The 72,089-nt window shown below is 38.1% G+C and overlaps 1 pseudogene; it reads right to left on the bottom strand.

Moving 5' to 3' along the window:
- Positions 1-17,701: 17,701 nt before the first annotated feature.
- LOC148568120 (uncharacterized) lies at positions 17,702-66,841 on the bottom strand (annotated as a pseudogene).
- Between the last annotated feature and the right edge of the window lie 5,248 nt (positions 66,842-72,089).

The following is a 72,089-nucleotide window of genomic DNA, read 5'->3' as shown; positions in this document are numbered from 1 at the left end:
CTCATCAATAGGATCCACAACCATCACTCTTCTAATATGATTATGCAAAAGGCAACAAGCAGTTATAATTCTTCCTTGAGTCTTAATAGGATAAAATGATCTTCCCCTTAAAATTTTCCATCTTGCTTTCAATACTCCAAATGCCCTTTCAATGACATTCCTAGCTTGTGAGTATTTCATATTAAAAAACTCTTGAGCTGTACTGGATTGATTATGTGGATTAAACTCACTCAAATGATATTTTTGTCCTCTATAAGGTGCCAAAAATCCTTCACAATTCATGTATCCAGCATCACATAAGTAGTAATGACCTAGTGTAACATATAAAATTGAACAAAATTAATGAAAGATCAAATAGTTACTTTGATAACATACTAAAGTCTCAATAAAAATACCTTGGGGAACACTAAACCCATTACGAAATAGTGCATCTCGCAATACCCTAGAATCCGCAGCTGAACCCTCCCAACCTGCCAATACGTAGATAAATTGCATATCAGGAGCAACCACTCCAAGCACATTGGTTGTTATGTCACCTTTTCTGTTTCGATATCTAGGCTTATCAGCCTCAAGGACATTGACTTTGATGTGAGTACCATCTAAGGCTCCTAGACAATTCTAAAATTTAAAAAAAAAAGATCAATTAACTCAATTCTAAAGCACACCAAGCATATTAGATTTAATAACATTAGCAAGATAAATTACCTTGAACCATTTCCATCGTTCATCCATTCTATCTTGGCTAAATGGTTGAGGTTTCTTCAATAAGAGATTATGACATCTCAAAATAGCAAGTAATACATCATTAAATCGCCTACTAATTGTTTCTTCAGATCTCACAAATTGTCTCTTTATTACTCTAATTTTGACGTCATGTGCTATAATATGTAAAAACATGGCAACCATTTCTTCCACACCCATATTCCTACTTAGTTTTAACCTTCCAACCTTTTTAAGCATGTTACACAATGCATGAAAGGCACATCTATCCATTCTTGTGTTTTCTATACATGCTAGATCACTAAAATAAATAATCCTATCGACACTAACATCCCTTATTACTTGCCTACTGTAACTATCATTCCATTTTCTTTTCTTTTTTTTCAATTGCAATATAATCAAAACATAGCAAATCATCAACAACTTAACCATAAGGTCATTCATTAATTCGAAATGTAAAATCAAGCAGGCAATAACTCTCATCTTCTGTTTGGGATCCATTCTGTCAAAAAAAATATTAAAATATTTAGTTAGAAGACTTTACTATTTATTTATTCTATGTAAAATTTTTTCTATCATTTAAAAAATAAAATTAATAGCCAAAAAAACATCTCACAACACATGATATATATATTAGCCAAGAGGGATTACTACTGGAATTCAAGAAAATCAATTAAACACAAGAGGATTACTTCAAGGAACACATCTTGAAAATGTTATTATGAATAATCATCCAACGATTTACAATATCATCTTTATTAGTGTTAATAAAAATAGTCACCTAAGCACAAACATAACAAAATGAGTCATTGACACATTAACTATTGTTGATGCTTCCAGGAAGCTGACAAGATTGGACTGGCTAAGTCAACAGGGCTAGATCAGAAGCAAATTAACAATTGGTTTATTAATCAAAGAAAGCGTCACAGGAAGCCATTTGAGAATATGCAATTTTCTATGATGGAAAATCTTGGTGGCCGATTCCTTCCTGATGAATGATTATTGTATACATTATTCCCGGCCCCTCTAATATTTGTATATCCTGATTAATTAATTACTGCTTATAATTTTCTCTTGTAAATTCCAAAATTAAATTAAAGCAGGTTACCAACTGTAAAAATGCTTAATTACTCCCAGAAAGAGAATGGAAAGTGATCATATATAATATATATTATGAGGAATGTTAGGAATCAATATAGAAAGTTAGATAGTATTGAAAATATGAATGTATGCTTATTTGCTTTTTTTGGTTCATTATCATACGTACTTCACTTGCTGTTGCTGCATCGTTGCATAGTCATTTTACTTTCTCAATTCAAATCAAACTTTTTTACTCCCAAAGTTACTCAATCACTTCTAGTAGCTTATTCGTTCTGGCTCTATGGGTGTGTGTTGGTGATATATAAATGAGTTTAATTGGAGGTGGACTAGAGCTAGTTGTATAAAGATAAAGTTTCTATCCCTTCCCTTCTTTTATTTATTCCTGCTTTCTCTTTTTCTCTTCTAAATAGATGAAGGATGAATCACAATATTAGTCAAACAGCATAGAAATTTAACACAAGGGTTTAAAGCAAAGAAAGCTCCTCCACATCCTGCTCTGTTCTATGAACAAGTTATGAGAATACAAAGTAAAGGGACTGGCGTGTTTACTCCACAGTCCTTATGAATCCTTATGCCACAAGAATCAAACCCAAAATTTTATAATACAGACCCAAAAACCTTGATAGTAGATTTGATTTCCCAACCCCTGAGTCCCCAATCAGAACAGCTTTGAATAGATAATCACACTCCTCATCAAATGCATCAGCCATATATCTATCTTGTTAATTAACCTCTCTACCTGCTTTCACTTTCACCCTTCTATCTATCTATCTATCTATGTATATGCCTTTATTGAAAATTCTAAAGGAACAAACCTAGTGACTAGTGAGGAGTTGAAAATAAAACCAAACCGAAAATAAGAATTGTTGGATATGAAAGGAGAAAGCTACAGGGTGCAAGGTCATGATCACACTTATGTAATGTTATAATTAATTAAGATTACGAAACTAGGAAGGGTCAAGACACAATCCTTTCTTTGGATGGTATTATTATTATTATTATTATTATTATTATTATTATTATTTACTCTCACAGTTACACTTGAATGATTACTAGTCCTTGATAAGAGGTTATATAATTATTATTTGTTTCTAACATGTTAGCTTGAGAATACAAAGCAAAGGGACTAGCGTGTTTACTCCACAGTCTTTATGAATCCTTATGCCACAAGAATCAAACCCAAAATTTCATAATGCAGACCAAAAAATAATAACAATTCTAAGTTACAGCATATGACTGAAAACATAATCAACAGAGAAAAAAATAAACGTAACTCTATTTTATAACCTCAGTATTCAACCTTTGATTCAATCTACCATAGTCTTTGTCTTATATATACATTGATCAAAAGGTAAAAAAAAGTCTTTTCCAATTTCAAAAAAGAATTGCTTTCATTTTTCAAAGGGCTTTGAGTGTTGTAGTAATCATCAAAGAACCTCTTGTTATGCTTCCTTAATGACATTGCATTTCAAAGAACCATATATTCTATTCAGTATCACAAACCAATCAACAATAAGATTAACAGCAATGAATCAACTATTTGACAAAATATTTTAAACCTAGCACAAACCTTCATGCCAATAAATTATAGCACAAACATAGTTCAGGAAAAATAAATAAATAACAAATAAAAGATCCTTACCTGAAGAAGAAGATTTTGTGCTTGAAAAAGATGAACAAGGTTGCAGAAGACAAATTAAACTCTCTTTGATGGCTATTGCTGAGACGCGAGGAGGGAGAGAAGCGAAGGAGACGACACGAACAGGAAGCACCACTCGAGACGATGAACACGAACAGGAAGCACGAATAGGAACTGTGAGCTGTGATGATGACACGAACGCGAACGATTTTCTTCTAAAATAATGAGCGCAGTGGTCGTGCAAATCGAAATCGGCAGCGAGGCGGCGCCGGCGCCGGTGGAACCTCCGTGAATTTGAAGAAAAGCCTCGCTAGGGATTGGTTTTCATGGAGGAGGGGTCTCTGCTAGGGTTTCGTTTTGTTTGAAATGAATTGAAAAAAATCTGAAGAGAAGGGTTGGAGTGAAATTAACAAGGGTGTTTTTGGTCTTTTTACTTTATTATTAACATTCCATTCCCATTGGAATTAGAGATACCTAGGGAGGATATGGGAATGAAATGAGTGGGATTTTGATTCCAGGGAATAAAATATACTCAGGAATAAATTTTTAACTCTTGAACCAAACATGGGAATAAGATATTTCTATCTCAACATTCCTGGAAATACACTTGTATTACCTCCAACCACACACACCCTAAAAGAATTTAGTAAAAGAAGGGAACAATAAAACAGTTAAAATACACAATATTTGATCATACTTATTCACTAAAATTATATGAATTCACCAATTAAGTGATTTAGTGCATACTAATTTGTATGTCTTCATTTGCGATGACTTATTCGCATTCTCGAACACAATGGATCATGAACTACTTTACATTTAGATCACCACTAGCTAGATATAATAATACTACTAGTTTCCGATTAAGACTACTTACAAGAAATTAGAGAAGAAAAATGAAAAATCTGTGATGCACTCACGGCCGAGTTTTCGAATATTTTACACGAGAGAAAATTCAGAGATCAGCACTTTTATTAAAATTTGACCAGCACTTAATTATTAAAAAATACTAGTGATAACTAATTGATAGTTACAAATTACAAAACCGCTCGCTCCATAACACTCCTCTCTTACACGGCCATATCATGAATATTATAGTAAAATTGCGCGTTCATTTTTATACCGGAATATTGCGATTTCGGATTACTTTGCTTTGGGTTTTATCAGTATTAAAATTCCTCTCAATTGGTGAGGACTCGTTCCATCAGTTAGTTAAGACTTACAACAAAATCATAGCTTGTTTGCACCAAAAGTTCATGTTGTTCTCCTACCAAATAAATAAGTTCATATTTGTTTTATTTCATGCAGCAGTTTATCAAAGTCCTTGTCTCATTATGGCCTTTTAAGTTTTGTTGTTCCTATGGAGACATCTTACCTCGCTAGGTCACCCAAATTTCTGTCGACAAGCCAGAAACCATTATATTTGCTTTAATAATTGTTCTACCAATCAAAAGCGATGATAGATTATTAGGATTTTGTTTTTATTTTCTAGTATACTATTTTTTTCATCAGAAGTTTAAACTTTTAGGTAACATAAAATTATGTAAATAACTTTAGTTTATATTTAGTATGTTCTCCCACAGAAGATTTTTGTTTGAAATTGAAGTGTAAACATGCACTAAACAGGTATAATAACTTTATTTTTTTGTCAAAACTTGTTTTTGTTTAAAATAAAAAGAGCCGCAAAAATATAATCGTAGTGCTTAAGATGATAATTTTTAAAAATTTCATACTATATTTCAAATATTTTATAATTTTAATTATTTTAATATTTTTAGTTATTAATTTTAACTATGTATATATTTTATAATTGAAATCAATAACTAAAAATAATAAAACATTTGAAGTCGTAGTATGTAACTACACTTGAAATGCATCTAGGTTATGAACTCATTTATCAAAAGTCATATAAAGAAAATCATACCATAAATTGGCAGCATATAATAATTAACCACTTTATTGTTCTTTCTATTTATTCTTTAGAAACACCTTGAACTAGAGAATATAAATTACCCGAAAAGTAAAAGCACGAAACAACCTCATATTTATTGTTGATGATGCTTATTATATTTTCACGGTCTTAGGTTAAAGCATGATGTGACGAAGCATGAATGACTAAACTAGAGAGACATGTGTCTGAAGGCGACAACCTGGAAGAGGTGGTTATGGGTGAGTCAGTGTGTGACTGTGAACTGTATGTAGTGAACAAATGCCAAAGACAAAACCAATTATTGGATCTTTGGCTTCATTTACCAAACCAATTTTCATTAATTTCCGCCCCTAACTTTGCGGCAGCTGCTACTTGTAGATTATACTAGTTTATGAGATTGAAACATAAATCTCTTAGAGGTACCAACGTGCCATTTGTAGATTGGAGCAACTCCCAACAGATATGTTGTGTTGTTGACAAATTCGTGTACAGCAGAAATTATTGTATGCTTTCTAAATGTGTGTATTTTAGAACCATGCATTATTCTTTGATGGAAATAATTATTCCATTTGAGCATTGAAAATTTTATATAGCCCACACGACTTTAATTGTAGAGGTATGCTACACATACAAGTTTTTTTGCCTTACAAGTCTTATAAGTTGGCACAAGCTCAACAAAACACACGCGCATTACACTCCCCCATTCAAGAGTAAATACACGAACGTTACTCAACTACTTCCTGTTTCCAAAGCGCGCTACTCACGATTATGAACGACTCTTCGTCTTCTTCCTGGATGTTCTTCGCGTTCTCCTCCCCCTCCTCTTCTTCTCTTCCTTCTTTGTGTTTCTCCTCCTTTTTCTTCGTGTGTTTCATCTTCATCGTCTTGTTTCTCCTTCTTCTTCTTTTGATTTTGCAACATTATATATTTTTTTTTCTTTGTTTGATTTTTTCCTCTCAAAAAGAATTATGAGAATATGAAATAAGAAGATGAAGAAGAAGAAGCACCAAAAGATGAGGAGGAAGAAGAGGAAGAGTTCTGAATTATGCAGAACTCATCAGAATAAAAATACACCAAAATATCTTCGTTTTACACCAAAATATCTTTGTATTACACCCAAATATCTTTGTTTTTACACCCAAATTTGCTGCAGATACAGAAATGAGTTATGTTACATGTACACTAAAATCAGCCACCAAAGTCAGCAAGGGCTACAAAATACACCCAAAATACACCATATTAAAACAAGCATAAACTATAGAATGCAAATACAAATATAAGACCATCATAAAATAACAAAAACCAGATTCATGAATCATAACTAAATAGAAACTAAAACAATTTAACTAAAAGAATAAGACAATTCACCCTCCGTCAGATGAAAAGTCATAAACTGTAAATACACCCAAACTTTTATAAAAATACACCCAAATATTCCTGATCTACACCCAAACATCTGATATAAAATGGACAAGATTATATTAATTTTAATAAGAACTAGTACATTAGATTCAATTCAAATAAGGAAGAATTAACAGCAAATTTCACAGGCAAGGTTCACGCACTGGTTCATCGGACAATCTGAAGTTGAATTATCCATTATCTTCAAAAACAATTTCAGAGCTTGATGTCAAAAAACAATGGAAATTGAGAATAACGAAAAAAAAGAACAGAGAGAGAAAAGCACGTAAATGAAGAAGGAGAAAGAGAAGGCAAGAAATTCAAAAAGGAATCGGAATCCTTTCAAAAATTAAAAATCTGTTAGAGGCGCATGAAATATATATATGTGCATAACAAGCGTGTTTGAGCGTAATATCAATTAGAGAACTTGTAAGACTTGTATAGCAAAATCACTTGTATGTAGAGATTAATCCTTGATTGTATTAGTTAATTAGTCTATATTCAAAATTTGAATTTAAAATCATTAATTAAGAGAAACAATTATCCATTATAACTCTAACTAATCATATAGCAATAGTTTGTAGCTATTTTTTTAAAAACAAATATTATTCCTACACTAAATATTCTTAATATTTGTATAAAAATACGATCATTATTAATTAATTTTTATTTAACAAAAAAAGATTGCGTTTGATTGTTAAGATAATACTGATATCAAAATGATGCTTATTATAAAAAAATATAGATATAACAAGATTATTGTTTTTAAAATAGTATACTATACTCACTCAAACAAAATTATAATATTCTCAGAGTATTATTTAACCATTTATTAGAGTATTACTATATCTATATGTTTTATAATTATATTACATGTATATAAAAAATTGACCACTAATCAATACTTTGTATAAAATTACGTATTTAGCATGCATCTTATAATTTTTTTTATACTATTATAAACAAATCTGATTATCTGGCAATTGATTTGATTATTTTCTCTCTCTCTATATATATATATTGACTGATTTAGCGTGTATGCATATTTTAGAGCATTTTTGTTTATTCATTACAAGAAACACCGTTAAAATCAACGTCCAAACTGATGGCTAGTGTTTCGAGGATTACCTGAAACTGAAGGTTGATTTTGGAGGAGATCTGCTGTGGTGGCCGGAACTGTCGTGTCTGACTTGTTGGATCTAGTGGTGCTGCTGATCCTTGATCACCGGAGGGTGGGGGTACCTGCAAGAGACTCCGATACTTAAGTTAGCACATGCTTTAGGCAGGTTTTTTGTGTAGAATCAGAGTATGAGTTATACCTGGGTGCTCCAGTGTATTTATAGTAGTGTGGAGTGACCTCCCTTTGAGATAAGTTAGTTATCTTATCTTATCTTTTGTGGGTAGGTCCCCTTATCTTTGGCCAGTCGCCTTTAAGTGGGTTGCGATCTTCTGCTTTGGGCCTACTTGGGCCCTTATAGCATTTTGGCCGAACTCTTTGGGAAGAGGTCGGTGTCGACCAACTTTTGTAAGAGGTCGGTCGTTTTTGTCTTCATCCAACCCGGCTCGCCTAGCTCGACTCATGGTATGAACAGTGCCCCTGCTCGAGTTCGATCTTTCCCTTGAGGTCGTATCTTTAGACTTCGACCCTTTTGAGGAAGTCGTGCTCGGGCATTTAGCCTTTGGTTGATCTCTTGTGTAACTTTTGGCAGGCTTACTTTTTCTTGAATGCGGAGCGTTTCTCTCTTTCTTTTTTTATTGTAGCATGCGATGCTCTTCCTTGGGAACGTGCGAGGGTTTAAAAACTCATTAAATTTTCCTTTGCCGTTTCTTCTTTTCCCTCTTTTGTATTTCATTTTGAATTTAAAGAATCACTTTCAGTTTCTTCCTCCCTTTCTCTTCGTCGCTTATTGCTTGTTGTTTGCTAGGCGCTTCGTTCCTCTGACTTCTTCTTGTTTTCACGCCCCCAAGCTTTCTATCTTCTTTGCTCGAGAGCGTTTCGTTGGCGCATGTTCGATCGTTGCTTCTGTCTGAGCCTTCCCTCGCGCTTGTTTCCTCTTCCTCTACAGGTTGGTATTCTCCTTCCTTTTTATGTTTCGATAGTCGTCCTTATGTATGCCTTCACTATTGCATGTTTGCAAAGTTTTGATTTTTACTAAGTTTGTCTTGAGAAGTTTGATCCTTTTGCAGAAAGATTATGTCTTTGTTTTCGATTAACATTGTGGTTTTCCTGCTGCTCCTATTTTTACTAAAATGTGCACCTTTGAGGTTTCTGTTGCCTATCGATAGTTTTGCTTATATTGGGGAATGTATGAGGGAATGCTGGTATTTTAGGTTGAGCTTCTTGCGTGTTTGAAAGGTTTATGGTTGGTTAGTGTTCCAATTCCAATTTTTTGTGTTTTCTCCTTTTCTGGATTCTCTTTCTGTTATTGCCTCCAAAGGATGCTCCTGGGCTTTGCTGAATACTCCTTGTTTCTGTAGACCCTGGGGTGCCCTTTTTGTTGCCCCGCCTTTATGTTGATTGGCTGTTCCTTCTTTGTTGATTTCGTCCGAGTTGTTTAGTAGTGACCATTGTTATCTTCCTTTGCTGTAGGTGTAGTTGTCGTATGTCTTCCCAAAAAAATATTGTTGAGATGTCTACCAAGATCCCCGCAGGCATAGCTGACTGGCTGGACTCTATAGTCCTTATGTGCGTTACTGTGGCCGATCCGGAATACTATGAGAGACTTAGGAGATTCCATAGGATTTGTAGCAATAGGGACGGTGAGAAGAACAATGAACTGTTATCGCCCGATCCTGAGGAGAGGGTTAGTTTCCCTCCCTTGACTCAGGGAGAACGACCTTTCTTTTATGCTTATGATTACTTTTTTTTGTCAGCTGAATATCACTATCCCTTTTACTGATTTTGAGACTGACCTCTTATGGACCTGCAACGTGGCCCCTTCTCAACTCCATCCAAACTCTTGGGGTTTCCTAAAGATCTTTCAGTTGTTGTGTCAGGTATTAGGTGTTCAACCTACTGTACCTCTCTTTCTCTATCTGTTTATTTTGACCAAATATGGAGTAGCCAAGAAAAAGGCTTCTTGGGTCTCTTTCTGAGCTACCGAGGGGAAAAAGGTGTTTGCAATGTTTGATGAGTCCTTCCGTGATTTCAAGAACTACTACCTCAAGGTCCGAGCTGTTGGGGATGCTCGACCCTTCTTTCTGGATGAGAATAATGAACTCACCTTTCCTTTGTGGTGGCAAAAGAATATGGTAACTACTAAATATTCTTGGGAGAGCTTGGACGAAGTTGAACAGGCTTTTATGAATATTTTAGAGGAGCACTGGGGAAAACCTCCTCATTTAGATACCAAGAGGTTTCTGGGAGATCCTTCCTTTCTTCGTGCTGAGCTGGGTAGCGTCCGATTTATTTTCTTGATAGCTTGTCCTCTGTTTTTTGCCTACTTATCTCTTCCTTTATTTTTAACCTGCTTTCCTGGTGTCTTTTTAAGAGATGGTAAAGTCTAGTGATTCTATGAAGGCCTTCCGCAGGGCCGAGAAGGCGACGGCTGTACAAAACTTGTCGGCCAAGATTGCAGAGGGGGGTCCTCTCAAGTGCCTCCGAAACAGCTGACTTCTGATGCTTCTGGGCAGAAGAAGATCATTCCGACTCCTCAGGTCCGGATGATTCCTTCTGACCCTATTTAGCCAACTTCCGGTGCTGCCTCTTCTCCTACTGCTGCTGGTCCTCCCCCAAAGCGTCAAAAAACTATTGGTACTTATGATCTGAATAGCCAGGAGTTTGACAGCGTGGGTTTTACTGCCGAGATAATATCCCCTCATGGTAAAGTTTTCTTGGATGATGTGTCTATTCTTTGCCATCTGGATTTTATTACTAGTAATAGTATTCGGATAGCTAACCTTGGGGCGGCCTTGTTTCGTGTTGTCCAGGATTATCCAGTTCATGTGACTAAGGCTTTTATGGAGGACGCCAAGTCGAAGTTCCATAGGATTAAGGGCTTGAAGGATGAACTCGATGCCAGGGTGGCTAAGCTGGAGCTGGATGTGGAGAGGGAGAAGTCCCGAGCTACTGCTGCTGAGTGGTGCACGAAATTGTGATCTCCAGGCTCGAACAAATCCTGGTAATGGCTCCAAAGCTTGGTGCTCTGATCTTAATTCATAGTTGTCACAACTACGATACAACTAACCAGCAAGTGCACTGGGTCGTCCAAGTAATACCTTACGTGAGTAAGGGTCGAATCCCACGGAGATTGTTGGTATGAAGCAAGCTATGGTCACCTTGTAAATCTCAGTCAGGCAGATATAAAGTGATAATGGTGTTTTCAAATATTATATAGTAAAATAGGGATAGAGATACTTATGTAATTCATTGGTAGGAATTTCAGACAAGCGAATGGAGATGCTTTTCGTTCATCTGAACCTCTGCTTTCCTGCTATCTTCATCCAATCAGTCTTACTCCTTTCCATGGCTGGCTGTATGCAAGAGCATCACCGTTGTCAGTGGCTACATCCCCTCCTCTCAGTGAATAATATGCTCACGCACCCTGTCACGGCACGGCTATTCATCTGTCGGTTCTCGATTATGCTGGAATAGGATTCACCCTCCTTTTGCGTCTGTCACTAACGCCCAGCACTCGCGAGTTTGAAGCTCGTCACAGTCATTCAATCATTGAATCCTACTCGGAATACCACAGACAAGGTTTAGACTTTCCGGATTCTCTTGAATAACTCCATCATTCTAGCTTACGCCACGAAGATTCTGATTAAGAGATCTAAGAGATATTCATTCTAGCTTGTTACATGTAGAACGGAAGTGTTTGTCAGGCACGTGTTCATAGGGGAGAATGGTGATGAGCGTCACACATAATCATCACCTTCATCACGTTCTTGGGTGCGAATGGATATCTTAGAAGCGAAATAAGATGAATTGAATAGAAAACAGTAGTACTTGCATTAATCTTTGAGGAACAGCAGAGCTCCACACCTTAATCTATGGAGTGTAGAAACTCTACCGTTGAAAATACATAAGTGAAAGGTCCAGGCATGGCCGAATGGCCAGCCCCTCTGATCTAAGAACCAGGCGTCCAAAGATGTCTAATACAATAGTAAAAGGTCCTATTTATAATAAACTAGCTACTAGGGTTTACATGAGTAAGTATTTGATGTATAAATCCACTTCCGGGGCCCACTTGGTGTGTGTTTGGGCTGAGCTTAAGTGTTGCACGTGCAGAGGCCATTTGTGGAGTTGAACGCCAGTTTTTGTGCCAGTTTGGGCATTCAACTCTGGTTTTGGATCCTTTTCTGGCGCTGGATGCCAGATTTGGGCAGAGAGCTGGCGTTGAACGCCAGTTTACGTCGTCTATTCTTGGCCAAAGTATGGAGTATTATATATTGTTGGAAAGCCCTGGATGTCTACTTTCCAACGCAATTGGAAGCGCGCCATTTCGAGTTCTGTAGCTCCAGAAAATCTACTTTGAGTGCAGGGAGGTCAGAATCCAACAGCATCAGCAGTCCTTCTTCAACCTCTGAATCTGATTTTTGCTCAAGTCCCTCAATTTCAGCCAGAAAATACCTGAAATCACAGAAAAACACACAAACTCATAGTAAAGTCCAGAAATGTGAATTTAACACAAAATCTATTAAAAACATCCCTAAAAGTAACTAGATCCTACTAAAAACATACTAAAAACAATGTCAAAAAGCGTATAAATTATCCGCTCATCACAACACCAAACTTAAATTGTTGCTTGTCCCCAAGCAACTGAAAATCAAAATAGGATAAAAAGAATAGAATATACTATAAATTCTAAACTATCAATGAAACATAGCTCCAATCAAATGAGCGGGACTTATAGCTTTTTGCCTCTTGAATAGTTTTGGCATCTCACTTTATCCATTGAGGTTCAGAATGATTGGCATCTATAGGAACTCAGAGTTCAGATAGTGTTATTGATTCTCCTAGTTCAGTATGATGATTTTTGAACACAGCTATTTTATGAGTCTTGGCCGTGGCCCTAAGCACTTTGTTTTCCAGTATTACCACCGGATACATAAATGCCACAGACACATAACTGGGTGAACCTTTTCAGATTGTGACTCAGCTTTGCTAAAGTCCCCAATTAGAGGTGTCCAGGGTTCTTAAGCACACTCTTTTTTTTTTGCTTTGGACCTTGACTTTAACCGCTCAGTCTCAAGCTTTCACTTGACACCTACACGCCACAAGCACATGGTTAGGGACAGCTTGGTTTAACCGCTTAGACCATGATTTTATTCCTTTAGGCCCTCCTATCCACTGATGCTCAAAGCCTTGGGATCCTTTTTATTGCCCTTGCCTTTTGGTTTTAAGGGTTATTGGCTTTTTCTGCTTGCTTTTTCTTTCTATATTTTTTTTTTCGCCTATTTTTTTTTTCTCTTTTTTTTTCTGCAAGCTTTGTTCTTTGCTGCTTTTTCTTGCTTCAAGAATCATTTTTATGATTTTTCAGATTATCAAATAACATGTCTCCTAGTCATCATTCTTTCAAGAGCCAACATATTTAACATTCTCAAACAACAACTTCAAAAAACATATGCACTGTTCAAGCATACATTTAGAAAACAAGAAGCATTGTCACCACATCAATATAATTAAACTAAGTTCAAGGATAAATTCAAAACTCATGTACTTCTTGTTCTTTTGAATTAAAACATTTTTCATTTAAGAGAGGTGATGGATTCATAGGACATTCATAACTTTAAGACATAGTTACTAACTACTAATGATCATGTAATGAAGACACAAACATAGATAAGCACATAACATAGAAAACGAAAAACAGAGAAAGTAAGGGCAAGGAATGAATCCACCTTAGTGATGATGGCGTTTCAATGATGTTCTTGGGCTCTTCTATGTCTCTTCCTTGCCTTTGCGGCTTGATTCCTAGTGATTTTTTTTGGGATTTCTATCCTCAGTTGCTTCTAATAATTATGTGGAGGGAGGTGCATCTCCTGAGGTATCTCAGGGATCTCTTGATTTGCAGCCACATGTTCTACCACTGAGCTATAGATCCTTTACATAATTGTTTTACCACACCAAACTTAGAATGTTGCTCGCCCTCGAGCAAAAGAAGAAGGAATAGATGAAGAAGAAGATGTGGAAAAAAAACTAGGATTATGAGGAGGTAAGGTGGAGATCCTGTGGGGTTCACAGATCCTGAGGTGATCCTGTGGGATCCACAGATCCTGAGGTGTCAAGGCATTTACATCCCTGCACCAAATTAGGCATGAAAAATGCCCTTGCACACAACTCTGGGCGTTCAGCGCCAGGTTGGTGGCCATTTTGGGCGTTCAGCGCCCATTTGTTGCCATTTCTGGCGTTGAACGCCAGAACCATGCTTGTTCTGGGTGTTCAGCGCCAGGATGCTGCCCATTTAGGCGTTCAGCGCCAGAACCATGCTCTGTTCTGGCGTTGAACGACAGGCAGATGCTTCCTCCAGGGTGTGATTTTTCTTCTGCTGTTTTTGATTCCGTTTTCAATTTTTTTGTTTATTTTGTGACTCCACATGATCATGAACATTATTATTATTTTCGGCTGCCATCTCCTCTTCCTATTCGAAAATTTCTGAAAGGTTATCTCTGGATTGTTGTATTTTAGCTTCTCTTTTCTCTTCAGAGTCCTTTCAGGTTCTGGATCTGCTTTCACAAGAATGTTCTTATCCTTGCTCCTGCTCATATGACAAAGAAGAGGGCATAGAAAAATAATAATAATAATAGAGATCCTTTATACCACAGTATAGGGATCCCTGTGTGAGTAGAAGAAGAGAAGAAGAGGAAATTCGAACACAGATGGAAGAGGGGGTTCGAATTTAGTGAGTGATGTGAAGAAAAGATGTTAGTACATCAATAAACAAATAGAAGAAGATGAGAGGGGGGAGTGAATTTTCGAAAGCAATTTTTGAAAAAGAGTTAGTGATTTTTAAAAATAGTTTTTGAAAAATGTTAGTAATTTTCGAAAATTAAGATTTAAAAATTAAAATAATTAATAAATAAAAAAGAAATTTTGAAAAGGGGGAAAGATATTTTCGAAAATTAGAGAGAGAGAGAGTTAGTTAGGTAGTTTTGAAAAAGTTAAGAAACAAACAAAAAGTTAGTTAGTTAGTTGAAACAATTTTTGAAAATTAATTTTGAAAAGATAAGAAGTTAGGCAGTTAGAAGAGATATTTTGAAAATCAAATTTTTGAAAAAGATAAGATGAGAAGATATTTTTGAAAAGATATGATAGAAATTAGTTTTGAAAAAGATTTGATTTTTAAAATCACAATTAATGACTTGATTCACAAGAAATCACAAGATATGATTCTAGAACTTAAAGTTTGAATCTTTCTTAACAAGTAAGTAACAAACATCAAATTTTTGAATCAAAACATTAATTGATTATGTTATTTTCGAAAATTATGATATAAAATAAGAAAAAGATTTTTGAAAATTAATTTTTTTGAATTTTTCAAAAATAACCAAGAATTTTGAAAAAGATTTGATTTTTGAAAAAGATTTTGAAAAAGATAAGATTTTCAAATTGAAAATTTGATTTGACTCTTAAGAAACAAATTGATTTTAAAAATTTTTGAAAAAGTCAATCCAATTTTTCGAATTTGATGAGAGAAAAAGGGAAAGATATTTTTTTGATTTTTGATATTTTTATGAAAAACATGAAAATTATGCAATGCATGAAATTTTTAGATCAAAACATGTGATGCATGCAAGAATGCTATGAATGTCAAGATGAACACCAAGAACACTATGAATGTCAAGATGAACATCATAGACACAATTTTGAAAAAATTTTTAATGCAAAGAAAACATGCAAGACACCAAACTCAGAATTCTTTAATGCTTAGACACTAAGAATTCAAGAATGCATATGAAAAACAACACAAAACAAAAAATCATCAAGATCAAACAAGAAGACTTACCAAGAACAACTTGAAGATCATGAAGAACACTATGAATGCATGAAATTTTTGAAAAATGCAAGATGCATATGCAAGTGACACCAAACTTATAACATGACTCAAGACTCAAACAAGAAACACAAAATATTTTTGATTTTTATGATTTTCTAATTTTTTTTTGTATTTTCTTTTAATTTTTTCGAAAATTATTATGAAAATTTAGAATAAGGATTTCAAAATCTTCAATATGAATTCCAGGAATCTTGTCATGTTAGTCTTAAAGCTCCAATCAAAGGGTCAGGCATGGGTTAATAGCCAGCCAAGCTTTAATAAAAATATGAGTGTAATTCAGACGTGACAAGCCTGACATACCCTATCCAGAAGGATTGGGCATGACTCCACTGAAGTGATTAGCCAATCCCAAAGCAGTTTGGGTATGGCTTTACAGCCAGATAGGCTTCAACATGCTTCATGAAACACTAGAATTCATTCTTAAAAATTTTGAAGTCATAGAATAATTTATTTTTGAAAACATTATTTTTAGTAAAAAATTTTTTTTTTCGAAAACAAGTGAGGAATTTTTGAAAGATTTTTGAAAAATTTTTGAAAACAAAACAAAAAGAAAATTACCTAATCTGAGCAACAAGATGAACCGTCAGTTGTCCATACTCGAACAATCCCCGGCAACGGCGCCAAAAACTTGGTGCACGAAATTGTGATCTCCAGGCTCGAACAAATCCTGGTAATGGCTCCAAAGCTTGGTGCTCTGATCTTAATTCATAGTTGTCACAACTTCGATACAACTAACCAGCAAGTGCACTGGGTCGTCCAAGTAATACCTTACGTGAGTAAGGGTCGAATCCCACGGAGATTGTTGGTATGAAGCAAGCTATGGTCACCTTGTAAATCTCAGTCAGGCAGATATAAAGTGATAATGGTGTTTTCGAATATTATATAGTAAAATAGGGATAGAGATACTTATGTAATTCATTGGTAGGAATTTCAGACAAGCGAATGGAGATGCTTTTCGTTCCTCTGAACCTCTGCTTTCCTGCTATCTTCATCCAATCAGTCTTACTCCTTTCCATGGCTGGCTGTATGCAAGGGCATCACCGTTGTCAGTGGCTACATCCCCTCCTCTCAGTGAATAATATGCTCACGCACCCTGTCACGGCACGGCTATTCATCTGTCGGTTCTCGATCATGCTGGAATAGGATTCACCCTCCTTTTGCGTCTGTCACTAACGCCCAGCACTCGCGAGTTTGAAGCTCGTCACAGTCATTCAATCATTGAATCCTACTCGGAATACCACAGACAAGGTTTAGACTATCCGGATTCTCTTGAAAGCCGCCATCATTCTAGCTTACGCCACGAAGATTCTGATTAAGAGATCTAAGAGATATTCATTCTAGCTTGTTACATGTAGAACGGAAGTGTTTGTCAGGCACGTGTTCATAGGGGAGAATGGTGATGAGCGTCACACATAATCATCACCTTCATCACGTTCTTGGGTGCGAATGGATATCTTAGAAGCGAAATAAGATGAATTGAATAGAAAACAGTAGTACTTGCATTAATCTTTGAGGAACAGCAGAGCTCCACACCTTAATCTATGGAGTGTAGAAACTCTACCGTTGAAAATACATAAGTGAAAGGTCCAGGCATGGCCAAATGGCCAGCCCCTCTGATCTAAGAACCAGGCGTCCAAAGATGTCTAATACAATAGTAAAAGGTCCTATTTATAATAAACTAGCTACTAGGGTTTACATGAGTAAGTATTTGATGTATAAATCTGATTTTTGCTCAAGTCCCTCAATTTCAGCCAGAAAATACCTGAAATCACAGAAAAACACACAAACTCATAGTAAAGTCCAGAAATGTGAATTTAACACAAAATCTATTAAAAACATCCCTAAAAGTAACTAGATCCTACTAAAAACATACTAAAAACAATGTCAAAAAGCGTATAAATTATCCGCTCATCACTGAGGCAGCTGCAAATTTGGCTGGAGAAACAGCAAAAAAGTACAAGGAGAGCTACACCCGTACTTATGGTGAGCTGTTGGAATTTAAGGAGAGGCTTGAGTCTGCTTGGGCTGACTATGCCGAGCTCCAGGGTCATTGATGACAGATAATTTATACGCTTTTTGGCATTGTTTTTAGGTAGTTTTTAGCATGTTTTAGTTACTTTTTATTATATTTTTATTAGTGTTTATGCAAAAATCAAATTTCTGGACTTTACTATGAGTTTGTGTGTTTTTCTGTAATTTCAGGTATTTTCTGGCTGAAATTGAGGGACCTGAGCAAAAGTCTGATTCAGAGGCTGAGAAAGGACTGCAGATGCTATTGGATTCTAACCCTCCTGCACTCGAAGTGGATTTTCTGGAGCTATAGAAGCCCAATTGGCGCGCTCTCAATTGCGTTGGAAAGTAGACATCTTGGACTTTCCAGAAATGTTAATTGTTCATACTTTTCCCGAGATTTGATGGCCTGAACTGGTATTTAAACGCCAGCTAGAGACCCTTTTCTGGCGTAAAACGCCGGAACTGGCACCAGAACTGGAGTTAAACGCCCAAACTGGCATCCAAGCTGGCGTTTAACTCTAGAAAAGGCCTATGCACGTGTAAAGCTCAATGCTCAGCCCAAGCACACACCAAGTGGGCCCCAGAAGTGGATTTCTGCACTATCTGCACTTAGTTACTCAATTTCTGTAATCCTTAGTAACTAGTTTAGTATAAATACTAGTCTTTCCTATTGTATTCGGACATTTATCATCTTATGCCATTTTTCACATTTGGGAGGCTGAACATTCGGCCATGCCTAGACCTTTTTCTCTTATGTATTTTTCAACGGTGGAGTTTCTACACCTCATAGATTAAGGTGCGGAGCTCTGCTGTTCTTCATGAATTAATACAAGTACTATTGTTTCTCTTTCAATTCACGCTTACTTCTTCTCCAATATATACTCTCATACTTAATTCAGTTAAGTCAGAATGAAGGGGTGACTCGTGACAATCACCCACTATCTTCGTTACTCGCTTAGCCAAGATCCGCGTGCCTGACAACCACAAGTGGTCTACATGATGTTCAACGTAGTCATTGGACGATAGCCTGAGTATAGTCTCTTGGGTCTCTGATCCACAGATTTAACTTGCCTCTCTTGACAATAGAGCATTCAAATCCGTAAGATTAGAACCTTTGTGGTAGAAGCTAGAACCAATTGGCAGCATTCCTGATATCCGAAAAGCCTAAACCTTGTCTGTGGTATTCCAAGTAGGATCTGGGATGGGATGACTGTGACGAGCTTCAAACTCATAAATGTTAGGCGCAGTGACAGTGTGCAAAAGGATAGAGAGATCCTATTCCGACACAAGTGAGAACCGACAGATGATTAGCCGTGCGGTAGCTGTGCCTAGTATTTTTCATCCGAGACGAGAAATCCGACAGTTGATTAGCCGTACAAAAACCGTGCCTGGACCATTTTCACTGAGAGGACGGATGGTAGCCATTGACAACGGTGATCCACCAACATACAGCTTGCCATGGAAGGGAGCACGCATGATTGGATGAAGACAATAGGAAAGCAGAGGTTCAGAAGCAACAAAGCATCTCCAAACGCTTATCTGAAATTCCCACCAATGAATTACATAAGTATCTTTATTTTAATTTACCTTTTATTTATCTTCCAATTATCAAAACTCATAACCGATTGAATCCATCTGACTAAGATTTACAGGATGACCATAGCTTGCTTCAAGCCGGCAATCTCCGTGGGATCGACCCTTACTCACGTAAGGTTTTATTACTTGGACGACCCAGTGCACTTGCTGGTTAGTTGTACCGGAGTTGTGAAAAGTGTGATCACAATTCCGTGCACCAAGTTTTTGGCGCCGTTGCCGGGAATTGTTCGAGTTTGGACAACTGACGGTTCATCTTGTTGCTTAGATTAGGTAAGCTTCTTTCTTGTTTCAACCTTTATTTTCTTTTCAAAAAGTTTTTAAAAATATTTCAAAAAAAAATAATTTTTTTCTTTTTCGTTTTTCCAAAATTATTTTCGAAAAAAAGGGGTTTTCGAAAAAATGTTCCTCAGAATTTTTAAGAATGAAATCCACGTTAGAGCTCCATGATGATATGTTGAAGCTTGGCTAGCTATTAAGCCATGTCTAATCTTTTGGACTGAAGCTTCTACTTATCATTGCAGCTATTGGAGGATCCTTTGGATTCTCATTTATAATTCTGTGCTAAAACTTGGCTGACCATTTGGCCATGTCTAATTCTTTTGGACCGAAGCTTTAGACTAACATTGCATGAATCCTGGAATTCTTATTAAAAATTTTGAATTTCTTTATTTTATTTTTCCAAAATAATTTCGAAAAAAAAATTACAAAAAAATTTAATAAAATCTTAAAAACAAAAAAATTTTGTGTTTCTTGTTTGAGTCTTGTGTCAAATTTTAAGTTTGGTGTCAATTGCATTTTTTTAAATTTCTTAAAATTTTAAAAAATTCATGCATTATGTTCTTCATGATCTTCAAATTATTCTTGATGATTTTATTTGTTTGATCTTTACATTTTCTTGTTTTGTGTCTTTTCTTGTTTTTCATATGCATTTTCAAATTGTTAGTGTCCCTATTACAAAAGTTCTTAAGTTTGGTGTCTTGCATGTCTTTCTTTTCTTAAAAATTTTCAAAAATATGTTCTTGATGTTCATCATGATCTTCAAGGTGTTCTTGGTGTTCATCATGACATTCAAAGTGTTCTTGCATGTATTATTTGTTTTGATCTTAAATTTTTATGTTTTATTTCATTTTGTTGTTTTTCTCTCTCCTCGTTAAAAATTCAAAAGTCAAAAAAATATCTTTCCCTTATTCTTCTCATAATTTTCGAAATTTTGAGTTGACTTGGTCTAAAACTTTTAAAATTTAGTTGTTTCTTGTTAGTCAAGTCAAAATTTCAATTTAAAAACTTTATCTTTTCAAATCTTTTTCAAAATCAATTCTTTTTCATTTTTTATGATTTTCGAATTTCATTCTTAAAATTTTTCAAAATCTTTTTCATTTTTCTTTTAATGTTTTCGAAAATTTTAAAACCAATTTTTCAAAATATTTTTCTTAATTTTATTTCATATTTTCAAAAATCCTTGCTAACAATTAATGTTTTGATTCAAAAATTTTAAGTTTGTTACTTTCTTGTGAAGAAAGGTTCAATCTTTAAATTCTAGAATCATATCTTTTAGTTTCTTGTTAGTCAAGTAATCAACTTTAATTTTAAAAATCAAATCTTTTTAATTTCTTTTTCAATTATTTTTCAAAATAAATTTCAATCATATCTTTTTAAAATTTTAATTTCAAAATCTTTTTCTAACTTCTTATCTTTTCAAAATTTATTTTCAAATCTTTTTCAACTAACTACTTGACTTGTTTGTTTTAATTTTAAAAAAAGTTTACTATTTCTTAGCTTTTTCAAAACCACCTAACTACTTTTCCACTTCTAATTTTCGAAAATCACTAACCACTTTTTCAAAAATCTTTTTAATTAACTAATTGTTTTAGTTTTTAATTTTGTTGTATTTCTTTTTTCAAATTTTCGAAACTAACTTAATTAATTAAATAAAAATAAAAATATTTTTCTCTTCCCTCTTCTTAAAATTCGAATACTCTCTCTCTCATCTCTTTCTATTTATTTTATTTATTTACTAACATTTCTCTTCTAATCATCTAATAATTCGAACCCTCTCCCTCTCTCTGTGTTTGAATTCTTCTTATTCTCGCTCTACCTCATTCTTCTATTCTTCTTTTCCTCTGACACATAATCTATACTTGATATAGAGGATTCCACTTCTCTCTTTGTTCTCTTCTTTTTCATATGAGCAGGAACAGGGATAAAGACATTCTTGTTGAAGCTGATCTTGAACCTGAAAGGACTCTGAAGAGGAAGCTAAGAGAAGCTAAAGCACAACACTCCGGAGAGGACCTTACAGTAAATTTCGAAAAAGAGGTAGACATGGCAGCTGAACCTGAGAACAATGGTGGAGATGCAAGGAATATGCTTGGTGACTTTACTGCACCAACTTCCAACTTCTATGGAAGAAGTATCTCAATTCCTGCAATTGGAGCAAACAACTTTGAGCTTAAGCCTCAATTAGTTTCTCTAATGCAGCAGAATTGCAAGTTTCATGGACTTCCATTGGAAGATCCTCATCAGTTCTTAGCTGAATTCTTGCAAATATGTGACACTGTTAAGACCAATGGGGTTGATCCCGAGGTCTACAGACCTATGCTTTTCTCCTTTGCTGTAAGAGACAGAGCTAGGATATGGTTGGACTCACAACCTAGAGAAAGCCTGAACTCTTGGAAAAAGTTGGTCAATGCTTTCTTGGCCAAATTTTTTCCACCTCAAAAGCTGAGCAAGCTTAGAGTGGAAGTCCAAACCTTCAGATAGAAGGAAGGTGAATCCCTCTATGAAGCTTGGAAAAGATACAAGCAATTGATCAGAAGGTGTCCTTCTGACATGCTTTCAGAATGGAGCATCTTAGGTATATTCTATGATGGTATGTCTGAATTGTCCAAGATGTCATTGGACCACTCTGCTGGTGGATCTCTTCATCTGAAGAAAACACCTGCAGAAGCCCAGGAACTGATTGAAATAGTTACAAATAACTAGTTCATGTATACTTCTGAAAGAAATCCTGTGAATAATGGGATGACTCAGAAGAAAGGAGTTCTTGAGATTGATACTCTGAATGTCATATTGGCTCAGAATAAAATATTGACTCAACAAGTCAATATGATTTCTTAGAATCTGACTGGAATGCAAGCTGCATTCGGCAGTACTAAAGAAACCTCCTCTGAAGGAGAAGCTTATGACCCTGAAAATCCTGCAATGGAAGAGGTGAATTACATGGGAGAATCCCATGGAAACACCTATAATCCTTCATGGAGAAATCATCCAAATTTCTCATGGAAGGATCAACAGAAGCCTCAACAAGGCTTCAATAATAATACTGGTAGGAGAAATAGGTTTGGCAATAACAAGCCTTTTCTATCATCTTCTCAACAACACTTAGAGAATTCTAAGCAGAACCTCTCTGACTTAGCAACCATAGTCTCTGATCTATCTAAGACCACTCTCAGTTTCATGACTGAAACAAGGTCCTCCATCAGAAATTTGGAGGCACAAGTGGGTCAGCTGAGTAAAAGAGTTACTGAAATCTCTCATAGTACTCTCCCAAGCAATACAGAAGAGAATCCAAAGAGAGAGTGCAAGGCCATCAATATATCCAAAGTGGCCGAACCTATAGAGGAGGAAGAGGCAGTGATTTCCAGTGAGGAAGACCACAATGGATGTCCACTGACCACTAAGGATTCCCTAATGAGGAACCAAAGGAATCTGAGGCTCATACAGAGACCATAGAGAATCTACTGAACTTACTGTTGCCATTCATGAGCTCTGATGAGTATTCTTCCTCTGAAGAGGATAAAGATATTGTTGAAGAGCAAGTTGCTCGGTATCTAAGAGCAATCATGAAGCTGAATGCCAAGTTATTTGGTAATGAGACTTGGGAGGATGAACTTCCATTGCTCATCAATGAACTAAATGCCTTGGTTCAGCAGAAATTACCTCAGCAGAAACCGGATCTCGGAAGGTTCTTAATACCTTGTACCATAGGCACCATGACCTTTGAGAAGGCTCTGTGTGACCTGGGGTCAGATATAAACCTCATGCCACTCTCTGTAATGGAGAAACCAGGGATCTTTGAGGTACAAGCTGTAAGAATCTCACTAGAGATAGCAAACAAATCAATGAAACAGGCTTATGGACTTGTAGAGGATGTCTCAGTGAAGGTTGAAGGCCTTTACATCCCTGCTGAATTCATAATCCTAGACACTGGGAAGGATGAGGATGAATTTATCATCCTTGGAAGACCCTTCCTAGCCACAGCAAGGGCTGTGATTGATGTGGACAAAGGAGAGTTAGTCCTTCAATTGAATGAGGACTACCTTGTGTTTAAGGCTCAAGGATCTTCTTCTGTAAACATGGAGAAGAAGCATGAAAAGCTTCATCCAATTCTCTCCATACAGAGTCAAGCGGAGCCCCCACATTCAAACTCTAAGTTTGGTGTTGGGAGGCCACAATCATGCTCTGAGTATCTGTGAAGCTTTGTAAGAGCTTACTATCAAGCTATTGACATTAAAGAAGCGCTTATTGGGAGGTAACCCAATATTATTTATCTATGTTAATTACTTTTTCATTTCATTTTCCATTGTTTGTTTATGTTTTCTTTAGGTTGATGATCATGTGGAGTCACAAAAACAGCTGCAGAATTAAAGTGAAATAAAAAACAGCATCAAAAATAGCACACCCTGGAGGACAGGCTTACTGGCATTTAAACGCCAGTAAGGATAGCAGAATGGGCATTTAACGCCCAGTCTAGCAGCATTCTAGGCGTTAAACACCAGAATTGGTAGACAGACTGGCGTTTAACGCCAGAAAAGGGTGTCTGGCTGGCGTTAAACGCCAGAAAGGGCTGTCTGATGATTGGACTTTTGTGTGGTTTAGAATTCACAAATGAATCCTTGTTGCAAGTATAGTTTCTAAACCAACAATAGTCCTTTCATACAAAAATTTGGTTGTCACAAGTAACAAACCCCTAAAATTATAAACCAAAGTATTCAAACCTCGGGTCGTTCTCCCTAGGAATTGCAAACAAATGTTTTTGTTATTGGCTATGAAGTATATTTGGGGTTTTTGAGTTAAGGAACAAGGAATGTAAATTGCAAAAGAAATAAACTAACAACTAAGAAAGCTCTTGGCAAGATATGAGAACTAGAAGTCCTATCCTAGTTATCCTCCTCAATTGTGACCACAATTGTCCATTGCTACCACTTAGTTAACCTCTAATCATAGAGGAAAGTCAAGTGGATGAATCAACTTGACTCCACAAGTCCTAGCCAACTTCCAAGGGAAATAAAAGCTTTAGTGGTATCCAAATCAATTAGCAACTTCTAATTATCAATCAACAAAGGAATTAGATAACTCAAGCGTCACTAATTACTCTACCAAAGCCAAGAGGAATAAAATCTATACTAAAATCCAACCAAGCATTTCATCAAACACTTGGAAGGCATAAAAGAAAAGCAAAGTAAATTGATAACAACAATGAGATCTAATAACTACTTATTGCAAGGAATTAATAACAACAATGAAAAGAAACACAATTATTATGAATTACCTCAAATTGAATTGGAAGAAAATAGAAGGAACAAGAGTAGATCTACAATAAAGCAAGGAAACAACATAAAGGGAATTACAACAAAAGAATAGAAGAATCATAAATGCAACAACAAAGAATTGAGAAGAAGAAGAAGAAGAAAGCATGAAGGAAAACCTAGATCTAAGAACTAATCCTAATCCTAATTCCTAATTCTAGAGAGAAGGGAGAGCTTCTCTCTCTAAAACTACCCTAAACTAATCTTAATGTGTGTAAATGATGCAAAGTGTGTTAATGATCTTCCTCCCCCTTCAATCCTTGGTCCTTATATGCATTTTGGCGCCAAAGTTGGTTGAAATTGGGCCCCACAGCTCTCAGAAATCGCTGGGCACGTTTTCTATTTAAAAAATCACGTGCGCCCATCGGTGCGTACGCGTACAGTGCGCGTGCGCGCCCCTTGAAGTTTTTGCAATCCACGCATGCGCGTACAATGCGCGTGCGCGTGGATGCACATTTCCAATTCTTTGGATTTTTCATGATTTCTCCACTTTGTATGCTTTCTTCTTCACTCTTTTGATCCATTCCTAGCCATTTCAACCTGAAATCACTTAACAAACAAATCAATGCATTTAGTGGAATCAAAGGTGAATCAAATTTAGCTAATTAAGGATCTAGAAAGCATGTTTTCACACTTAAGCACAAATTGGAAAATAATCATGAAACCATGGTATTTCATTTTATAAATGTGGGTAAAAGGTGATGAAATCCCCCAAGTTAAGCACAAGATAAACCCTAAATATGGGGTTTATCAACCTCCCCACACTTAAACCAAGCATGTCCTCATTCTTAAACCAGGAATGAAGTAAGGGTATGGCATTTATTCAATGAAAACTAACTAAATGCAACCTAAACTATATGCAACTATCTACATGTAATTGCTTTGGTCAAAATAAATTAATTTCCAAGAAGCATATATGCACAAGGGCTAAGGACTAGCAAGTCTAATCCACAATTGAATTGAGTTATTAAATATTTTTACAAACTTGCATGAAAAGATGATCATTGGTGAAAACATATAATTGAGCATCAAACCCTCACCGGATGTGTTTGCACTCTATTCGCTCAAGTGTTTAGGGTTGATTCTCTCAATTCTCTCCTAATCATGTTTTCTAAGATTTATTTTTCTTCTAACAATCAACATTTATTTCATGCATGCATACATATATCATGAGGTCTTTTCATTGGTTGTAATGGGGCTAGGGTCAAGGTAGGATGCATATTTGGTCAAGTGAGCTTGAGATTCGAATCTTTGATAAGCTTAAACTTTCCACCTAACCTATGACATCTTATACAATTTCAAAACTAACCTAACTACCCATTCTTTTCACTTTTTACATACTCATGCATTTTTTTTTTTATCACAATCCATATGCATTGATTTTATTGAGCTTCTCCTTGGGGCATTTTGTCCCCTTTTTATTTCTTTCTTTTCTTCTTTTTTTTTTCTTTTTCTATTTTTTCTTTATTTTTCTTTTCTTTTTCATATTTTTTTCTTGCAATATATGCAAAAACATCAATGCACAAGGTTTTACATTTAATCAATACATGAGAGCATGTACCCAATTCCCAGTATTTACAACAAATACAAAATTACCCTTTTATTCCCCCAATGTCCCAAGATTCCCACACTTGAATGATACACATACACTAGCCTAAGCTAATCAAAGATCCAAATAAAGGACATTTATTATTTTTCGCTTTAAGGCTTGTAATGTGCTAGATTAAGAACAAAGTGGGTCAATCGTAGGCTCAAATTGGCTAACAAAGGAAGATAAAAAGTAAGGCTATTTGGGTAAGTGGGCTAAAAGAAACGATGGCCTCAATCATATACATGCATGAATACAAGGAATAATGGATATATAGAATTAAACAAATCAATGATTACAATCATAGAAAGAGAATAATGCACACAAGAAAGGAAAATAAGTGGTTATAAGATGTAACCATGCCATTAGGCTCAAATCTCACAAGCTTGTGTTCTTAGCTCAAAACATCATGTTCCACAATATATATATGATTCAAGCAAGTTTTATGAAAAGTTTTCACTCAAATCAATTGAGATGCCCTATAGATAATTCCTCGAAAAATTTCATTATTTTGACTAAGCTTATTATGTATATATGCAAAAATAAGAAAATACAACAAAAGTCCTAAAAACCTAAAAATGAAATGCAAAAGTGTTGGGATTAGAAACTTGTCACTCAAAGTCGCCGATCGGTCGGACGACCTCCCCACACTTAAAAGTTTGCACCATCCTCGGTGCACTCAAAGATGAGCAAGGGGGTATGGAGACTCTCCGGATTGCTACCTTCAGCTGGTAGATCAACCGGTTGCTGCGTGTTCTTTTTTCTGCTTCCATTTTTGCTTGTGGTGCGTCATTCATGAAAAAATAAAAATATAACACCATAAGATGAGAGAACACAAAAACAAGGAAGCATACATTGTTGGGAATGAGGTACTAATCACTAGAATTTGAGTGAGTGAATTAGTGTGACATTAATGACAAATAAGTGTGTGAATTCTAAATTGCGCGCGGTTTAGAACACACATTAGCATAAAAAGTTATGTCACAAAAGAAGCATGCACTTCACGTATCCTAGTGTGCTTGAGATGCTTTATATAAACTTGTTAGGTAAAACAAGCATTAAAGAAGCATGAAAGCATTCAAGCTAAAAGCATATGGATGCATATAATCAAGAAACACAATGCATTAAGGTAAATGCACAACATCCATCCATCAAGAACTTGCCTAGTCGGGAAAAAGGATTCCAATTACATGGTGGCTAGCTACAACATGCAATTTAAAAGGATGTACAAGCTCGAAGGCGATTCTCATCACTTGGTATTCTCAAAATATAAGCATGAAGAATTCAAAACCAAGTAGTAAAGTATAACCTCAACGATAGAATCCAACAAAGATTATAAATATAATGATGTTAAGATAACATCCCGTTTGTACTCAGCAACAATTAATGGTAAACAAAATTAACAATCCAACACTTACAATGAAAAAGGGAAAATGAAATAAAAACTAACTAAAACTAACTAATCAACTAAATAACTAACTAACTAATTAACTAACTAGAATAGATGGTTATCAATGGTGTTTGGAAGTGTTGGATGAGGGGTAGGATAAGGGAAGAAGAAAGGAGAAGGAAAGAAATGGAAAGAGGAGAAGAAAAGATATGTGTTGAAGGAAGGGCATCCGTGCGTACGCGAGCATGGCGCGCGCGCGCGCGAGTGGTGGTGCAATGGACGCGATGCATACGCGTACATGGCACGTCCGCGTCGATGGCTTATTTCGAGAGTGGCGCGTATGCGTCATGTGCGCGTCCATGTGAGTTGGTTTGTGCGAAAGGCACAATGCACGCGCAACGTTCACACAACTCTCGGGTCAATGTATGGAGGAATGAAATCTTGCGACCCACGCGTACGCACACATGCCACGTACGGGCAGATGGGAAAAAATGCTTGATGCACACGTACGCGTGCAGTGAGCGTACGTGTGGATGGTGCTCTGTTTTTCAAATTTTTTTTTTTATGTTTTTGCACCAATTCACGCATTCTAAACCTCCAAACAGCCACCAAAACACCATAAAACCTTATTTAACATACTAAACTACCAAATAAACTCAACAAACTAGTGAAAATATGAAATTAAACTACTTTTACCACTATATACAAAAGGGAAAATGAAAAGAAGTTACCATGGTGGGTTGTCTCCCACCTAGCACTTTTGTTTATTGTCCTTATGTTGGACTTATGGGGAGCTCCTTTCAAGGTGGCTTGTGCTTGAAGCTATCCTTGAACATCCACCAATGCTTGAATCTCCAATAAGCTCTATTTTTCAATTTTAACATCTTCAAGCCTTGATGGAGTTCTTCACAAACCATGAGCTCCCAAATTTGATTTTTCTTGTGCGATCTGGGATCCCACACTTTGTTCTGACACCCGTCCTTAAATTGATCATCATTATTCCATCCGGGTGGCATGGCCTTGGAATTCTCAAAGAAGCTTCCAAACAACTTCCTAGACCCATGCAAATTGGTTCCACACCAACCATTGCTTTTAAATTTTGAGCTTGCAACCATCATGAGCTTAGAATGATGTTTCCAACCACTACACAACTCTTTCCTACTCTTAACTCCACAAAGAGCTCTAAGTTGACCATCATTTTCAATCAAACCATATTTAAGTGAGAAAGTAAAGCTTAGGGATAAGAATTTTACCCACTTGAATGTTGTGTTGGATGGTGACTTGGGGAGGGAGACCTCCCCACACTTAGACAATGCAAGGTCGACTTCCTTATGCTCTTCTTTGGATATTTCCACCTCTTGACAACTCCTTTCAATTTCTTCTTGTTTGTTGACTGATGAGATATTTTGGTGAAAAATGAATTTCTCCCAAAACACCCAAATCTAACCGGCAAGTGCACCGGGTCGCATCAAGTAATAAAAACTCACGGGAGTGAGGTCGATCCCACAGGGATTGAAGGATTGAGCAATTTTAGTTTAGTGGTTGATTTAGTCAAGCGAATCAAGATTTGGTTGATTGATTGGTGATTTGCAGAATTTAAATTGCATGGAATTAAAGAGAGCAGGAAATTAAATTGCTGAATCTTAAAGAACAAGAAATTAAATTGCAGAAATTTAGAGTGCAAGAAATGTAAATTGCGGAATCTTAAAGTGCAAGGAATGTAAATGACTTGAATTGTAAAGGGGATTGGGACTTGGATTTGCAGAAATTAAACAAGGAAAAGTTAAATTGCATTAAACAGAAGAGAAAAAGGGAATTGGGATTGAATCAGATCCGAAACAGCAAAGTAGATGAACATGGAAAGCAGTAAACAGAGAATTGAAATAGGAAATCAGATCTCAGGACCCAGAGACTAGAAAACCAAGTCTAGATCTCAATGCCTTCCTAGATCTAACAAGAACAATTGCAAGGAAATTGTAAATTGCAAAGAAATTAGATGAGAAGCAAGTAATGGAAACAGAAATTCAAATTCAGTAAATAAACAGAGAGATCCAAGGATGAGATTGAAACAGAATTTCTTCAATTCTCTAACCCAAGATCCAAGACAATTGTAATTGAAATTGAAAGCAATAAAACTGAGAGGAAGAGGAGTGAATTCTCCTTCCCCAAGACAAAAGAAATTAAAGATCACTCAATATCCAAAGCTCTCCGGAAACTATTATGAAAATTTAAAAGGAAAGCTCCCAGAAGAACTTGAATTCTATCCTATTTATACACTTTCTTCAAATGATCTTCAAGCCTTGAGTTGGGCCTTTGCTCTTGGTGGAATTGGGTTGAAAGAGGCCTTGGTTGGTTGCTCTTGAAGTTTGGAGAAGAACCAAAGTGAACCAATTGAACCGGGTTTGAGTTTTGCAAAAGTTGGACCAAAAGTTTGAGCAAAAGTTAGGGGTCTAACTTTTGCTCCAACTTTTCATAGCAGCCCACAAAATTTGCTGATATGAACGTTGGTTTCAACGTTAGGGGTCTAACTTTGACCCTAACGTTGGCCTTGCCTTGTGTGCTTGTGGCGCCAACGTTAGCCACCAAGTTAGGGGGCTAACGTTGGCGCAAACTTTTGCTCCTCCTTGTGATTTTCATGTGCCAACGTTAGCCTCAAAGTTAGGGGGCTAACGTTGGCGCAAACTTTTGGTGCCCAGGGGTAAATTTCATGTGCCAACGTTAGCCTCAAAGTTAGGGGCTAACGTTGGCGCAAACTTTTGGTACCCAGGGAATGATTTTCAAGTTCCAACGTTAGCCTCCAAGTTAGGGGGCTAACGTTGGGGCTAACTTTTCAACCAAAAGTTTGTGCAAAAGTTTGATGCTAACTTTAGGTCCAGCTTTTTGCTTCCTGGTTCAATTTCACTTATTCCATTGTCTTCTCTTTACTCCTAGCTATTCCTTCTTGCTTCAACCTTTCTCCAAGCTTTCTTCACCTATAATTAATCAACCAAACTCATCAAAGCTATGCTCATAATCATGAGATATTCATTCTATCATAATATGCAACAATTTTAGCATAAAACCTCATGAAATGGCATGAATTCATACATGGTTGATTCAATCAAGGGAAACATGAAAATCTACCTAATTGGCTTGCTTGTGGCTCAAGAAAGTGCATAATTCTAATGAAAACAAAAGAAAAAGACTAGTTAAACTAGGCTAGGATGACTTGTCATCACAACACCAAACTTAAAGCTTGCTTGTCCCCAAGCAAGAAAAGATTTATTGAGAAGAAAGAATGAAATGGAAGAGGATGTTCATGCTAGAAGAGTATTATTGATAGTTCATGGGGTTTTATGTGGATATGTAAATACCTACTTCTTACTGACTCCTAGGCCTAGAAAGTCTCCTTCAAGCTTCAAGTAACATACTGCTATGACCTCTCATTATTCCTTCATCCTTGGCTATTACTTTGTTTATAAGCTTTATTTGAGTGTCATGTGTAGCAAGTTCATTTTCTTTTCTTTATACTTGACACATTATTCACCATAGACACTTGGCTCACATTCCTTCTTAAAACATTGATGCCCAGCACCTCTTTGGGTTACTAAATGCCTTGTAGTTAGGTTGCTCTTGATAGTGGACTTTCAGCTGATGATCCCGGATTAGTTAACCCAAGTCACCGAGTGTTGATGCACTCCTAAGAGCTTACTAATCCAAGCAGATCCTAATACAAAGACATCACAGGCATATATTTTAAAGTTCAAGCTATTGGTGTCCAGCTTTGTTTCTTTTTGTTTCCTTTTGTTCTGCCACTTTTTGGCTATCTTTTTTTCTTTCCTTCTTTTTGTTTTTCTTTCTAACCAAGGAATTTTTTTTATTTAATTGAGATTCATAGGTAGTAGGCCACTCTTTACTTAGAAGGAGATATCCTGGCTCTTTATTCACTAAAAGTGAGCTATTATACAATCACACACATACCACCACTTACTTTTATTCTACTTCTATCTAACAGAGACTATCTTGCTTCACATTCAAACTTTTTCTTTTATTGAACTTAAAGATGCAGGGGACAACACATGCTTCTTGTCAAGTGAAAGTAAACACACAAGCACACACATAAACTAGCCTACTTATTTTAAAAGAAATTTGAATCTGTTTGAACTAAATGAACACTTTAACAAGATATCAATCAAAAGTATTTCTCAACAGCAAAAGTTAAGTATAGATACAACCTATTGGTTTGCATTTCTTTTGTTCTTCTTTCTGCTGTGCCCATTTTTGAGTCTTGATGCATAGTATCTTCAATTGGTGGTTAACTCCCAGACTTGATTTCCTGCTACTTCTTCTGATTCAACAGGTTAACTCTGGGCAAACTTGTGTGTCCTTGCTAAAGGTTATGAAAATGAGACTAAACAAAAACAGTTAAGTTGTTTGAATAATCTGTTTGATTGCTTGGAACTAGCAATGTGCAGGAAGTTAGAATGTAGTTTTGGTGGAACACCAAACTTAGGCATCTTGCATTCTCCCTTCGATTGTTTTTGGTGTGCAACACCAAACTTAGCTTCTTGCAATACATAGCAGTTATCCAACACTCTTATTGAAAAAGTTATGAAAAGAAAACTACCTCAGGTTGGGTTGCCTCCCAACAAGCGCTCTTTTATTGTCACTAGCTTGACATCTTTCAATTCTTTTTAAGAGGGCTGTAGGTGTTGAACCTCTTTTTCCTTACCCCATTGTCCTCCCAAGTACAACTTTGCTCTGTGACCATTTACTGTGAATCGATTCTTTGTTGCCTCATCTAGCAGTTCAATATTCCCATAGGGAAAAATCTTTGTCACCAAGTATGGGCCAGTCCACTTAGACTTCAGTTTGCCAGGGAAGATTTTAAGCCTCGAATTATACAGGAGCACTTGCTGTCCTGGCTTGAATTCCTTCTTTGTGATCTTCTTGTCATGCCACTTCTTAGCTCTCTCCTTGTATATCTTCGCACTTTCATAAGCCTCTAGTCTAAATTCATCCAACTCATTTAGTTGTAACAACCTTTTTTCTCCTGCAGCTTGGGAATCAAGGTTGAGGAGTTTAGTGGCCCAAAAAGCTCTGTGTTCAAGCTCTACAGGGAGGTGACAGGATTTGCCATACAATAGCTGAAAGGGTGACTTGCCAATAGGAGTTTTAAAAGCTGTCCTATACGCCCACAATGCATCCTCTAGCTTTCTAGCCCAATCTTTTCTTGTGATTCCCACTGTTTTCTCTAGGATCTTCTTTAGTTCTCTATTTGCAAGTTCAGCTTGGCCGTTAGTCTGAGGATGGTAAGGTGTGGCTACTTTGTGAATTACTCCATACTTGTGGAGGAGTTTCTCCATTTGTTTGTTGCAAAAGTGACTACCACCATCACTAATAAGACCCTTTGGCACTCCATACCTAGTAAAAATGTGTTTTTTTAGGAATTGGAGGACAATCTGCGCATCACAGGTGGTTGTGGCTATGGCTTCCACCCACTTTGAGACATACTCCACTGCTACCAAGATGTATCTAAAAGAATGAGAAGGAGGAAAAGGCCCCATGAAATCAATTCCCCATAGATCAAACAATTTTAATTCTAAGATAAAGTTTTGAGGCATCTCATTCCTTTTTGTTAATCCTCCTGCTTTCTGGCACTCATTACATTGGTGTACATATTCTCTGGCATCCTTGAAGATAGTTGGCCAATAGAAGCCACTCTGCAGTATTTTTACGGCTGTTTTTTCTGGGCCAAAGTGTCCACCATAAGCTGAACCATGACAATGCCATAAGATGTCCTTGATTTCACTTTCGGGAACACACCTTCTAATTACTCCATCAGAGCATCTCTTGAACAAGAAGGGTTCATCCCATGAAAATTTCCTTGCTTCGTTGATCAACTTCTTCACTTGTTGCTTAGAGAACTCTTGCGGTATCTTCCTTCCCACTTTGTAATTTGCTATGTCAGCAAACCAAGGTGCTTGCTGGATCTGCAGAAGGTACTCATCTGGGAAGCTTTCATTTATGGGCTGAGATGCTTTTTGACTTGTTTCATGTGGCAACCTTGACAGATGATCAGCGACCTGATTTTCAGTGCCCTTCCTATCTCTTATCTCTATGTCAAATTCTTGTAGGAGTAGTATCCACCTGATGAGTCTTGGTTTAGCATCCTGCTTTGACATTAAATACTTAAGTGCAGCATGATCAGTGTAAACCACAACTTTGGATCCTATTAGATATGATCTAAACTTATCAAATGCATAGACTACAGCTAGCAATTCTTTTTCTGTTGTGGTGTAATTTCTTTGGGCCTCATTCAACACTTTACTTGCATAATATATAACATGATGCAAATTTCCCTTCTTTTGCCCAAGTACAACACCAATTGCAAGGTCACTTGCATCACACATGAGTTCAAAAGGTAATTCCCAATCTGGAGGTGTGATGATTGGTGCTGTTGTGAGTCTATTTTTTAAAGTTTCAAAGGCATGCTGGCATTTTTCATCAAAAACAAAAGGGTTATCAAGCATTAACAGATTACTCAAAGGTTTGGCTATTTTTGAAAAGTCCTTGATAAACCTTCTGTAAAATCCGGCATGCCCCAAGAAACTTCTAACAGATTTCACATTAATTGGTGGAGGGAGTTTTTCTATGATCTCAACCTTTGCCTTATCAACCTCTATCCCCTTTTTTGAAACTTTATGGCCAAGAACAATCCCTTCGGGTACCATGAAATGGCATTTCTCCCAGTTTAAAACCAAATTAGTTTCTTGGCACCGTTTCAAGACAAGGGTTAAATGGTTTAGGCAAGCATTGAAATTATCACCAAAAACAGAGAAGTCATCCATGAAGACTTCTAAAAATTTTTCGACCATATCAGAGAAAATGGAGAGCATACACCTTTGAAATGTGGCAGGGGCGTTGCAGAGCCAAAGGGCATCCTCCGATATGCAAAAACTCCAAATGGACATGTAAAGGCAGTTTTCTCTTGGTCCTTGGGATCCACCACGATTTGATTATACCCAGAATACCCGTCCAAAAAGCAGTAATAGGCATGGCCGGCTAACCTTTCCAGCATCTGATCAATGAATGGGAGAGGGAAATGATCCTTCCTGGTGGCATCATTCAATCTTCTATAGTCTATGCACATCCTCCACCCGGTCACTGTTCTAGTAGGGATCAACTCATTCTTCTCATTAGTGATGACCGTCATTCCTCCCTTTTTTGGTACAACTTGAACCGGGCTTACCCATGGGCTGTCAGATATTGGGAAGATTATCCCTGCATTCCATAACTTCATTACTTCCTTCTGGACAACTTCCTTCATTGTGGGATTTAGCCTTCTTTGCGGTTGAACCACTGGTTTAGAATTATCTTCCAAGAGGATCTTATGCATACATACTGCAGGGCTGATTCCCTTCAGGTCATCAATAGTCCATCCTAAAGCATCTTTGTGAGCTTTGAGTACGTCAAGAAGTTCTCCTTCTTCCTTCTTTGTCAGGGATGAATTAATGATTACTGGGAAGCTCTCCGCTGTGCCAAGGAATGCATATTTGAGATGGGTGGGTAGAGGTTTCAGTTCTTGTTTTCGTACATCTTCCTTCTTATCTTGTCTTTCATCTTGCTCAGTAGAGGTCTCAGCCACTTGTTCCTCTGTTGCCCCTTGATTTCCTTCTTTCTCTTGAAAATTTTCTTCCAATATTTCTTCCACCAAACTGTCTATCATATCCACTCTTACGTAATCCTCTTGCTCAGGAGCGTTTTGCATTGATCTGAACACGTTTATGACCATTTGTTCATTATGGACCCTGAAGGTCATTTCTCCTTTTTCTACATCAATGATGGCCCTTGCTGTGTGTAGAAATGGCCTTTCTAGAATGATTGAGTCGTTTCCTTCTTCTTCAGTGTCCAAAATTACAAAATCTGATGGGAAAATAAACTCCCCAACCTTCACCAACAGATTCTCCACAATTCCATTGGGTGTCTTTATTGATCTGTCAGCCATGACTAGTGACATCCTGGTGGGTTTAAGCTCTTCTATGGCAAGTTTTCTCATCATTGAGAGAGGCATTAAATTGATGCTGGCACCCAGGTCACAGAGAGCCTTGTTGAGAATTATCTTGCCAATAGTGCATGAGACTACAAAGCTTCCCGGATCCTTAAGTTTTGGTGGAATACCCCGTTGAATCACAGCACTGCATTCCTCGGTGAGTAATACGGTTTCCCTTTCAAGCCAACTTCTTTTCTTGTTGATAAGATCCTTCAGAAACTTGGAATATAGAGGTATTTGCTCAAGTGCTTCAGCCAAGGGAATATTAATTTCCAGCTTCTTGAAGGTCTCAAGGAACTTGTGAAAATGCTGGTCCTTAACCTCTTTGTTGAACCTCTGGGGATATGGCAGTGGAGGTGTGATGCTCTTTCCTATTTGCTGCTGTCCCTGAGCTACTTCCTTTGAGCTATGTGGCTGGTTGTCCTTCTCTTTAAGTTTCTCAGTGCTTTTGTTTGGCATCACAACTTGCTCCTTAGCTTCATCTGCCTTTGGTTGATTTTCATCCTCCGTTGGTTCTTTGATGTTCTCTACTTGCTTCTTTGTAGTGTCATTGTTGCTTATCAATGTTCTCCCACTCCTTAATTGTATTGCCTTGCATTCCTCCTTGGGATTTGGAATTGTGTCATTGGGCAGTGAGTTTGAAGGTCTCTCAACAGATACTTGCTTGGAGAGTTGCCCCATCTGTCTCTCTAGGCTCTTCAGGGAGGCTTCCTGATTCTTGGTTACCATTTCCTGGTGTTTCAACATTTTGTCTATCATGGCCTCCAAGTGAGTGATTCTTTGGGCTTCAGGTGATACTTGAGGTGGGTTGGTTATTAGATTGGTATTGGTTGAGGTTGGGGTAGTTGTTTTGAGGTTTTCTGTAGGGGTTTTGGTTAGTTTGCTGCTGGTTGTGGTTTTGGTTGCTTCTTGGGTTGTGTTGGTTTGAGTTCCTCTGCCATGGTTGTTGGTTTTGGGTGTGGTTATCTCCCCATCTGAGGTTTGGGTGGTTTTTCCAGGATGGATTGTATGTATCACCATACACTTCATTTGGTCCTTGGTTGTGCATATACTGTACTTGCTCTTGTTGTTGTTCTTCTTGAGTTTCTTCACTCTGTCCCCATGTGGTTGATGGTTGGCTAGTGTTAACTGCTGCAACTTGGAGACTATCAATCCTCTTGGCCATTTGCTCAAATTGTTGTTGAATTTGCTGCTGCATCATCTTGTTTTGAGCTAGGATTGAATCCACTCCTTCTAGCTCTATTACTCCTCTCCTTTGTGATGGTTGGCGGCCTCTTTGATGAGCAAAGAAATATTGGTTGTTGGACACCATGTCAATGAGTTCTTGAGCTTCTTCTGCAGTTTTCATGAGTTGCAAGGAACCTCCAGCTGAATGATCCAAAGCTTCCTGGGATTTCAGTGTCAAGCCTTCATAGAAGTTTTGAAGCTTCTCCCACTCATTAAACATGGCAGGAGGACATTTCCTGATCAGAGCCTTGTACCTCTCCCATGCCTCATAGATGGGTTCGGCCTCCATTTGTGTAAATGTTTGTACCTCAGCCTTTAACCTTATAATCCTCTGAGGTGGATAAAATTTTGCAAGGAACTTGGTTACCAAATCATCCCAGTTGTTGATGCTGTCCCTTGGAAAAGATTCCAACCATTGAGTGGCCTTGTCCCTGAAAGAAAATGGGAATAGCATCAGCTTGTAGCTGTCAGGGGGCACTCCATTAGTTTTGACAGTGTTGCATATCCTCAAGAAAGTGGATAAATGTTGGTGTGGGTCCTCAAGTGGCCCTCCACCAAAAGAGCAATTGTTCTAAACCAAAGTGATGAGTTGTGGCTTGAGTTCAAAATTGTTAGCATTGACATTTGGAGCCAAGATGCTGCTCCCACAATGTCTAGGATTTGCAAAGGTATAGGAAGCCAAAACTCTCCTCTGGGGTGGGTTGCCATTGTTGTTGTCTTCTCCACCTGGTGGATTGGTTAAATGTTCCTCCATCTCTTGGAATTCTTCGTCTGATTCCTCTTCTCCAATAATATTTTTCCCTCTTTCAGCTCTTCTTAACCTCCTGAGAGTTCTTTCGTCTTGTTCATGAAAATTGGGTATGGTTCTTCTTGTACCTGACATACAAGCAGAGCATGAGAAATGCACAAAACCAGTGACACTTCAATTTACTGCTAGATTGAAGTGTTAGTTAGTTTAAGCAAAAAATCAAACAGTTAGTGGGTTAATCAAAATTAAAGAAAAAGTGCTTGATCTAGATTACCACCTCACTTAATCATTGTCAATCTAATCAATCCCCGGCAACGGCGCCAAAAACTTGATGAGATATTTTGGTGAAAAATGAATTTCTCCCAAAACACCCAAATCTAACCGGCAAGTGCACCGGGTCGCATCAAGTAATAAAAACTCACGGGAGTGAGGTCGATCCCACAGGGATTGAAGGATTGAGCAATTTTAGTTTAGTGGTTGATTTAGTCAAGCGAATCAAGATTTGGTTGATTGATTGGTGATTTGTAGAATTTAAATTGCATGGAATTAAAGAGAGCAGGAAATTAAATTGCTGAATCTTAAAGAACAAGAAATTAAATTGCAGAAATTTAGAGTTCAAGAAATGTAAATTGCGGAATCTTAAAGTGCAAGGAATGTAAATGACTTGAATTGTAAAGGGGATTGGGACTTGGATTTGCAGAAATTAAACAAGGAAAAGTTAAATTGCATTAAACAGAAGAGAAAAAGGGAATTGGGATTGAATCAGATCCGAAACAGCAAAGTAGATGAACATGGAAAGCAGTAAACAGAGAATTGAAATAGGAAATCAGATCTCAGGACCCAGAGACTAGAAAACCAAGTCTAGATCTCAATGCCTTCCTAGATCTAACAAGAACAATTGCAAGGAAATTGTAAATTGCAAAGAAATTAGATGAGAAGCAAGTAATGGAAACAGAAATTCAAATTCAGTAAATAAACAAAGAGATCCAAGGATGAGATTGAAACAGAATTTCTTCAATTCTCTAACCCAAGATCCAAGACAATTGTAATTGAAATTGAAAGCAATAAAACTGAGAGGAAGAGGAGTGAATTCTCCTTCCCCAAGACAAAAGAAATTAAAGATCACTCAATATCCAAAGCTCTCCGGAAACTATTATGAAAATTTAAAAGGAAAGCTCCCAGAAGAACTTGAATTCTATCCTATTTATACACTTTCTTCAAATGATCTTCAAGCCTTGAGTTGGGCCTTTGCTCTTGGTGGAATTGGGTTGAAAGAGGCCTTGGTTGGTTGCTCTTGAAGTTTGGAGAAGAACCAAAGTGAACCAATTGAACCGGGTTTGAGTTTTGCAAAAGTTGGACCAAAAGTTTGAGCAAAAGTTAGGGGTCTAACTTTTGCTCCAACTTTTCATAGCAGCCCACAAAATTTGCTGATATGAACGTTGGTGCCAACGTTAGGGGTCTAACTTTGACCCTAACGTTGGCCTTGCCTTGTGTGCTTGTGGCGCCAACGTTAGCCACCAAGTTAGGGGGCTAACGTTGGCGCAAACTTTTGCTCCTCCTTGTGATTTTCATGTGCCAACGTTAGCCTCAAAGTTAGGGGGCTAACGTTGGCGCAAACTTTTGGTGCCCAGGGGTAAATTTCATGTGCCAACGTTAGCCTCAAAGTTAGGGGCTAACGTTGGCGCAAACTTTTGGTACCCAGGGAATGATTTTCAAGTTCCAACGTTAGCCTCCAAGTTAGGGGGCTAACTTTTCAACCAAAAGTTTGTGCAAAAGTTTGATGCTAACTTTAGGTCCAGCTTTTTGCTTCCTGGTTCAATTTCACTTATTCCATTGTCTTCTCTTTACTCCTAGCTATTCCTTCTTGCTTCAACCTTTCTCCAAGCTTTTTTCACCTATAATTAATCAACCAAACTCATCAAAGCTATGCTCATAATCATGAGATATTCATTCTATCATAATATGCAACAATTTTAGCATAAAACCTCATGAAATGGCATGAATTCATACATGGTTGATTCAATCAAGGGAAACATGAAAATCTACCTAATTGGCTTGCTTGTGGCTCAAGAAAGTGCATAATTCTAATGAAAACAAAAGAAAAAGACTAGTTAAACTAGGCTAGGATGACTTGTCATCACAACACCAAACTTAAAGCTTGCTTGTCCCCAAGCAAGAAAAGATTTATTGAGAAGAAAGAATGAAATGGAAGAGGATGTTCATGCTAGAAGAGTATTATTGATAGTTCATGGGGTTTTATGTGGATATGTAAATACCTACTTCTTACTGACTCCTAGGCCTAGAAAGTCTCCTTCAAGCTTCAAGTAACATACTGCTATGACCTCTCATTATTCCTTCATCCTTGGCTATTACTTTGTTTATAAGCTTTATTTGAGTGTCATGTGTAGCAAGTTCATTTTCTTTTCTTTATACTTGACACATTATTCACCATAGACACTTGGCTCACATTCCTTCTTAAAACATTGATGCCCAGCACCTCTTTGGGTTACTAAATGCCTTGTAGTTAGGTTGCTCTTGATAGTGGACTTTCAGCTGATGATCCCGGATTAGTTAACCCAAGTCACCGAGTGTTGATGCACTCCTAAGAGCTTACTAATCCAAGCAGATCCTAATACAAAGACATCACAGGCATATATTTTAAAGTTCAAGCTATTGGTGTCCAGCTTTGTTTCTTTTTGTTTCCTTTTGTTCTGCCACTTTTTGGCTATCTTTTTTTCTTTCCTTCTTTTTGTTTTTCTTTCTAACCAAGGAATTTTTTTTATTTAATTGAGATTCATAGGTAGTAGGCCACTCTTTACTTAGAAGGAGATATCCTGGCTCTTTATTCACTAAAAGTGAGCTATTATACAATCACACACATACCACCACTTACTTTTATTCTACTTCTATCTAACAGAGACTATCTTGCTTCACATTCAAACTTTTTCTTTTATTGAACTTAAAGATGCAGGGGACAACACATGCTTCTTGTCAAGTGAAAGTAAACACACAAGCACACACATAAACTAGCCTACTTATTTTAAAAGAAATTTGAATCTGTTTGAACTAAATGAACACTTTAACAAGATATCAATCAAAAGTATTTCTCAACAGCAAAAGTTAAGTATAGATACAACCTATTGGTTTGCATTTCTTTTGTTCTTCTTTCTGCTGTGCCCATTTTTGAGTCTTGATGCATAGTATCTTCAATTGGTGGTTAACTCCCAGACTTGATTTCCTGCTACTTCTTCTGATTCAACAGGTTAACTCTGGGCAAACTTGTGTGTCCTTGCTAAAGGTTATGAAAATGAGACTAAACAAAAACAGTTAAGTTGTTTGAATAATCTGTTTGATTGCTTGGAACTAGCAATGTGCAGGAAGTTAGAATGTAGTTTTGGTGGAACACCAAACTTAGGCATCTTGCATTCTCCCTTCGATTGTTTTTGGTGTGCAACACCAAACTTAGCTTCTTGCAATACATAGCAGTTATCCAACACTCTTATTGAAAAAGTTATGAAAAGAAAACTACCTCAGGTTGGGTTGCCTCCCAACAAGCGCTCTTTTATTGTCACTAGCTTGACATCTTTCAATTCTTTTTAAGAGGGCTGTAGGTGTTGAACCTCTTTTTCCTTACCCCATTGTCCTCCCAAGTACAACTTTGCTCTGTGACCATTTACTGTGAATCGATTCTTTGTTGCCTCATCTAGCAGTTCAATATTCCCATAGGGAAAAATCTTTGTCACCAAGTATGGGCCAGTCCACTTAGACTTCAGTTTGCCAGGGAAGATTTTAAGCCTCGAATTATACAGGAGCACTTGCTGTCCTGGCTTGAATTCCTTCTTTGTGATCTTCTTGTCATGCCACTTCTTAGCTCTCTCCTTGTATATCTTCGCACTTTCATAAGCCTCTAGTCTAAATTCATCCAACTCATTTAGTTGTAACAACCTTTTTTCTCCTGCAGCTTGGGAATCAAGGTTGAGGAGTTTAGTGGCCCAAAAAGCTCTGTGTTCAAGCTCTACAGGGAGGTGACAGGATTTGCCATACAATAGCTGAAAGGGTGACTTGCCAATAGGAGTTTTAAAAGCTGTCCTATACGCCCACAATGCATCCTCTAGCTTTCTAGCCCAATCTTTTCTTGTGATTCCCACTGTTTTCTCTAGGATCTTCTTTAGTTCTCTATTTGCAAGTTCAGCTTGGCCGTTAGTCTGAGGATGGTAAGGTGTGGCTACTTTGTGAATTACTCCATACTTGTGGAGGAGTTTCTCCATTTGTTTGTTGCAAAAGTGACTACCACCATCACTAATAAGACCCTTTGGCACTCCATACCTAGTGAAAATGTGTTTTTTTAGGAATTGGAGGACAATCTGCGCATCACAGGTGGTTGTGGCTATGGCTTCCACCCACTTTGAGACATACTCCACTGCTACCAAGATGTATCTAAAAGAATGAGAAGGAGGAAAAGGCCCCATGAAATCAATTCCCCATAGATCAAACAATTTTAATTCTAAGATAAAGTTTTGAGGCATCTCATTCCTTTTTGTTAATCCTCCTGCTTTCTGGCACTCATTACATTGGTGTACATATTCTCTGGCATCCTTGAAGATAGTTGGCCAATAGAAGCCACTCTGCAGTATTTTTACGGCTGTTTTTTCTGGGCCAAAGTGTCCACCATAAGCTGAACCATGACAATGCCATAAGATGTCCTTGATTTCACTTTCGGGAACACACCTTCTAATTACTCCATCAGAGCATCTCTTGAACAAGAAGGGTTCATCCCATGAAAATTTCCTTGCTTCGTTGATCAACTTCTTCACTTGTTGCTTAGAGAACTCTTGCGGTATCTTCCTTCCCACTTTGTAATTTGCTATGTCAGCAAACCAAGGTGCTTGCTGGATCTGCAGAAGGTACTCATCTGGGAAGCTTTCATTTATGGGCTGAGATGCTTTTTGACTTGTTTCATGTGGCAACCTTGACAGATGATCAGCGACCTGATTTTCAGTGCCCTTCCTATCTCTTATCTCTATGTCAAATTCTTGTAGGAGTAGTATCCACCTGATGAGTCTTGGTTTAGCATCCTGCTTTGACATTAAATACTTAAGTGCAGCATGATCAGTGTAAACCACAACTTTGGATCCTATTAGATATGATCTAAACTTATCAAATGCATAGACTACAGCTAGCAATTCTTTTTCTGTTGTGGTGTAATTTCTTTGGGCCTCATTCAACACTTTACTTGCATAATATATAACATGATGCAAATTTCCCTTCTTTTGCCCAAGTACAACACCAATTGCAAGGTCACTTGCATCACACATGAGTTCAAAAGGTAATTCCCAATCTGGAGGTGTGATGATTGGTGCTGTTGTGAGTCTATTTTTTAAAGTTTCAAAGGCATGCTGGCATTTTTCATCAAAAACAAAAGGGTTATCAAGCATTAACAGATTACTCAAAGGTTTGGCTATTTTTGAAAAGTCCTTGATAAACCTTCTGTAAAATCCGGCATGCCCCAAGAAACTTCTAACAGATTTCACATTAATTGGTGGAGGGAGTTTTTCTATGATCTCAACCTTTGCCTTATCAACCTCTATCCCCTTTTTTGAAACTTTATGGCCAAGAACAATCCCTTCGGGTACCATGAAATGGCATTTCTCCCAGTTTAAAACCAAATTAGTTTCTTGGCACCGTTTCAAGACAAGGGTTAAATGGTTTAGGCAAGCATTGAAATTATCACCAAAAACAGAGAAGTCATCCATGAAGACTTCTAAAAATTTTTCGACCATATCAGAGAAAATGGAGAGCATACACCTTTGAAATGTGGCAGGGGCGTTGCAGAGCCAAAGGGCATCCTCCGATATGCAAAAACTCCAAATGGACATGTAAAGGCAGTTTTCTCTTGGTCCTTGGGATCCACCACGATTTGATTATACCCAGAATACCCGTCCAAAAAGCAGTAATAGGCATGGCCGGCTAACCTTTCCAGCATCTGATCAATGAATGGGAGAGGGAAATGATCCTTCCTGGTGGCATCATTCAATCTTCTATAGTCTATGCACATCCTCCACCCGGTCACTGTTCTAGTAGGGATCAACTCATTCTTCTCATTAGTGATGACCGTCATTCCTCCCTTTTTTGGTACAACTTGAACCGGGCTTACCCATGGGCTGTCAGATATTGGGAAGATTATCCCTGCATTCCATAACTTCATTACTTCCTTCTGGACAACTTCCTTCATTGTGGGATTTAGCCTTCTTTGCGGTTGAACCACTGGTTTAGAATTATCTTCCAAGAGGATCTTATGCATACATACTGCAGGGCTGATTCCCTTCAGGTCATCAATAGTCCATCCTAAAGCATCTTTGTGAGCTTTGAGTACGTCAAGAAGTTCTCCTTCTTCCTTCTTTGTCAGGGATGAATTAATGATTACTGGGAAGCTCTCCGCTGTGCCAAGGAATGCATATTTGAGATGGGTGGGTAGAGGTTTCAGTTCTTGTTTTCGTACATCTTCCTTCTTATCTTGTCTTTCATCTTGCTCAGTAGAGGTCTCAGCCACTTGTTCCTCTGTTGCCCCTTGATTTCCTTCTTTCTCTTGAAAATTTTCTTCCAATATTTCTTCCACCAAACTGTCTATCATATCCACTCTTACGTAATCCTCTTGCTCAGGAGCGTTTTGCATTGATCTGAACACGTTTATGACCATTTGTTCATTATGGACCCTGAAGGTCATTTCTCCTTTTTCTACATCAATGATGGCCCTTGCTGTGTGTAGAAATGGCCTTTCTAGAATGATTGAGTCGTTTCCTTCTTCTTCAGTGTCCAAAATTACAAAATCTGATGGGAAAATAAACTCCCCAACCTTCACCAACAGATTCTCCACAATTCCATTGGGTGTCTTTATTGATCTGTCAGCCATGACTAGTGACATCCTGGTGGGTTTAAGCTCTTCTATGGCAAGTTTTCTCATCATTGAGAGAGGCATTAAATTGATGCTGGCACCCAGGTCACAGAGAGCCTTGTTGAGAATTATCTTGCCAATAGTGCATGAGACTACAAAGCTTCCCGGATCCTTAAGTTTTGGTGGAATACCCCGTTGAATCACAGCACTGCATTCCTCGGTGAGTAATACGGTTTCCCTTTCAAGCCAACTTCTTTTCTTGTTGATAAGATCCTTCAGAAACTTGGAATATAGAGGTATTTGCTCAAGTGCTTCAGCCAAGGGAATATTAATTTCCAGCTTCTTGAAGGTCTCAAGGAACTTGTGAAAATGCTGGTCCTTAACCTCTTTGTTGAACCTCTGGGGATATGGCAGTGGAGGTGTGATGCTCTTTCCTATTTGCTGCTGTCCCTGAGCTACTTCCTTTGAGCTATGTGGCTGGTTGTCCTTCTCTTTAAGTTTCTCAGTGCTTTTGTTTGGCATCACAACTTGCTCCTTAGCTTCATCTGCCTTTGGTTGATTTTCATCCTCCGTTGGTTCTTTGATGTTCTCTACTTGCTTCTTTGTAGTGTCATTGTTGCTTATCAATGTTCTCCCACTCCTTAATTGTATTGCCTTGCATTCCTCCTTGGGATTTGGAATTGTGTCATTGGGCAGTGAGTTTGAAGGTCTCTCAACAGATACTTGCTTGGAGAGTTGCCCCATCTGTCTCTCTAGGCTCTTCAGGGAGGCTTCCTGATTCTTGGTTACCATTTCCTGGTGTTTCAACATTTTGTCTATCATGGCCTCCAAGTGAGTGATTCTTTGGGCTTCAGGTGATACTTGAGGTGGGTTGGTTATTAGATTGGTATTGGTTGAGGTTGGGGTAGTTGTTTTGAGGTTTTCTGTAGGGGTTTTGGTTAGTTTGCTGCTGGTTGTGGTTTTGGTTGCTTCTTGGGTTGTGTTGGTTTGAGTTCCTCTGCCATGGTTGTTGGTTTTGGGTGTGGTTATCTCCCCATCTGAGGTTTGGGTGGTTTTTCCAGGATGGATTGTATGTATCACCATACACTTCATTTGGTCCTTGGTTGTGCATATACTGTACTTGCTCTTGTTGTTGTTCTTCTTGAGTTTCTTCACTCTGTCCCCATGTGGTTGATGGTTGGCTAGTGTTAACTGCTGCAACTTGGAGACTATCAATCCTCTTGGCCATTTGCTCAAATTGTTGTTGAATTTGCTGCTGCATCATCTTGTTTTGAGCTAGGATTGAATCCACTCCTTCTAGCTCTATTACTCCTCTCCTTTGTGATGGTTGGCGGCCTCTTTGATGAGCAAAGAAATATTGGTTGTTGGACACCATGTCAATGAGTTCTTGAGCTTCTTCTGCAGTTTTCATGAGTTGCAAGGAACCTCCAGCTGAATGATCCAAAGCTTCCTGGGATTTCAGTGTCAAGCCTTCATAGAAGTTTTGAAGCTTCTCCCACTCATTAAACATGGCAGGAGGACATTTCCTGATCAGAGCCTTGTACCTCTCCCATGCCTCATAGATGGGTTCGGCCTCCATTTGTGTAAATGTTTGTACCTCAGCCTTTAACCTTATAATCCTCTGAGGTGGATAAAATTTTGCAAGGAACTTGGTTACCAAATCATCCCAGTTGTTGATGCTGTCCCTTGGAAAAGATTCCAACCATTGAGTGGCCTTGTCCCTGAAAGAAAATGGGAATAGCATCAGCTTGTAGCTGTCAGGGGGCACTCCATTAGTTTTGACAGTGTTGCATATCCTCAAGAAAGTGGATAAATGTTGGTGTGGGTCCTCAAGTGGCCCTCCACCAAAAGAGCAATTGTTCTAAACCAAAGTGATGAGTTGTGGCTTGAGTTCAAAATTGTTAGCATTGACATTTGGAGCCAAGATGCTGCTCCCACAATGTCTAGGATTTGCAAAGGTATAGGAAGCCAAAACTCTCCTCTGGGGTGGGTTGCCATTGTTGTTGTCTTCTCCACCTGGTGGATTGGTTAAATGTTCCTCCATCTCTTGGAATTCTTCGTCTGATTCCTCTTCTCCAATAATATTTTTCCCTCTTTCAGCTCTTCTTAACCTCCTGAGAGTTCTTTCGTCTTGTTCATGAAAATTGGGTATGGTTCTTCTTGTACCTGACATACAAGCAGAGCATGAGAAATGCACAAAACCAGTGACACTTCAATTTACTGCTAGATTGAAGTGTTAGTTAGTTTAAGCAAAAAATCAAACAGTTAGTGGGTTAATCAAAATTAAAGAAAAAGTGCTTGATCTAGATTACCACCTCACTTAATCATTGTCAATCTAATCAATCCCCGGCAACGGCGCCAAAAACTTGATGAGATATTTTGGTGAAAAATGAATTTCTCCCAAAACACCCAAATCTAACCGGCAAGTGCACCGGGTCGCATCAAGTAATAAAAACTCACGGGAGTGAGGTCGATCCCACAGGGATTGAAGGATTGAGCAATTTTAGTTTAGTGGTTGATTTAGTCAAGCGAATCAAGATTTGGTTGATTGATTGGTGATTTGTAGAATTTAAATTGCATGGAATTAAAGAGAGCAGGAAATTAAATTGCTGAATCTTAAAGAACAAGAAATTAAATTGCAGAAATTTAGAGTTCAAGAAATGTAAATTGCGGAATCTTAAAGTGCAAGGAATGTAAATGACTTGAATTGTAAAGGGGATTGGGACTTGGATTTGCAGAAATTAAACAAGGAAAAGTTAAATTGCATTAAACAGAAGAGAAAAAGGGAATTGGGATTGAATCAGATCCGAAACAGCAAAGTAGATGAACATGGAAAGCAGTAAACAGAGAATTGAAATAGGAAATCAGATCTCAGGACCCAGAGACTAGAAAACCAAGTCTAGATCTCAATGCCTTCCTAGATCTAACAAGAACAATTGCAAGGAAATTGTAAATTGCAAAGAAATTAGATGAGAAGCAAGTAATGGAAACAGAAATTCAAATTCAGTAAATAAACAAAGAGATCCAAGGATGAGATTGAAACAGAATTTCTTCAATTCTCTAACCCAAGATCCAAGACAATTGTAATTGAAATTGAAAGCAATAAAACTGAGAGGAAGAGGAGTGAATTCTCCTTCCCCAAGACAAAAGAAATTAAAGATCACTCAATATCCAAAGCTCTCCGGAAACTATTATGAAAATTTAAAAGGAAAGCTCCCAGAAGAACTTGAATTCTATCCTATTTATACACTTTCTTCAAATGATCTTCAAGCCTTGAGTTGGGCCTTTGCTCTTGGTGGAATTGGGTTGAAAGAGGCCTTGGTTGGTTGCTCTTGAAGTTTGGAGAAGAACCAAAGTGAACCAATTGAACCGGGTTTGAGTTTTGCAAAAGTTGGACCAAAAGTTTGAGCAAAAGTTAGGGGTCTAACTTTTGCTCCAACTTTTCATAGCAGCCCACAAAATTTGCTGATATGAACGTTGGTGCCAACGTTAGGGGTCTAACTTTGACCCTAACGTTGGCCTTGCCTTGTGTGCTTGTGGCGCCAACGTTAGCCACCAAGTTAGGGGGCTAACGTTGGCGCAAACTTTTGCTCCTCCTTGTGATTTTCATGTGCCAACGTTAGCCTCAAAGTTAGGGGGCCAACGTTGGCGCAAACTTTTGGTGCCTAGGGAGGATTTCTTCATGCCAACGTTAGCCTCAAAGTTAGGGGGCTAACGTTGGCGCAAACTTTTGGTGCCCAGGGGTAAATTTCATGTGCCAACGTTAGCCTCAAAGTTAGGGGGCTAACGTTGGCGCAAACTTTTGGTACCCAGGGAATGATTTTCAAGTTCCAACGTTAGCCTCCAAGTTAGGGGGCTAACGTTGGGGCTAACTTTTCAACCAAAAGTTTGTGCAAAAGTTTGATGCTAACTTTAGGTCCAGCTTTTTGCTTCCTGGTTCAATTTCACTTATTCCATTGTCTTCTCTTTACTCCTAGCTATTCCTTCTTGCTTCAACCTTTCTCCAAGCTTTCTTCACCTATAATTAATCAACCAAACTCATCAAAGCTATGCTCATAATCATGAGATATTCATTCTATCATAATATGCAACAATTTTAGCATAAAACCTCATGAAATGGTATGAATTCATACATGGTTGATTCAATAAAGGGAAACATGAAAATCTACCTAATTGGCTTGCTTGTGGCTCAAGAAAGTGCATAATTCTAATGAAAACAAAAGAAAAAGACTAGTTAAACTAGGCTAGGATGACTTGTCATCATTGACCTCTTCCAATTCCTCCTCATCATCAATCAAATCAAACTCGGGAGGTTGTGCGAGTTCTTCTTCAATATTAACTTCACACTCATTGGGAGAGTTTTCAACAAGGTCACCAATGGCATTTAGTGTGGAGTTGCCTTCAATAGCTTCATTTTCATGTCCAAAAGGAGAGGATTCCACTCTTGATAAAAACTCATTGATGATTGAATCCATCTCTTGATCAACCTTTTCATATTCTTCAATTTTGATATGCTCCGGAGGTTGTTGGGATTCACATGGTGGTTCCACATCTCTTAAATCTTCAACAACTTCTTTTTCTTTTTCAATGACTCTAGGCTTCTCCAATTACTCTAATACAAAGTTCGATTCCTCCTTGTCCACCGGATTTTCCAATTTCTCCTTCATACTTTGCTCTTCTTTTGCTTTTTCACATGTAGCCACGGAAGCACCTTGAGTGTTCAAACATTGGTAGGTTAAAGTATGCACTACCTTAGTCAAATTAGTCACAAACTCTAGGGTGTTCCTTTGCATATCCGCTTGGCCTTGAAGTAGCAAGGTAAGAGGATCATCTATTGGGGCTTGGGGTGGATAAGAGGGTTTATTGTTTTGGAGAAAGAGTTCATAGTGAGAAGGTGGTTCTTCATAGTAAGGGTATGGAGATGGTGAGCATTGAGGTGGTTCTTCATAGTAGTCATGATAAGGTTGTGGTGGTTCCAAAGGTTCTTGCTCATAATGGTCATGAGAATATGGTATGGGTGATTGGTCATATGATGAGTATGGATCATAGGAAGGTGTTTGGTAATGAGAGGCTTGTGAGAATGGTTGAGGTTCATGTTGAGGATAAGAATCATAGGCATATGATGGTGGTAATTGATTGTCATAAAAAGATTCACCATAGCCATTGAATTGACATGCATTAGGATGGTGATTATACCTATACGTATCCGGAGGTTGTTGCCAATAGGAGTGATCAATTCCTTGAGGCTCCTCCCATCTTTGTTGGTTCCATCATTGATGCATGTGGTCATTGAAGTTCACATTTCCTACAACACAATTAGAACCAAACTCATAGCCAAAGTTAGAATTCATGATAGTAAGAGAAAATGAAAACAAGATCAAATAAGAAGCAAGAAAATTAAATCCTAAAACTAGCAAGAACTAACAAAAGCAAACATATTCACACTATTCACATATATACAATAACCAATAACACAACACCATTGCAAGTCCCCGGCAACGGCGCCATTTTGATGATTAGACTTTGTGTGGTTTAGAATTCACAAATGAATCCTTGTTGCAAGTATAGTTTCTAAACCAACAATAGTCCTTTCATACAAAAATTTGGTTGTCACAAGTAACAAACCCCTAAAATTATAAACTGAAGTATTCAAACCTTGGGTCGTTCTCCCTAGGAATTGCAAACAAATGTTCTTGTTATTGGCTATGAAGTATATTTGGGGTTTTTGAGTTAAGGAACAAGGAATGTAAATTGCAAAAGAAATAAACTAACAACTAAGAAAGCTCTTGGCAAGATATGAGAACTAGAAGTCCTATCCTAGTTATCCTCCTCAATTGTGACCACAATTGTCCATTGCTACCACTTAGTTAACCTCTAATCATGGAAGAAAGTCAAGTGGATGAATCAACTTGAATCAACAAGTCCTAGCCAACTTCCAAGGGAAATACTAGCTTTAGTGGTATCCAAATCAATTAGCAACTTCTAATTATCAATCAACAAAGGAATTAGATAACTCAAGCGTCACTAATTACTCTACCAAAGCCAAGAGGAATAAAATCTATACTAAAATCCAACCAAGCATTTCATCAAACACTTGGAAGGCATAAAAGAAAAGCAAAGTAAATTGATAACAACAATGAGATCTAATAACTACTTATTGCAAGGAATTAATAACAACAATGAAAAGAAACACAATTATTATAAATTATCTCAAATTGAATTGGAAGAAAATAGAAGGAACAAGAGTAGATCTACAATAAAGCATGGAAACAACATAAAGGGAATTACAACAAAAGAATAGAAGAATCATAAATGCAACAACAAAGAATTGAGAAGAAGAAGAAGAAGAAGAAAGCATGAATGAAAACCTAGATCTAAGAACTAATCCTAATCCTAATTCCTAATTCTAGAGAGAAGGGAGAGCTTCTCTCTCTAAAACTACTCTAAACTAATCCTAATGTGCGTAAATGATGCTAAGTGTGTGAATGATCCTCCTCCCCCTTCAATCCTTGGTCCTTATATGCATTTTGGCGCCAAAGTTGGTTGAAATTGAGCCCCATAGCTCTCAGAAATCGCTGGGCACGTTTTCTATTTAAAAATTACGTGCGCCCATCGGCGCGTACGCATACAGTGCGCATGCGCGCCCCTTGAAGTTTTTGCAATCCACGCGTGCGCGTACAGTACGCGTGCACTTGGATGCGCATTTCTAACTCTTTGGCTTTTCCATGATTTCTCCACTTTGTATGCTTTCTTCTTCACTCTTTTGATCTATTCCTAGCCTTTTCAACCTGAAATCACTTAACAAACAAATCAAGGCATCTAGTGGAATCAAAGGTGAATCAAATTTAGCTAATTAAGGATCTAGAAAGCATGTTTTCACACTTAAGCACAAATTGGGAAACAATCATGAAACCATGCTATTTCATTGAATAAATGTGGGTAAAAGGTGATGAAATCCCCCAAGTTAAGCACAAGATAAACCCTAAATATGGGGTTTATCACTGTCGAGGGGCATTTAAACGCCAGAAAGGTGCAGGGACCAGAATTCCTTGACACCTCAGGATCTGTGGAACCCACAGGATCCCCACCTACCCAAACTCACTCTCTCTCCTCTTCAAACCTTTCCATAACAGTCTTCCCCAAATACCCTTGACCAATCACATCAATACTTATTCCCCAAACACATTCACCTATCAAATCCTACCCTCTTCCCCATAATCTCTTCACCACTCACATCCATCCACTATTTCCCAAAAACCCATCATAAAACCCCACCTACCTCACCATTTAAATTCAAAACATTTCCCTCCCAAACCCAACCCCTTCTTACATGAATTCCCTCTCTCTCTCTTAACCTATAAATACCCCTCCTTACCCCCTTCAATTTCACACATCATAAGCACTTAAACCACCCCTTAGCCAAATTCAAAACACCCCTCTATCTTCTCTATTTCTTCTTCTTCTCCCCATTTTTTTCTTCTTTTGCTCGAGGACGAGCAAACCTTTTAAGTTTGGTGTGGGAAAAAGCTCTGCTTTTTGTTTTTCCATAACCATTAATGGCACCTAAGGCTGGAGAAACCTCTAGAAAGAGGAAAGAGAATGAAGTTGCTTCTACCTCCGAGTCATGGGAGATGGAGAGATTCGTCTCAAAGGTCCATCAAGACCACTTCTATGAAGTTGTGGCCAAGAAAAGGGTGATCCGGAAGGTCCCCTTCATGCTCAAAAAGAGTGAATATCCGGAGATCCGACGGGAGGTTCGGAGAAGAGGTTGGGAAGCTCTCACCAACCCCATCCAACAAGTTAGAATCTTAATTGGCTCACAATGGTTCGAGGGAAATACTTGGATTTTAGTCCGAAAACCGTGAGGTTGGCATTCAACTTGCCAATGATGCAAGGAGATCCTCATCCTTTTACTAGAAGGGTCAACTTTGATCAAAGGTTGGACCAAGTCCTCAGAGACATTTATGTGGAAGGAGAACAATGGAAGAGAGACTCAAAAGGCAAGTGATGAGCGGATAATTTATATGCTTTTTGACATTTTTTTTAGGTAGTTTTTAGTATGTTGTAGTTACTTTTTATTATATTTTTAATAGTTTTTATGAAAAAATCACATTTCTGGACTATACTATGGGTTTGTGTGTTTTTCTGTAATTTCAGGTATTTTTTGGCTGAAATTGAGGGACCTGAGCAAAAATGTGATTCAGAGGCTGAGAAAGGACTGCAGATGCTGTTGGATTCTGACCTCCCTGCACTCAAATGCGTTTTTCTGGAGCTACAGAAGTCCAATTGGTGCGTTCTCAATTGGGCTGGAAAGCTAACATCTTGGGCTTTCCAGAAATGTATAATAGTTTATACTTTGCCCGATTTTTGATGGCCCAAACTGGTGTTAAACGCCAGCTAGAGACCCTTTTCTAGCGTAAAATGCCGGAACTGGCACCAAAAGTGGAGTTGAACACCCAAACTGGCACCCAAGCTGGCGTTTAACTCCAAGAATGGCCTATGCACGTGAAAGCTTCAAAGCTCAGCCCAAACACTCACCAAATGGGCCCCGGAAGTGGATTTCTGCACTATCTGCACTTAGTTACTCATTTTCTGTAAACCTAAGTTACTAGTTTAGTATAAAAACTACTTTTAGAGATTCATTTTTTGACATATGACATTTTACATCTCATATTGTATCTTCTATGGCATGAGTCTCTAAACCCCATAGGTGGGAGTGAGGAGCTCTGTTGTGTCTCAATGGATTAATGCAATTACTATTATTTTTTATTTGATCACGCTTGATTTTGTTCTAAGATACTCACTCGTACTTCAATATAAAGAATATGATGATCCGTAACACTCATCATCATTCTCAAATTTATGAACGCATGCTTGACAACCATTCCCGTTCTATCTGAGCTCAACGTAGTCATTGGGCGACAGCTTGGGTGCGTATCTCTTGGGTTTCTAATCCACGAGTTTGACTTGTATCTTCTGACAACAGAGCATTCAAACCCACGAGATCAAAACCTTCGTGGTAGAGGCTAGAACCAATTGGTAGCATTCCTGAGATCCAGAAAGTCTAAACCTTGTCTGTGGTATTCCGAGTAGGATCTGGGACAGGATGACTGCGACGAGCTTCAAACTCACGAATGTTTGGCACAGTGACAGTGTGCAAAAGGATAGAGAGATCCTATTCCGACACAAGCAAGAACCGACAGATGATTAGCCGTGCGGTAGCTATGCCTGGTATTTTTTATCCGAGACGAGAGATCCGACAGTTGATTAGCCATACAGAAACCGTACCTAGACCATTTTCACTGAGAGGAAGGATGGTAGCCATTGACAACGGTGATCCACCAACATACATCTTGCCATGAAAGGAAACCATGCGTGTTTGGAGGAGAAGACAGTAGGAAAGCAGAGATTCAGACGACAGAGCATCTCTGGAACCTTAACCTGTTCCTCATTACTGAATCACAAGTATCATTCATTTCATGTTATTTACTTTTCATAAACAAAATCATTCATATCATTTGAATCTCCTGACTAAGATTTACAGGATAACCATAGCTTGCTTCAAGCCGGCAATCTCCATGGGATTGACTAATAAACCCCAATTGTAGGGTTTATCTTGTGATGAATTTAGAGCATTTTGAAAACCTTTCTTCACATTTGTTCAATGAAATAGCATGGTTTTATAACTTCTTCTTTAATTGTGCTTAAGAGTGAAAAAATGTTTTGAGGTCTTGAAATAGCTAAATTTAATTCACCTTGATTTCATTAGATGCCTTGATATGTTTTTTAAGTGATTTTAAATTTAGGAGGCAAAGATTGGAGCAAGGGAATGAACGAAAAGCATGTAAAAATGGAGAACTCATGAAGAAATGAAGGAATCGCAAAAGCTGTCAAGCCGACCTCTTCGTACTTAAACGACCATAACTTGAGCTACAGAGGACCAAATAATGTGGTTTTAGTTGTGTTGGAAAGCTAACATTCGGGGCTTCGAAACGATATAAGATTTGCCATAGTTGCTACACGTGTGATGACGCATATGCGCACTATACGTGCACGCATCTTTGCTGCCATATGATCCACTTAAAGCAATACATGGGCAGCAAATTCTAAAGCCTTGTGGGCCCAATCTAACTCATTTCCGATGCTAATTAAGCCAAGAATTGAAGGGAAATCAACATACTTTAGATACTTACACATATTAGTTTAGTTTAGTTTAATTTTTGGAGGGAAAGTTAGTTTTAGAGAGAGAAGCTCTCACTTCTCTCTAGGATTAGGAATTAGTATTAGGATTAGTTCTTAGATCTAGGTTTTCATTCATGCTTCTCTCTACTTTTGCTTCTTAATTCTTTGTTGTTGCAATCATCTTCTTGTATTCTTTTGTTGTAATCTCCTTCATGTTGCTTCTATGTTTTGTTGTAGATCTACTTTTGTTCCTTCTCTTCTCTTTCAATTCAATTAGAGGTAATTCATAATAATTGTGTTCCTTTTGATTATTGTTATTGATTTCTTACAATAATTGTTGTTAGATTTTATTGTTGTTATCAATTTACTTTGCTTTCCTTTAGTACCTTCCAAGTGTTTGATGAAATGCTTGGTTGGATTTTAGTGTAGATTTTGTTCCTCTTGGCCTAGGTGGAGTAATTAGTGACGTTTGAGTTATCTAATTCCTTTGTTGATTGATAATTAGAAGTTGCTAATTGATTTGGATATCACTAAAGCTAGTCTTTCCCTTGGGAGTTGGCTAGGACTTATGGAATCAAGTTGATTCATCCACTTGACTTTCCTCCATGGTTAGAGGTTAACTAAGTGGTAGCAAGGGACAATTTGTGGTCACAATTGAGGAGGATAACTAGGATAGGACTTCTAGTTCTCATACCTTGCCAAGAGCTTTCATAGTTGTTAGTTTATTCTCTTTGCCATTTATATTTCTTGTCTAAAGCCTCAAAACCCCAAACATACTCCATAACCAATAACACGGACACTTTCTTGCAATTTCTAGGGAGAACGACCCGAGGTTCGATACTTCAATTTATAAATTTAGGGGTTTGTACTTGTGACAAAAAAATTTTTGTATGAAAGGATTATTGTTGGTTTAGAAACTATACTTTACAACGAGATTTCAATTGTGAATTCTAGACCACACAAAAGTCTTCTCATCAAAATGGCGCGGTTATCGTGGAGTTGCAATGGTGTTGTGTTGGTTATTGTATATATGTGAATATTGTGAATAGCTTGATTTTTGGATTGCTTGTTATAGTTTTTTCTATTTTAGGATTTTGTTTCATTACTCTTTATTAGCTTTTGTTCTTATTTCCTCTTTTCATTTTGAATTCTCACTTTGGCTATGAGTTTGGTTCTAATTATGTTGTAGGAAATGAGGACTATAATGAGAATGTGTATCTAGGATGGGACAACCAAAGGTGGAGAAGCCATATGCATATGATCAATCTTCATGGTAACAACCTCCACCAATACACTATGAACAAGAGCCATTCTATGATGCATACCAATCAAATGGCTATGGTGATCATCCTTGTGACTTTCAAGAACCACCGCCGTATGCCTATGAACCATACCCTCAACATAACCCTCAACCATACTCATAAGCCCCTTCTTACCAACCACCTTCATATGACCCTACTCCTTACACACCATACCAACCACCTTTTGAGCCATATAAGCCACCACCATTCCAACATCAACATTTTCAAGAGCCACCCCCTTCATATTACTACCAAGATGAACCACCTCCAATACAAGCAAATTTTTAACCACAAGATGAATTTCACTTCCCACCATAACCTTCCATGGAGGAATACTCATGTCCATTGATCCAAGAGCCATATGATCCTACTCATGATATCCAAGAGGAACAAGAGTCAAGGGATCGTCTCAAGGAAACATTGGATCAATTTTAAGCAACCATGGAGCGTGTTGTGCAACAAGTGGAAAGAGTGGAAATTATTGAACCACCACAACTCTACCAAGAAGAACCACCTTCCTACTATGAATCCTTCCCCCAAATTGATGAACCCTTCCATCCACCCCAACCTCTAATGGATGACATCCTTGATGTTCTTGTTTAAGAACAAGAGGAGATGAAAAGGGATGTGCAATAATTCACGGCCGCCTTAGACATGGTGGTAAGCCGGTTAGCATCCCAATGCTTGAATACTCAAGGAACTCCCACGGCTACATATGGAGAATCAAATGATGAGCACAACATGAAGGAGAGATTGGTGGAGAATGAGGGAAGTTGCTTTGTATTGGAATAATTGTAGGAAGCTATGATTGTTTAAGAAAGGGAAGAATTGGTTGAAGACTTAGGAGATGCGGAGCCTCCATGGGAATCTAGAATTGAAGAAAACCCCTCCAAGAAGATTGAATTTGAGGCTAAGGAGGAATGTGCACAACCTCCAAGGCATATCCCTTATGAAAACTTGGATAGGATAAAGCAAGAATTGAGTTTCCTTGGAATTGAAGATCAAGCATCAAACCTTAGTGGTGAAGAATCCTTTGAGCATGAAGAACCTTCTCCCAACAAGATGAAAAGCAATATGGAGGTAAATTTTTCTCATCCTCCCATTTATAACCTGATTAGGAGAAAAGGTTTAGATAAAATTGTTGAACAAAGGATTATAATTGAGAAGTCTTGTGAAGAGGTGGAAATCCTTAGAAAAAGGAGGATGGGAATTGAATACGCTTTATCAAGACCCTTGGAGTTGTCTTTGCCTAGGTTGCCATCTACTCCTTCATTTGAGTGGGTGAAATTCATTTCTATTAGCTTTATTATCCCACTTGAATATGGTGTGCTTGAAACGGATGGCCAACTTAGGGAGCTTTGTGGGATGAAGTGTAAACGAAAAAGGTTTTGTGGTTGGCGTTGCAAATCAAGGCTCATTATGGTTCGTGCATCAAACATGAGATATAAAGGTTGGAGTAGTGCTCAAATAGATGGGTCTATAAGGATTGTTGGGCACTTCATAGAGAATTCACCTTACTCACCACCCGGATGGACTAATAATGATGATCAACTTCAGGACGGGTGTAAAAATAAAGTGTGGGATCCCAGATCACAAGACGAGGATCAACTTTGGGAGCTCCAAGCTTGTGAAGAATTCCATCAACACTTGGTGCAACAAATAAGAAATCTTGGGGCACAATGGAGAACCAAGCATTGGTGGGAGTTCCAAGATGAATTCAAGCACAAGCCACCTTGAGAGGAGCTCCCCAAAAGTCCAACTTAAGGACAATAAACAAAAGTGCTAGGTGGGAGACACCCCACCATGGTAAACTCTTTCTATTCTCTTGTAGATTTGATTATTAATAAGTGATTTGAGTTACTATTGTAAGTAGTTTTTCCTCTTCATGTAGTTTTGTCTTAATATCTTGGTTGTTAGTTGCTTAAAGTGCAAGTTATGTTTGTTTGCACTTGAAATTTTTTTGTTAATTTTGCATTTTAGTTGATCTTGAGTTGTAGGTAGTGTTAGGGAGATTTTTAGCTGTTTATAGTATTTAAAAAAAAAAGAGTCAAGGACGCATACGCATGCTGTGCGTGTGCGCATCCATACGCATTATTCAGGCCCATACTTTTTCCAAAGAGTTGGGCCAATCTCGCGCAAAAGCTGGGCCAATTGCACAACTTCGTGTACGCGTGCGCGCACTGCGCGCTTACGCGTCGATGTCCTTAGTTTGCATATGCACGCGCCCGCGCACATACCGCGTGCGCGCCGATTTGCTAAAGTGGTTCCCAGGCCAATGACCCGAGAGTTGTGCTAGCTCTGGGCCAGCATTAAGTGTTTGGCCGAACTTCACCCACGCGTGCGCGTACTTGGCGCGTAAGCGCTCTTCGGCCAAAATGCACATCGGCGCGTAAGCGTGCATGACGCGTCCGCGCCGGTAAAAAAAAAGAGTATTTTTTCTCCTCTTCCATTTTTTTTGTTTATCGCATTCGTATACTCCTATTCTTTACATTTCAATTTTGTTTCTATAGCCTGTTTTCAATTTTTTTCTAAGTCTCTTCTTTCAATAATGGTGTTGCATTCTCTTACTCAATTGTTGAGAATTTCTTACATTATTTTGGTGCCTCTTGACTTGTTTGTGTCAATTCTTATTTGATCTTGATGCTGAATATGCACTTCATGCTTTGATTTTACTCTTGCATCAAGTGTTAGTTCATATGCCCTTTGCCTATATTGTTTTCTCATTCACATGTTGTAGCTACCATGTAGTGAGAACCTTACCCTTATTTGGCATTAGGCCCCGCCTATGTTCTCTTTGCTTTGATATCTTTGTTATAGGCTTAATTTTATTTCTTTTTCTGTTCCTTTAGGTTGGCCACCAAGAAAGGAGGAAAAGGAAAAGCTTCGAGATGAGGCAACGAACAAGTCATCCGCACAACCTTTCGAAGAAGCTCATCAATTGTAGCAACCCCTCCACCTTGCTCTTCTTTACATGCACTGAGGACGGTGCAATCTTCAAGTGTGGGGAGGTCGTTCGACCGATCTCCATGGGTAACAATTTCCTTTTCAACACCAAATTTTTTATTTTCTTCGTTAGATAGTTGTTGCATTACATGATAGGTTGCATGTTAGTTAGAATTTGTACATATTTTTACCACTTCTTTCCTATTAGGACTACTTGGTTAGGGTGATGATTTTTTTTCCAAGAAATTGTTTTTAGGGCAACCTACCATTTTGAAAACTTTTTGTTGAACTTGCTTGAAAGAATCTATTTTGGATCATGTTTTTGAGCTAAGAACACAAGCTTGTGAGATTTGAGCCTAATGGTGTGGTTACATCTTATAACCACTTATTTTTCCTTTTGTGTGCATTGTTCTCTTTCTATAATTGTAATCTTTGATTTGTTTGATTCTTTATGTCCATTATTTTGTGTATTCTTGCATTTATATGATTGAGGCCATCATTTCATTTAGCTCACTTACCCAAATATCCTTACCTTTTATCTTCCATTGTTAGCCAATTTGAGCCTATGCTTAACCCACTTTGTTCATAATTTTAGCACATTACAAGTCTTAAAGCGGAAAACAATAAAAGTTCTTAATTTGGATCTTTGATTAGCTTAGGCTAGTGTGTGTGTATCATTCAAGTGTGGGAACCTTGGGACATTGGGTGAATAAAAGGGTAGTTTTGTATTTTGTTGTAAATATTTGGTAATTGGGTACATGCTTATGTATTGATAAAATGTATAGACCTTATGCATTGATGTTCTTGTATATAGTTTGAAAGAAAGAAAGAAAAAAATGAGAAAAAAAAAGAAAAAGAAAAAAAAACAATATGGAAAAGAAAAGAAAAAAATAGAAAAAAGAAAGAAACAAAGAAAAAGTAAGAAATAAAAAGGGGACAAAATGCCCCAAGCAAAGCTCAATAAGGGTCAATGCATAAGTGTTGTGAAATGAAAAGGAATACATGAGTATGTGAAAAAGTGAGAAAAATGGGTAGTTAGGTTAGCTTTGAAATTGTATAGGATGTCATAGGTTAGGTGGGAAGTTTAAGCTTATCAAAGATTCAAATTTCAAGCTCACTTGACCAAATATGCATCCTTACCTTGACCCTAGCCCCATTACAACCTAAAGAAAAGACCTCATGATACTTGTATGCATGCATGAAATATATGTTGATTGTTAGAAGAAAAACAAATCTTAGAAAGCATGATTAGGGGAGAATTGAGAGAATCGACCCTACACACTTGAGCGACTAGAGTGCAAACACTTTCGGTGAGGGTTCGATGCTCAATTCCTTGATTCCCGGCTTTCATGAGCATTCTTCTTGCAAGTCTATTTGAACTTCATTTTGATATTTAAATTGGTAGGATTCATGAGTCGTCATAGGACCTTAGCCCTACTTGTGCATGTATGTCTTGGAGGATTGATTTATTTTTAGCCAAGTAGGTAGAATCATTTTGCATTTAGTTGCATTCATATAGATAGATGCATGTAGTTTAGGTTGCATTTAGTTAGATCTCATTAAATAAATGTTGATACCCTTTGCTTTCTCTTGGTTTAAGCATGAGGACATGCTTGGTTTAAGTGTGGGGAGGTTGATAAACCCCAATTGTAGGGTTTATCTTGTGATGAATTTAGAGCATTTTGATAACCTTTCCCCATATTTGTTCAATGAAATAGCATGGTTTTATAACTTCTCCTTTAATTGTGCTTAAGAGTGAGAACATGCTTTTGAGGTCTTGAAATAGCTAAATTTAATTCACCTTGATTCCATTAGATGCCTTGATATGTTTGTTAAGTGATTTCAGATTTAGGAGGCAAAGATTGGAGCAAGGGAATGAACGAAAAGCATGTAAAAATGGTGAACTCATGAAGAAATGAAGGAATCGCAAAAGCTGTCAAGCCGACCTCTTCGCACTTAAACGACCACAACTTGAGCTACAGAAGTCCAAATGATGCGGTTCTAGTTGCATTGAAAAGCTAACATCCAGGGCTTCGAAAAGATATAAGATTTGCCATAGTTGCTACATGTATGATGACGTGTATGTGCACTGTATGCGCACGCCTCGTTGCTGCCATATGATCCACTTAAAGTAATACGTGGCCAGCGAATTCAAAAGCCTTGTGGGCCCAATCCAACTCATTTCTGATGCTATTTAAGCCAAGGATTGAAGGGGAATCAACAAACTTTAGATACTTACACACATTAGTTTAGTTTAGTTTAATTTTTGGAGGAAAAGTTAGTTTTAGAGAGAGAAACTCTCACTTCTCTCTAGGATTAGGAATTAGGATTAGGATTATTTCTTAGATCAAGGTTTTCATTCATGCTTCCCTCTACTTTTGCTTCTTAATTCTTTGTTGTTGCAATCATCTTCTTCTATTCTTTTGTTGTAATCTCCTTCATGTTGCTTCTATGTTTTGTTGTAGATCTACTTTTTTTCCTTCTCTTCTCTTTCAATTCAATTAGAGGTAATTCATAATAATTGTGTTCCTTTTGATTGTTGTTATTGATTTCTTACAATAATTGTTGTTAGATTTTATTGTTGTTATCAATTTACTTTGCTTTCCTTTAGTTCCTTCCAAGTGTTTGATGAAATGCTTAGTTGGATTTTAGTGTAGATTTTGTTCCTCTTGGCCTAGGTGGAGTAATTAGTGACGCTTGAGTTATCTAATTCCTTTGTTGATTGATAATTAGAAGTTGCTAATTGATTTGGATATCACTAAAGCTAGTCTTTCCTTTGGGAGTTGGCTAGGACTTGTGGAATCAAGTTGATTCATCCACTTGACTTTCCTCCATGGTTAGAGGTTAACTAAGTGGTAGCAAAGGATAATTTGTGGTCACAATTGAGGAGGATAACTAGGATAGGACTTCTAGTTCTCATACCTTGCCAAGAGCTTTCATAGTTGTTAGTTTATTCTCTTTGCCATTTATATTTCTTGTCTAAAACCTCAAAACCCCAAACATACTCCAGAACCAATAACACGGACACTTTCTTGCAATTCCTAGGGAGAATGACCTGAGGTTCGATACTTCGGTTTATAAATTTAGGGGTTTGTACTTGTGACAAATAAATTTTTATATGAAAGGATTATTGTTGGTTTAGAAACTATACTTTACAACGAGATTTCAATTGTGAATTCTAGACCACACAAAAGTCTTCTCATCAACGACCCAGTGCACTTGTTGGTTGGTTGATAAACCACTATTTTATGATTTATCTTGTACTTAATTGAGTGTTTTTATCAATTCTTCACCCACTTATTCATATAATTTGCATGATTTTACAATTCCTTCCTTATTCTATGATATATGTGAAAACATGTTTCCTATGCCTTAAAAATATTAATTTTAATTATCCTTTATTACCATTTGATGCCGTGATTTATGTGTTAAGTATTTTCAGGCTTTATAGGACAGGAATGGCTTAGAGGATAGAAAAGAAACATGCAAAAATGGAAGGAACGAGCAAAATGAAGTTTTGAAGAAAATGGCAGCGACGCGGATGCGTGCTTAGCGTAGAACACAAGCGACGTGCACGCATAGATGACGTGAACGCGCGCCTAGCAAGAATCACGAGCGATGCGAACGTGTGACTAACGCGTACGCGTGACAAGGAAAACTTCCAAATGACGCGTACGCGTGACCCATGCACACGCGTGACGGACGCCACGTGCAGAAAATTGCAGAAAACACCCTCAGTGATTTCTAGACCCTTTTTCGGCCCAAATCTAAGCCCAGAAATACAGAATAGAGGCTGGAGAATGGGGGAATCAAAGGATTCATTCAACATACATTCTAGAATGGACAATTTTAGGTTTTAGATGTAGTTTTAGAGGGAGAGAGGCTCTCTCCTCTCTTTTAGGTTTTAGGATTTCTCTTAGTTTATGGTTCATTCCTTCTCAATTCCAGGTTCTATGTTTCTTTAATTTAGTTTCTCTTCTACTTTCAATTATTCTATTACTTTAGTTGATTACTTGATGTTGCCAAATTGGTTTATGGATTCCTATGTTTAAATTTAATTTTTTATTCAATACAATTCGAGTTATTTCAGATTTATGATTGCTTTCTTCTATTTATGATATAAATAATTTAGATTTTTTCCCCTTTGCTTTGGTTGAGTAATTGGTGACACTTGAGTTATCAAACTCAGCTGTTGATTGAAAATTGGAATCTGCTGATTGATTTGGATCCCTCTAAAGCTAGTCTTTCCATAGGAGTTGACTAGGACTTGAGGAATCAAATTGATTAGTCCACTTGACTTTCCTTTATTTAGTAAGGGTTAACTAAGTGGGAGCAATAAACAATTCTGATCGCACCAGATAAGGATAACTAGGATTGGATTTCCAGTTCTCATACCTTGCCAAGAGTTTTTCTAGTTATTAATTTACTTTTCTGCTATTTAATTTCCCTGTTCAATCTTTCAAAAACCCATAAATATACCTTTTTCCATAACCAATAATAAATCACACCTCCCTGCATTCCTTGAGAAGATGACCCGAGGTTTAAATACTTCGGTTATAAATTTTATTGGGTTTTGTTACTTGTGACAACCAAACTTTTGTACGAAAGGATTCTCTGTTGGTTTAGAAACTATACTCACAACGTGATTATTCTTGTAAAATTCTTTGCCGGCAGAAAAACAGTTCGTCAAAAAAATGGCGCCGTTGCCGGGGAATTGCAATTGTGTTCCTTATTATTGGTTATTGTAAATATTTTATTTTGCTTGTTTATTTATTTTTATTTTTGTTTTTAATTTTTATTAGCTACTATGAGTTCTCACCCCGTCGCTTTGAGTTTGGTTCTAATATTGTTAAAAAGAATGGAAGCTATAACAGGAACATGTGTCAAGGTTGAAACAATCACAGCTGGAAGGAGCCACGAGGATCTGATCAACCCTTTTGGCAACAACACCTTCCAAAGTACCATGAAAAATGACCATTCTACGATACATACCAAGACAATAGTTATAGTAGACCCTTTCATGATAAACCACCTCCATCAAATTGCTATGGTCAAGAGCCATTCCGAGGTGCGTACCAAAATGATAGATATGGTGGACCCCTTGTAGTTACTAACAATCCCCATCATACACCCATAAACCACCTCCTCAACATAGCTTTGAACCACCATACTCACAAGTTAACTACAACCATTCACCACCATATGACCCTAACCTTTATCCACCCCAATTCCAATCCAATTACTCCCAAGAACCACCACTTCCGTATGCACCATGTCCATATCCATCGACCCAAGAATCACAGGCTCGCCTCAAGGAAACAGTAGATCAATTTCATGCAACCCTTCATCAACTAGAGCAAGCAATAAATCAATTAGCTTCCTGACATTCGGGCACTCAAGGAACTCCCATGGCCTCATGTGGAGAATCTAATGAAGAACATAGCATGAAGGAGACACTGGAAACTCCGGTTGACAGTACGGAACATGACTTTGTACTAGAACAAATAGAGGAAGCTGCAATTATCGAAGGAGAATAATTGGTTGAAGACTTAGGAGACACTGAACCTCCATGGGAATCAAGAATTGTAGAGAATTCCGCCAAGAAATTTGCAATCGATGCTAAGAAGGATAGTGCACAACCCCCAAAGCATGTATCTTATGAAGAACTGGATAGAACAGATCAAGAAGCGAGTTTTCTTGGTAATGATGATCATGAACTAAGCTTTCCTAAAAATGAACTTGCATCCGCAATTGAGTTCTTTGAGATTGAAGAATCTTCCCCAAGAAAATATGAGGATGATGTGGAGGTAGACTTTTCTCAACCCCCAACTTATGACTTGAGTGATGAGGAAGAAATCGAAGACTTTGATTAAGACGTGGTTGCAGTTGAAGAGGTTTGTAAGGAAATGAAAGAATTCACAGAAGAGTACAAGGGAGTGGAACTTGAAATACCACTGGAAACACCTCTTCCAAAGCCATTACCACCCAATACAAACTTCAAGTGGGTAAAATCCTTAGCCTTTATCTTTACCTTTCCACTTGAATATGGTTTGTTTGAAACCGATGGACAGCTTAGAGCTCTTTGTTGCTTTAAGAGTAAGAGGGAAATGGTTAGTAATAGAAGTTGGTATCCAAGGTTCAATACAATTCCACGATCCAATTGGAAGTGCAAGGATTGGTATAGAGCTCGATTGAATGGGTCTCGGAAGATGTTTGGGTATCTCAATGAGAATTCAAATTACTTATTACCCGGTTGGAACGAAGATGGTTAACAAGAAGACAGGTACAGAAGCAAGGTTTGGGATCCTGGAATTCATTCTGATAATCAACACCCCTGGGACCTGAACACCTGCTTTAACTTGCTTGAAGGCTTTACGTGCCTAGTTTGGGACCCCGGAGGCTATTGGAATTGCAAACGTTGGTGGAGATTTCTGGATGAGTTCAAGCACAAGCCACCATAACAGGGAGCTCATCAAATGTCCAACTTAAGGACTTTAACTAAAAGTGCTAGGTGGGAGACAACCCACCGTGGTATGATCGTTCTTTTTTTTAATTTTGATTTTTATTTTGTTTTGTTTGTTTTTAGTTTCATTTTATTTTATTTTATTTTCCCTAGTATCATTCATAACATCCGCATCAGCATACGTATTTTGCATTCTGCATATTAAAAAAAAATGCCATACCACGCGGGCGCATGGACCACGCGTGGGCGTCGATTCCAAATTGGCGTCGCCATCCAACGCCCAGAAAATTGGGCTGGAATCATGCGGCTGGTATGCGTTAGGCACAATTTGGGCCACGCGTGCGCGTCAATATCACGTATACATCATTTTCACTTACACACACCACGCGTGAGTGTGGGCGACGCGTACGCGTCGTGTGAAAATTTTAGCCCCCTTAATTGAAACAGAGAGTTGCGCCAAAACGACGCTGGATTTGTGCATTTAGCACAATTCTAGTCGACGCGTACGCGTGCTTCACGCGTACGCGTCATTTTCATTATCCCCCATTCACGCGTTCGCGTTAATGATGCCTTCGCATCGTTGCACTTTCGCCTTATCCACGCTGTCGCGTGATCCACGCGTTCATGTGGATTTGAAATCACTTAACCCCCGGACGCGAAAACACTAGCCCTCGCGTGCTCACTTTTGTTCCCCCTCCCTCACAGTCTTCTCCTATTCCCCCCTCCAACCACCCAACCACCACCGCCGACCCAGCCGTCGCGCCCCCACCGTCGAAAACCCCTCGCCGCACCTCCCTCAACCCCCTCTTTTCCCCATTCTCTTCCTTTTCTTTCCCCTACCCCCTCCTCACCTTTGCCCTGCTGCCAACCCAACCCCGCCACGACATCCTAACGCCGGCCACCACCACCTCAACGCCACACTCCTCTCCTCGCCCCTCCCCTTCTTCTCTTCCTCTCCCTATCCCTCCTTCACCACCTGCCTCCACCCGGACCGCCGTGCCGCCTCCCAGCGCCGCCATGCCACCTCCTAGTGCCGCCCACCAGTGCCACCACACCACCACCCTCTCTCTTCGTTCAATTTCTTTCATTACGCACACCAGGTTCTATTACACTCCGATTCCTTTCCCGTTCCAGTTAGTTCGTTTGCATATTTGTCAATTCTGTTCAAATTAGGATAGTTAGAGATGCATGTTCGTAGTGGATTTTAGGTGGTTAGGTAGCTAGGATGTGGTTAGTAGATTTAGGTCTGATAATTGCATCGTTCTTGTTGCTTGCTTTATCTGTTTCGCAATTCTGAAATTGCTGTGCTGTTGATGTTGCTATTCACTACTGTTCCATTCCTGTTCGATACTATTTTGTTTCATCGGATCTTAATTGAGTGTTGCAAATGCCTATACAACTGCACATACATTAGCATTCCTGTTGCCATTTGCTTTATCCTCATTGATTCAGTAAGCCGAATACATTGCATCCATATCCTATATTCTTGCTTGCTTTCTGAATTTGCTAAAGCCAGGCTGATTACATATACCTAATTACTGCTGTTTTGGATTAGCTAAATCACTTATTGCTGTTTTGGATTGGCTAAACTTGCTTATTGCCTATACTTGCTATTTTTGGTCTTACCTGTTCTAGGATTCATATGAGCTGCTAATCTTGCTTAGAAGTAATGCTACTTGCATTATTAGACTATTTAATTTTCCGGGAACGTCCAATTTATAGCCGGAATGCTGCCCGATTTTTCCGCAAATTGTTTCACTCAAATCTCATTTATAAATTGGCTTTGGTACTTTTGAACTCTGCACTAATTGGTTTCAACCAAGCCAATTCATAGATGAATGGGCTAGCATTCCTATTCCTTCTGGTTCCCTTCTTAGTTAAATCGCATTATTGATGATTTTATTCATTTTGCACTTCTTTTATTTCTTTGATTTATCATCATTAATCTGCATTCTCTGCTTGAATGTGAGTTGCTGGTTCTTTAAGTTTGTGCAATTTTTGTTAACTAGGAACTATAATACCATGCCACTAATTTTAACTTCACTCTTTAACCCTTAACTGCATTAACTTTCTAACTTCTCTCTTAGTTTTCAACTAACTGATTTCAAACCATTTCAAGGCATGATTATTATTGTTCTTGACAAACAAGCATTCTGCATATCATAGATCTTGGATTGTGATTTTTATTTAAATTCTTTGACTTTTAGCTTGCCTACAGTCCAAAATTCTACATCTATCTAACTCACTTCATGCTTATATTGCTATTCTATTCCTCTTTTGCCCATCTATGCTTATATTGCTCAAATACTATTTACTTACCTGTTTTCCTGCTTTAGTTTAATAAACTGTATCCTGGAACCTCTACTTTTTAGGATGTCTAACCCAAAAGGCAAAGGAAAAGCCAAAGCAAGCACAGGCAAAAGAAAAAGAGGAGAATTGATGACAAGTCATCTTAGCCTATTTTCACTAGTCTTTTTCTTTTGTTTTCAATTGATTTTATGCACTTTCTTAAGCCATAAGCAAGCCAATTAGGTAGATTTCCATGTTTCCTTTGATTCAATCAACCATATATGAATTCATGCACTTTCATGAGATTTTATGCTATAATTGTCATATATTATGAAAGAAACACAATCTCATGATTTGGGGCATAGCTTTGATTGTTTTGATTGATTGATGATAGGTGGAAAGAGTTTTGAAGAAGGTTGAAGGAAGAAGGAATGGCTAGGAGCAAGAGAGAATAAAAAGTTTGAGCCAAAGTTTGCCTCAAACTTTAGCTCAAACTTTTAGAAGAGTTGAAAACATGCCAGAGGAAAAAAGCTTGAGCCAAAGTTTGCCTCAAACTTTAGCTCAAACTTTTGGAAGAATTGAAAACACTCCAGAGGAAAAAAAGCTTGAGCAAAAGTTTGCCTTAAACTTTAGCTCAAACTTTTGGGAGAAAAGCTTGAGCCAACGTTTGCCTCAAACTTTTTGGCAAACGTTGGCATCACAAAACCAACACCCTGGAGGAGAAAAGCTTGCGCCAACGTTTGCCTCAAACTTTTTGGCAAACGTTGGCACCACACTTGCACACCCTGAAGGAGAAAAGTTTGCGCCAACGTTTGCCTCAAGCTTTTTGGAAAATGTTGGCGCCACACATATACACAAGGGGGCCAACGTTTGAGCAAAAGTTTGACCTCAAACTTTAGCCCAAACGTTGGTAGCAGCAAGTGAAGCCATCTGGTATAAAAAGTTTGAGTAAAAGTTTGCCTCAAACTTTTACTCAAACTTTTACTCAAACTTTTATGATTTCAACCCGGTTCACAATGGATCTTTCTCCAACTCCAAGAGCAATCAACCAAGGCCTTTATCAACCCAATTCCATCAAGAGCAAAGGCCCAATTCAAAGCTTGAAAACCATTTGAAGAAAGTGTATAAATAGCTTAGGATTTAAGTTTTAGGGGAGCTTTCCTTCTTAGTTTTGCTGGGTAGTTTTTGGAGAGTTTTTGGATTTTGAATTGTTCTGAGTTTCTGAGTTTGGGGAAGGAGAATTGAATTCTCTTCCTCTTAGTTTTCTTGTTTTCAATTTCAATTACTCTTGTCTTGAGTCTTGGGTGTTGAGAATTGGAGAAATTCTGTCTCAATCTCACCTTGAGATCTCTTTCTGTTTCTTTTACTGCACCATTGGAGAATTGAGATTTACATTCAAGCTTTCTTCTGTTTTGATCTTTAATTTCTTGCAATTGAATTCTACATTTGGATCTAGGAAGGCATTGAGATCTAGACTCGGTTATCTAGTCTCTTGGGTCCTGAGATCTGGAGTTTGCATTTTAAATTCTCTGTTTAAAGCTTTTCAAGTTCATTTACATTTCCGTTTGAGATCCAGTTCAATTCAAGTCACTTTCTACTTGTCTGATTAATGCAATTTACTTTTCCTTGTTTAATCTCTGCAAATCCACTTCCCAATTCCCTTTATAATTCAAGCCATTTACATTTCTTGCACTTTAAGATTCTACAATTTACATTTCTTGCAATCTAAGTTTCTGCAATTTACATTACTTGTTCTTTAAGATTCAGCTTATTTACTTTCTTTGCTCTTTAATTTTCTGCAATCTACCCTTCTCCCTTTACATTTCAAGCAATTTAGTTTCTGCAATCACAAATCACCCAACCAATACTTGATTCGCTTGACTAAATCAACCACTAAACTAAAATTGCTCAATCCTTCAATCCCTGTGGGATCGACCTCACTCCCGTGAGTTTTATTACTTGATGCGACCCGGTGCACTTGCCGGTTAGATTTGTGTGTTTGGAATTCGTTTTCCGAAAATACACATCAAGAATCATCTACCACTATTTTAGATATCTTACACGATGATTCCTGGCGTGAGAAAAACTTTACTCCGCAAGAAAAAGCAGATCAACTCGTGCCTGCCACTGATCCGATCAAGTTCGCAAACCGTTATTGTGAACTAAAGTATGATGTCTTTGGGACTCACAGGCACCTATACTTGGAAAAGACCCTCAGAATCCCAGCTGAACTACAGCAGTACACTACCGAACAGATAAAACAGAGAGGCTGGTTCTTTTTGGAGAGGAACTTGACTGAGGTTGATGGATCTTGGGTCAGAGAATTTTACTGCAACTATTTTAAAATGACCCTGGATGCAGTACAGCTCAGAGGGAAGCAGATTTTAGTTACTGAGGAGGCAATTGAAGATATCCTGCAATTCCAGCCTAAGTCAGATGAACCAGATGGTTACCAGAAGGTTGAGGAAGATATGAGGTTTATGCGTTTTGACTGGGAAGCAGTGAAGAGCACCATAGCTCTTGATCCTACTGTCCCATGGGTTATGGGTAAATCAACAGTGCACCCTAAAGGCATCAAGATCAATTATCTAAACGATGAGGCTCGGCTATGGCAACAAATTCTGAGCAACTATGTGATGCCGAGCACTCACGAGACTAAGGTGCCAGCTGCCATGATTACTCTTATTTGGTGCATGATGGAAGGCAAGGACCTGTACCTTCCCCGATTCATCCGTCACTCCATGGCTGAAGTCCATGTTCAAGGTACTCTGCCTTTCCCATACCTGATTACCCAGTTGGGCCGCCGAGCTGAGGTACCCTGGGTGCCTGAGGATGAGAAGCCACCAGCCGCAGACTGCAGGAAGATCATCCCACATGGCAGAAAGTTCATAGCTCTGGGTTATAGACCACCCTCTCTCACTGCATCCGCTGATGCAGCCACATTTTCTGATGCCCCTTCAGCACCTCCAGCACCACCCACACCCACAGCACCCTCATCTGCCTCCCAGCCCATTTACCACCTTGTGCACCGCCTCTTTGAGCGGCTAAACTAGATGGAGCGCTGCAACCAGCGGCGATATGAGCGGTCTGAGCTTCGTAGCAAGCGACGCTATGAGCATTTGAAGTTGATGATCCGGTCAGGCCACCATGACATCCCCTCCGAGCCTGACACACCATCAAAGCCATCTAAGGAGGAAGAGGATGAGCAGGAGGACGATGCACGAGCAGAGGCTGTGCAGGCAGGACCCGAGCAGGCTGCGCCACATCATGTGGAGCCCCAGCAGATACAGCCAGCAGACCCACAGGTCCCTATACATATAGAGCCTCTGCTTCAGTAGGTAGATCCTCAGACACTCACATAGACTGCAGCACCTCAGGCCGCCATTGAGACACCAGCAGAGCACCCTTCCGGAGATGCCACTTCTTCACACCCAGCCTGATTGAGCATCGAGGACGATGTTATTGTATAAGTGTGGGGAGGTCGCCATCTCTGGCATATGTTATTTTGGTGAACTACTTTCAGACTCTTTATCCTATTTTATTTCTTTTTCTGTATTTTTATTTTATTTTATCTTATTCTCCTTTTCAAGTACTTGCACATTTTCTTTTGCTGTATTTCTGTTTATTTCTACTTTATTTCTACATTTTGCATTTTGGGCTGTTGATGCACGAATTGTGAATCACACTTTTCAGAACTCGTACCACTAACCAGCAAGTGCACTGGGTTGTCCAAGTAATATCTTACATGAGTAAGGGTCGAATCCCACGGAGATTGTTGGCTTGAAGCAATCTATGGTTATCTTGTAGCTCTTAGTCAGGAAATCAATTATAATTATCAGTTTGAATTGCGAAGAATAAAAGAGCATGAATAAAATACTTGTTATGGAGTAATGGAGAATATGTTGGAGTTTTGGAGATGCTTTGTCCTCTGAATCTCTGCTTTCCTACTGTCATCTTCTTCACGCACGCAAGTTTCCTCCTATGGCAAGCTGTGTGTTGGTGGATCACCGTTGTTAATGGCTACCATCCGTTCTTTCAGTGAAAATG

This window comes from Arachis ipaensis, chromosome B4 (assembly GCF_059453495.1).
Source record: "Arachis ipaensis isolate K30076 ecotype BB chromosome B4, ASM5945349v1, whole genome shotgun sequence".
NCBI classification, from domain to species: Eukaryota; Viridiplantae; Streptophyta; class Magnoliopsida; order Fabales; family Fabaceae; genus Arachis; species Arachis ipaensis.
The sequence above is the reverse complement of the archived record's forward strand: the minus strand, read 5'-3'. Positions and strand labels throughout refer to the sequence as shown.